General features: G+C 42.4%; 1 long non-coding RNA gene and 1 pseudogene across 1 annotated transcript in view; both read right to left on the reverse strand.

Annotated features, from left to right (window-relative positions):
- LOC144059309 (uncharacterized) overlaps positions 1-501 on the reverse strand; it is a 920-nt gene extending 419 nt beyond the window's left edge. Inside the window, exons 1-2 of the long non-coding RNA XR_013295628.1 lie at positions 416-501; positions 1-346 (exon numbers count right to left, since the gene is read on the reverse strand). The exon at positions 1-346 is cut by the window's left edge and continues 419 nt beyond it. This is a non-coding gene — a long non-coding RNA (uncharacterized LOC144059309). The remainder of the gene's footprint in view (positions 347-415) is intronic.
- A 33446-nt stretch (positions 502-33947) lies between these two features.
- On the reverse strand, positions 33948-47799 carry LOC144059495 (uncharacterized; annotated as a pseudogene).
- Between the last annotated feature and the right edge of the window lie 24290 nt (positions 47800-72089).

Here is a 72089-nt window from a genome sequence, read left to right on the forward strand (position 1 = left end):
AGAGCTGGAATAATTGAATAGACAGACGAGCAGTCCGATCGTTCCCACATACAGATAGATGTCTAACAACGGCACCAGAGGGTCAGCCGCGCTCCACAAGGCGGGTTCAGCATAAGTTCCGCACGTTACACAGCACAGAAGAAGTCAAGCAAAGCGAAACAGCCGTGGTCTAACGCTGATGTCCCCCTTTCCCACAGCACCCCTATCCCTATCATAAGATTAGCTGTTGGCATCATGCGTCCACAACTATAATGAAAGCCACTTAACGGCAGCACCCGCAGGAGAAGGCAACGTATCGAGCAGGCGATCTCACTGCACACCACGAGGCAGGGCAAGGAGGAGAGCTCTACAAACAAACAACAAACGTATATAGCACAAACGACAAGGCAAAATAAAACTGCTCTCGCTAGCCTACCTGAGGCACGCACGATGACAAACGCCGAGGATGGCGAGACCCGGAAGTAGGCAGGTCTCCAATACAAAGAGTCACAGTACGCAAGATGCTGACCTACCAGCTTTTATAGTAAACACTCAGCCTGACTAACCAAAAGGGGATCACATGACTTAGTGCAGGTGGAATCAATCACCTTGCCACACTTAGAAGCAGCATGAACACATCATATATCAAGCAACATTCACACAAAGAGTAGTTTGCAAACGTGTTGCAAGATGGCAGTTAACAAGGCAGGGGCAAAGTAGAGTCTTCTGGTCTATAATTCGGTGTAACAGTGTGATTCAGTAATGTGATTCATAATGCCGAACAGCCAAAAGTGATACACTATTTTAATTATATTCCTCCAGTGTTAATCAAGAAACAAACACGAAAGAATACCACATTCACAAGGCCAAAAAAAGTAGTAATACACAGTAATGTAGTTGACAGCTTTGGACCTACTCTAAATGCCATATCTCATCTAAAAAAAATTTAAGCAAAGTTGAACTTGTTTTCTCTTTTCGTTTCTTTTGAATAAGTACAGCTGTTTTCCTCTTGCATGATCTCTGCCTGTTCACTCAGCAATGCTGTCTTTTCAGAGATGAGCCATGCTGTCCCGCCTCTTCACCGTTGTATCTTTTCATCCTCAAGTCTCGTTCTACTTCCCTTCCTCCATCTTCCTCCTCCTCTGCCTCCTCCGGTTCTCAAACATACAGCCGGTATGTAACTCATGTATTGCTGTTGACTATAGACATAGCAATCCTGACATCACACTTCCTGCTCAATGAATAGGGGAATATAGGGCAATGGAGGAGTGGAGTATTCAAGTGTTTTCACCTCCGTTATGGTAAGCCTACACTGCAAGATAAGACTTTGTTTTCCATCCCAAACGCAGTCTGCTTTACATAATATAAGGCATATCAATTTGAGATGAATAATCACTGGTGAATATGTTGGGGCTCACAGCAGGGGAGGAAGTGAGATGAAAATGTTGGAGCATTAAAACCAGGTTTGGGAATCATAATGTTGTTGATAAAGGAAATTGATTTATAAACCTTTTTAAGTCACTCATTCATTCACCTTTATCACACTTTGGTTTTGCCAATGCAAAGCTGTACAAGACAAAAAGGCTGAAATATGTTGCAAGACAGCAATATATATATATATATGTGTGTGTGTGTATATATATATATATACATATATAATCTGACTAATTCTGGAGTTACTCAATGCTCCACTTGAATTTTGACAAAGGCAGTACATGTTACTGAAATAATGACCCTTGCTGATGATAAGTCTTTTTGTATTGTATTGTATTGTCTTTCTCTCGCCCTCTTTCGCACTCTCTTCCATTGTAGAAATTGTAATCCCTTGAAGTAATCCCCATTTTTAATAAATATACTTGTAATCTAATTACATGTTTTTTTCCTGTAACTGTAATGGAATAGTTAAAAAAAATTGCAATCTGATTACGTAACGGCGGTACATATATTCCGTTACTCCCCAAGTCTGGATATATATATATATATATATATATATATATATATATATCCAATATATATATATATATATATATATATATATATATATATATATATATATATACACACACACACACATATATATATATTGCTGTCTTGCAACATATTTCAGCCTTTTTGTCTTGTACAGCTTTGCATTGGCAAAACCAAAGTGTGATAAAGGTGAATGAATGATATATATATATATATATCCAACAAGCTGTGGACCTCCAACAAGCAAAATAGTGAAGCAATGTACCCATTTATTGTGTAAATCGCACGTGAGGAATCCACAAAGTGGAGCAATGTCTTCAATGTGTGTCAATTTTCAAACATCTGTAAAACACTCTCAGTTGCTGAATTGAAACTGAAAATCGGGAGGTAATTTTGTAATGTCCTGTTTGTAGATTTAACTGGGGTACAAATGAGGGGAATCGGTGTAGAACTAATTTGTGTGTGTTCGTTGTGTGCACTCGCATCTTATGGACAGAGCTGCTGCATCACAGTCCCACAGACCGCAATGACATCGTCCCATAATTGTTTTTGTTTCACCAATCACCACGCTGTGCATATGCATGTGTATGTTTGCATGTCTGTTTTAATTTTTATATCTTCGTTCTACTCCGCTGCATGTCTGCCTGTGCGTTCCCCCGTGCGTGCAGCAGAAAGTACTTTCTCGACGACGACTGGTCACAGTCATTGTAGGACGGAGTGTGCCCATCTGGCCCAGTCTTTTGTCGAATTGAGCTTTCCGTCGAATTGAGCTCCCTGGCGCTACTGAGCATGTGCACACCCCCAAGTGAGTAATATTTTTAAAGTGTATTTATTTTATAGTGCCTTTTGACCACTAAGCATGTAAACAATAACGTGTGCGCGAAATATTGAAATACAATATTGGATAGCCATTTGCACTCGGGCTGGGTATCAATTCTAATTTCCTCAATGGATTTAATCTCGATTGACAAGAGTTCAGTTGAATTCAATATCGATTTTTTTTAGATTCGCTTCAATTCAATCCGATATCGAATAATTATGGCACATCAATTCTTCTTAAATGTCATGGACATAATAAAAACTCCACAAATATCAAATTCAAAAGTAAATTTTGCAGAGGCAATAACAGGTCAAATTATTTAGTTTATTCATGAAAGTAACACGTGTTATAATCACTTAAGTGTTACACAAACATTGACATCAACAAGGATATTTTCATAACCTAATTTAATAATTGTAAATATAAATTAAAAAGATTCTCAATGGTCAAAAGTGCAATAAGTCAGGTCTTTCAAAAATGTAAGAACATACTTTTAAATTCATGTGAACAATAAATTTAAAGAAAACAGTAAGATACGAAAAAATTGCCTTTACAATTCTATTGTTTTAAGAATTTATGGGAAAAAGAGATATATAAAATAATCGATTCATTGTTTTATGAATCAATATCAGGCTTGAAAATTGTTTGGATATCGATTATTACATTTTTTAAAACCCCGACCTCTGCACTAACAACTCCAAGGCTTCATGTTATTATTTTGTTTAATTAAACATTTAGCCACGACCAGAAAATTACAGGAGATATATATATAATATATTTGTGTCCCAAACATAAAGTAGTACCAGTAACAGACTAAGCTGAGAAAAAACATTAGGTTGGCATAAATTTCAGCATTTGACAGCAAATACATTATTATGCTAATAGAAGAAATTATCATTGTCAAAACAGGGCTAACTTATTGCAGCATGGTTAATGATATAACACATGTGAGTCTGCTGTTTAAAGGACCTTTTAAAAGGTTTTAGGTGAACTAATGAGTACACACACACATACACATGCACATACACAAAATCAAAAAATAAAATAAAAAAAGAGAGCAATAATGATGACATGTCAAATCGGTAAAATTACCGAACGAACAAAATTAAAAATTAAATGAAGGATCTGCAGTCTGTCACTTTTTTACTCGTGACTGCAACCTCTGGCCTAAAGCGTAACTGCAGCATCTGTGTCAGGCTCGTTCATGGTGCGCATTCAAGTATGAGCACGATATTAAAGTGGCAGCCACAGTTGACAAACGAAAACAAGACTTCAAATGAGGTAAAAAAATTTCAGCGTCTCCCCTCTCCAAAGAAACTGTGGAGTGTGAGGGTCCGCACACTCTTATTTATAGGCAAGATAAAAGCTGATAGGTGCAGTCAGAGTAAAACAGTCCGGGCTCTTTGTACTCATCTGGGCATTGAACGAGCATGCATGATGTAGAAAAAGCTTTAATATTACCTTTTTAAACGGCACAATGCACCTATAATATACAGTAAGCTAGTAACACATTTTGTCAAGAAATGTAAGGACATTGGGAGGAGAGGTTTGCACCCCCCAGTGCAAGTGTAACCAAACCTTAAGAAAAGATAGAACAAAGGTACATGTGGATTTCACACACACACACACACACACACATAATTACACTGTACCTTGTACTAATGGGAGCCCATTTGATTGATGAAAGTTCTGTGGGTCACAGAGATTTGCTTTGATATACATAGTATCCACATGACGTCACAGACCCCCACCTGTAGACTCAGAAGGCCTTTGGTGTGGCAAACGGCCAGCAATACAACGCAAGCATATGCTGAGAAGTGTTGCTTATTACAAAACGCTTTGATTCATTCATTTTGTTCATGCATCTGGATTTCCACAAGCCGCTTCACAATGGTGCACATGTGTGCCATTCACAGCTACAAAGTTGCGCGAACAAAAATGTGAAATTAAACTTCTAGATAGTATTCACATGCTGTCATTTGCCCCACAATGTGTGCCGGTCTATGGAACGTCGAATGGGAACGTGTTGGGTCTGATATTACAGATCCCCTTAGTTACTGACCGTGCACCAAGGAAAAAGGAGGCAGAAGCTGTTGCTTTGTTTTATTGCAACCGCGGCTGGGAGAGGAGAGGAGACGCAAGACCTTAACTCACGTTCGGCTCCTTCCGACTCTCTCCCCTCCCCCGGCCACCTCGTCGCTTTTATTACAGTTAAGTTTCAGTTTCGTTTCATACGTCATGGAAAAATACAAAACATTAGAGAAAGTTGAGCGGCGCCTCTAAACGACAGTTGATAATATAAAAACATAAAAATATATACAGGATATTCTTTAAAATACACATAATGTTAAGACTACTGTTTTAAGCAACTTCACATTCCCTCCTGTTGTGGATTTAAAAGGATATCAGTAAATACTAAAACAATTAAGTTTTCTCAGTATTACTTCATTAATAGATTCACAACATTTGAACCATTCTCAGGAAATGGCGAAAACCCTTAACTTAAAGGGAAAAATTCCATAACTCCCCCACCGCACGGTGACGAGAACCTCTTGGTCTGAGAATGGAACTGAATTTGAAGTTAGGAAAACACAATAAGATGAGGGTCACACTTTTGTGTCGGTCTCCACAGTGTCAACATAATCCTCTACGCGTAGTAAGTTATATTGATACATCTGGGCCACGAACATACGGGCGACTAATCTCTTAGACATTGGGACAATACAGCAGGAACAAATAACACATAATAAGATAAACATTATAATGATCAAAGTCCAAACAATGTCTGAAAAAGGGTCATCTTCTCCTTTGTTCTTCTTCTTTTTGACAAGAATCCGGGGGTAATCCCTTATCTGAGTTCGGTGACCTTTTTGCAGTGACTCTGGTGGATCCACGTCTCTCTCTCAGCGATTTTGAGAGCGGTGGGTGTGGTCAGGAGAACAACGAATGGGCCGTCCCAGCGTGGGCTCGACCATGTTTTCCTTTTTATCACCTTCACCAACACCAGGTCACCCGGGGTCACCGTTTCCTGTGCAGGAGGAAGAGAAGTAGAGGGCAGATCATTTGCTCTTGACACAGTCCGTTCTTTAAACAAGTCACATAACCATTTAGTCAGTGGATCTGCCTCTCCTGTTTTGTCTGACCATGGCTGATTTTCCCATAAGGGGAGCACAAAGGGTCTGCCTGTTACTGCCTCAAAGGGCGTGATCCCTTGTGGGTTTGGCGTTATTCTCATGTAAGTTTTTACTAGAGATAAACACTCAGGCCATGGTTTTTTGGTTTCTTCCATGGTCTTTTTGAGTCTTAGTTTAATAGTACCGTTGGTCCGTTCAACTAAGCCTGCGCTCTGTGGGTGATATGCACAATGATTTTTTAGGGTGATCCCTAAATGAACGGCCATATTGTCAACGATGGTATTTACAAAATGGCTACCGTTATCACTCCACAAGACTCGTGGAATGCCATGTTCTGGTATTATGTGTTTACAAATAGCTTTAGCTACTGTGAGGGCGTTTGGATGTTTTGAAGGAACAAGTTCAACCCATTTAGTTAGTGAGTCTACTAACACTAAACAGTACTTGTGCTGACCACTTTTGTGTAGTTCAATAAAGTCCATGTGTAAAACTTCAAATGGGTAGGAGCCCACTGGGCATTTCCCTCTCTGTGGTCTTAAGTTTCCCTGAGCATTGTGACGACAACACACCATACATGACCTACAAAAAGTTTTAAAATAGGTTTGTAAGCCCTGTGGTATTGTCATTGTCTGTTCTACCATAGATACCATCCCTCCTGTTGAGACATGGGACTTGCCATGACTCAATGTGGCTACTGCGTGGAACAGACTGCGGGGGATGACTGGTCGGTCTTCTTTGTGGTAGAGGCCTTCTGGGGTGAGTTCAATGTTCATCATTTTCCATAGTGTTTTTTCTTTGTCTGGAGCGTTGTTTTGCATGTCAATTAGTACTTGTTTTGGAATGTTGTTGTGTTGTTGTGTTTCTTTGTGGTTGGCGAGCATGACGATCTTTGTTTTGTCTTGGCCTGCTTGCTTGGCTGCCAAATCTGCTTTTGCATTTCCTACAGAAACGGCGTCTTTTGCTGAGGTGTGAGCTTTGCATTTGCATACTGCTATTTTGGAGGGTAGCAGTACAGCGGCCAAAAGGTCAGTGAGTAATTTGGCGTGTTGAACAGGTTTTCCTGTTGATGTTTTCATTCCTCGTCGAGCCCACATGGCGGCAAAGATGTGCAATGTCGAGTGGGCATATTGGCTGTCGGTCCAAATTGTTACTGCTTTGTCTTTGAATAATTTACATGCTTCTGTTAGCGCGATGAGTTCTGCTGCTTGTGCTGACAGATTTCCTATTAATCGTCCGCTCTTCAGTGTCTTTTGTTGTGTGACCACTGCATAGCCTGTGTTGGTGTTGCCTAGTTCATCTTTGCTTGAGGAACCATCTACAAACACTGCTTCTCCTTCTTGTAAGGGTGTGTCTAACAAATCTCTTCTTGGTTTGCAGATTTCCTCGGTGGCTTCTGTGCAACTGTGTGGTGTCCCATCTGTCTCCACTGGGAGGAGACTTGCAGGATTGAGAGTGCTGCATCTCTTGATGGTAAGATGGGGTTGGGACAACAGTACAGCTGTTAGGCCAAGATGTCTTGCTGGTGAGAGAAATGACATCTTTGTTTGAGTCAAAAGAACATCTACTGAGTGTGTTACTAGTAGAGTGGTGGGATGGAACAACACCAATTCGGCGGATGCTTGGACAGCCATTGCTGCGGCACACACTGCTTGGACACACTGGGGCAGGGCTCTGGCGACAGCATCAAGTTTCTTTGAGTAGTAGGCCACTGGTCGCATTTGTGTACCATGTTGTTGGAGTAGGACGGATGTCATGAATCCGTCTTTGCAGTCCACTGTTTGGGTAAACAGTTTCTTGTAGTCGGGTAGGCCCAAGGGGCCTGTGCTTGTGATGGTCTGTTTTATCTGATTGAACTTGTCATTAGCTATTTTCGTCCATGTGATGGGATCGGCCAGGGCGATGTCTTCTTGGTAAATTAAATCCACCAGTGGTTGCGTTATTTCGGCGAAGTCCAGAACCCATAGACGGCAAAAGTTCACTAGGCCTAGGAAGGCCATCATCTGTCTTTTGGTCTTTGGTTTGGGGGCATCAAGGATAGCTTGTTTCCGATCAGAGGTTAGTTTTCTTCCTTCTGCCGATATGATGTGACCTAAGAAAACTACTTCGGTCTGAGTCCACTGTAGTTTGGTCAGTGAGGCTTTGTTTCCTGTCTTTGCCAGGTGTTGACACAGTTTCACTGCTTCTTCTTGATTTTCTTCTTTGGTTGGACTGGCGATGAGAATGTCATCTACGTAAATCAAGATTTGAGTGGTTTCACTGTGTTCATGGAGGCTCAGACAGTTGTTGATTTCTTGAGAGAAAATGGTGGGGCTCTCTGCATAGCCTTGGGGTAGTCTCGTATAGGTGTACTTCTTTTGATTAAAGGTGAAACCAAACCAATGACGGGCAGACTCGTGCAATGGGATGGAAAAGAAGGCGTTGCTTAGATCAATTACTGTGAACCATTTCTGTTCTGGCTTCAGCGCATTGAGTAGAGTGTGGGGGTCGGGGACGCAGGGGGCTCTCTGTTTTACTGCCTGATTTACGGCTCTTAAGTCGTGGACCATTCGCCAGGTCGTGGTGTCTGCTTTCTTTACTGGAAAGATTGGAGTGTTACAAGTTACCTTGGGGGCTTCTATGAGCACTCCAGCTTTTACCATGTTCATGATTACTGGTGTGATTCCTTCTTTGGCATCAGGTTTGAGTGGGTATTGATTGATTCGTGGGCGATAGTTTGTTCTTGGTTCAATTGTTACTTCTGTGGCTGTGGTCATTAGGCCCACATCGGTTTTTGACGCTGACCACAGCTGAGGTGGTATTTGATCCATGGCGTCTTTTAGTGCCAGGATCGTGGTTTCCTCCGGATGTCATGTACTTAGGTGGGTGCTGGGGACAAATGTTGTCACCCAGTTTAGTTTTTTCCTCCAGACCACGTTTCCTGATGACATGATGCGTTTAAATCTTCCATCTTGACATGGAGTCCACGGAAGTCGTTGTTCGGACCATGTTACATCTCTTATTTTTGATCCTATGTCCTTCCATCTCCAGCCTGTTGGTTTTGCCAGTGAAATGTGGAAGGGAATGCCAACGCCTTCATATGTGGTTAATGCATATATGTAATCTGGAAAGATTACTGTGGCTGCCATCCATCCTGCCTGTTCGTCCCAAATTAGGTCCTTTATTTGGGCCCGCATGGTTGTCAATCGGGACCATTGATCAAAGAAGTCTCTGTCCTCTTTGTTCGGGGCGAAGCGGATGGTGGAGTGAAGTGGGTACGTGGTTTGGGGCACCCAATTTGAATTTGGTAGGATTTGTTCTGGCATCTGTAGCAGATTGTTTGTTACTGATGTTGGACCTTTTTGGATCGGATCCAGACTGTAGAATGGGCGTGGTTTGTCTTTTCCTTCTAGTACTAACATCTGCATTGGTGTTTCTTGTCCTCTTTTTGTCACGACCATGCTAGAGCCTTCGACCATTAATACAAGGCTCATGGCTTTTATCAAATCTCGTCCGATGAGGTTTTCAGGACAACGAGGCACGTAAACGAAAGTTTGATCTGGGTATTCTGTTCCGTCTTCATCAATAATGGTCAGTGGTTCGGTAAAGTAATGGATGGCTGGTCTACCTCCCACTCCTATGACCATTATTGTGCTTTTTGACAATTTGACACCTGTTGGTAGATCAGTGATCACGGAGGATTGTGCTCCTGAATCCACAATGAATTTCAATGTTGTAGTAAATGGCCCTAAGCCTAGTTTTCTTACTGCTGGGTCAATAGAGGACATCTGGCTAAACAGGACTGTCAGGTCAAGCACCTCGACGATCGTTCTGGTGTCATCAGGGTTTTCATCACTTGACCTTTCCTGCTCGCGTCATTCGGTTGGATCCCAGTGGTCAGATTTTGGGGTCTCAATTTTTTGTTTGGAGCGGCAATCTCGGGCAAAGTGGCCGTACTTGCCACAATTGTAGCACACATCCTGTCTGGTGGCTGGTCGGCCTCTTCCTCTTCCGCGTCCACGTCCTCTACCCCGATTGGGTTGGTTTTGGTAGTAAATTGGTCCAGAAGGTGGAGGAGAGGCATGTTGAAAAAATGTGTGCATGGCATTGAAGACTGATGATTGCGCTTTTTGTCTTTTTAGGTCTTCAGCGTGTGAGGCCCAAGCTACGAGATCATTCACCGGGGCAGTTCTCCAGGTGTGGTAATGTTTCTTGATAAAATTGACTGTACCGTCCACTAGTCCATCCAGGAATGTTGCCCGCAGTAATGTTTGGTATGTGCTTTGTGCCTCAGTGCTTTCTTCGATGCCACCATGTAGTTTCAGTACGTCTTGGAGGCGGTCCACATATTTTTGTGCGCTTTCTTCAGGTTCTTGGCGGCATTGGCGGACTTTAGTTAAATCAGGTGGTTTCTTGAACACTGCGATGGCTCTTTCTAAAAGAGTATTTAGGGCGTTGTCTAGTTCTTGGCCTGGTTGGTAGACTTGGCCTCGTTGGTTGGCTGGAGCAAAGGCTCCTTGGAATCTTCCAACTCGATGTCCTGCGGTCAGACGTAGGACGCTTAGTAATTCATTGCCATTGAGGTGATAGGATCCATGTAGTTCTCTAATTGCAGCTGCCCATTTTTCAACGTTGTCTTCAATGGGAGGAACTGATGCGCATGCGGCTACTTTTTCTTCTTCGGTCCATGGGCGATAGAGCAGCAAGGTCTGTGGATGAGCAGGTTGACCAGGATTTGGCATTCCATAAGCTGGGTTGGCTACAGCTACCATGGGATATGCTGCCACCTGCTGAATGTCTGGGTATAATTTTGTTGTTGCAGCCAGGACGTCTGCTGTTGGTTTGTTTGATCTTGTACGGCTTCCAATAGGAGGGGAGGCTCCGTCCCCAAAACTCGTGGAGGTGGAATTTGGGGAGGAGGTAGACGGGGTAGGCGGTTCCCGCTGTTGGTTGACGTTTACTTCCTCTTCTGGATCATTTTGCTGTCGCACTTCAGCCGGTGCATTTCCGTTGTCTCTTCGTCTGGCGCCGGTTTCTTCCGTTGGTCTTATCTTCATCTGATACATTTTTCTTTCTGTCTTTTCCTTTTTTCTTTTCTCACTTTCCAAAATGCTTTCTGCCCTCATTTTACACTGTTTTATCCACACTTCAACAGCACGTAGTTGTGCTTCCAATTTTTCTACATTCTTTCCCTTTTTAATCTTCTTTGCTCTTTTCTCCACTAAACTTTTCTTAACTTCCTCTTTGTTCCTGACATCTCTCAAAGACGGGTTAAAATCATACTTGGTCACCCAGGATTCCAGATACTTGCACGCATTAGCGTCAAAGCTTGCAATAAATTTAACATCCTGGTGTTGTTCTATTTCTTTTCTCAATGACTGGCCCATTGTATCTATTGCCGAGCGGGCAGCAGTTACTCCCTTTTTTCCTTATCTCATAAACACACACACACACACACACACAAAAAAACACACGCACACAAACACACACACACAAAAACTCACACACAAATACACACACACAAAAACTCACACACAAACACACACACTTAGTCTTTTCTGTGGTGCACCACTTTCTAATTTAAAACCATGATTTGTGTTTTAGGCGATTAATTTTAATCGCAGTCAGTTCTGTTCTGACCTAATAAATCTTTGTTATATTGAACACAGATATTTTGGTAACCAATGAGTGGGGAGGTGTAAATTATTACGTATTTACGGCAACGTTTAATTTCCTCTACCCGGGCACCCGAAAACGACACTTTTTTTTAACAAGTTAAAAACTAGTCAATAAAAGTATTTTGGATCTCATCTAATAAAACCGTGATCCCTTTGATGCCCGGATCATGTATACCATGGGTTTTTTTTCTCTTCTTCACGGGCCAACGCCCAAGCGCTTCTCTTTTACTCCCCACTTTTCTATTTTTCTCTTACTTCTTCAGTATATTTAGTGTTCCTTTTTCAAACTTCTGTGTAAATCGTGATAATTAAACAGCATAATACCTGTTAGTCCTCGGTGCCGGTCTGGTTCGCAGGACCCGGTGTCCGGGCGAACGGCCGTGGCCGGAGCGACGAGACCCGTCACGCAAGGGGAGACGCTGTCGACAGATTCTCGGTGTCCTCGGTTCGGCGGCGGTCGTCCGTCCAGATGCAGGTCCCAGGTTTCGGCACCAATTAAATGTTGGGTCTGATATTACAGATCCCCTTAGTTACTGACCGTGCACCAAGGAAAAAGGAGGCAGAAGCTGTTGCTTTGTTTTATTGCAACCGCGGCTGGGAGAGGAGAGGAGACGCAAGACCTTAACTCACGTTCGGCTCCTTCCGACTCTCTCCCCTCCCCCGGCCACCTCATCGCTTTTATTACAGTTAAGTTTCAGTTTCGTTTCATACGTCATGGAAAAATACAAAACATTAGAGAAAGTTGAGCGGCGCCTCTAAACGACAGTTGATAATATAAAAACATAAAAATATATACAGGATATTCTTTAAAATACACATAATGTTAAGACTACTGTTTTAAGCAACTTCACAGAACGACAAAGAAGTTTCCGGAATTGCAAAGATACATCGAAAGGATTTCCGACAAAGTCTACCAAAGTGTGTTTTGACCATTTTGATTAAGGTAAGTGTCATTGTAAGATGGTAAAAATGCTTTTACCATAATGCGATCGTGATATATGTGTGCCTCTAGCTGCTCTGGCTAAAAATAGATTTGGGGTCAAGATGTTAAATTTTGAGATCTCTGCAAATACCCTCCTTGAGGTCTCTTATTTTCCTTTCCCAGAAGCCCAAAAGTTGAAATTGTTGTTAAAGTGTATAAAAAATAAGTGATGAATCAACAATTTTATTGCCGTTTTTGTTGTAACATGCTAGTAGCACTAGTAGCTAGCATGTTAGGGGAACTAGCTACTAGCTAACTAGCTCAAATTCACAATTGATAAATGCACATAGCAACTAATAAAGACCGAAAGTACAGAAGACGCAAGAATGTCCGTGTTTTGGGAGCCACACTACCTCAGAGCAGTCTGATCCGATCAGTATCGGCAAATGTTTGTAATCCAATCGATGCCACTCTGAGTGTTGAGCTAAAGCTTCTGCATACATCTTCCTTACACAAGTAACGTTAGAGGAAGCTGTGGGTGACGTTCATCAATAACAAAAGTACATTCGGTGTAAACACAATAGAAGCACAGCTGACTCCCTGGAAAGTTGCCTCAACATGAGGGGCGGACTCGCAATCCCGTGACGTCAGTGAATACTATGTATAATGCCTAGCTGGGTCTGTCAGTTTGACAGACATCTTTTGATATTGTGGTGTTATGGTTGCAAGTGATAGAGAGGAGGAGACAGTAGGGTAGTGATGGATGCCACACCTTTCTGGCACATAAGGCACAATCTATCATCTGATGAGGAGGTAGGTGGTTAAGAGGAGAGAGATGGCTACCACAGACAGGTGCATCTATTAGCTAGCCTGCTTCTTTTTCTTTTGGCAGGAAGCCAGGAGGTAAATCTCATGTGCCTTATTTTGCAGATTGCCTCTTTGACAAGATAAAGAGCTTGGAAGCCCTGGCCACCTGTCCCGAGGCCAATCGCAGTGCAGACAGTAGGCACAATTCTACTGGAATGCAAACTGTCTCAACTGCCAAATAGAGAAACAACAAGACTTCCAAAAATGCTAAATTTAATGAAGCACACATTTAAAAATAAATCTTATTAATCAGTCTGTTGTTACTTACCACTGATTGATTGATAAGCCAAATACAGCAGGATGACACCAAACATACTAGCACCACTCCACCACAAAAACTATACGATGTATATATAGTGAACCTCACTTAATTGTAGTTCTTTAACTTTTTTGGGGTTGTTTTTCCTCCATGTCGAAGCAATATAAAGTACATTTGGTGCCTTCTTGGTGCCAAGTAGCTACGTTGAGGTACGTTGAGAAGTTTTATTTACATAAAAGTAGTGCTTTTCCACCATTTTGTGACATCTATGGGCATTATAAACCTTTTGTTTTTTTTTGTTTTTTTTTTTCTTTTTTTTCTGGGAGATCTCAGTATTGATCATTTGAAATGTCATCATCATTGTTCTCCCTTTTTTTTTTTTTTTTGTATGTGTGTTTGTGCGTGTGTGCGTGCGTGTGTGCGTGCGTGTGTGTGCGTGCGTGCGTGAGAAAAAAATAAATAAATAAATAAGAATTCCCATACCGTTCACCTAAACCGAACACTTCAAAATCCAGCCAGAGTCGTGGGGCCGCCAGGAGACCCGAAGGGGGACCAAAGAAAAGAAAGAAAAGTGAAGCCCAGCACCGACCAGACACCACCCACCGGGCCACTAACCTTCACCAACCCCAGAGACATCCAAACTCCAACAAATCAGGGAAACCTCAAGGGCCCAAAGGAGAAACTGAGGAAAGGTAGAAAGGACAGACGAAGCAGAGTGAGATCCACAGACACCAGCCTCCACCGAATCAATGACCTGAGGGAGAAACAAATTGTGTCTGAGTCTCGATAGATGCTGGTGTGGTGGATCTAGCATGCATGAAAATCTCCACCAAAGAGGGGAGCCGTCGACCCCCGCCAGGACTGAGCAAGCGCAACACCTCAGGGCCCCCCAGGCCGCGGCCGCGCCAGAGGACGACCCCCGGCCCATAAACCTTTTGTTGGGGTCTGGATTACTTGTAAATGTCGTTATTTCCAACAAGGCTTTGTCAGTTTACCTCACAAATTGTGGTGGAACATTACATGCTGAAATAATGACATCTTTGTTAACGCACAAGTAACTTACAAAGTGTAAAATCTGGGCCTTTTCAGTTGATTATAAAGTTATTACAGGTAGTCGTCTAGTTACGAACATCCGACTTACGAGCATTGGCAGATATGAACAAAGGCTGACTGAAGTCCATAAAAGCTGTCATTTGCGTGCAAGTTAATATTTAAGTGCGCACCTCATCATACATAATGGTACAGTATTGTATTGTAGTGCCCCTCTCTGACACAACCCCGCAGAGCAGCATTGTGCCACTACCTCTCTCCCTCGCAAGTTACTTCCAAAATGTAACATATTTCATATTGCTAGTTACTTGCATTTGAAAGTAATGGCACACAAAAGTGCTGTGGCACAGTGGTTGGCTACCACTGCTGTATATTCTTCATGCTCTGTGATAAATGAATTTAATGTCTTCTTCGTGTTTCATCCTCAAATCTGAATATATAATACAGTATGTGTTTATGTATGTATTATGGTGGTCAAGGCGTGCACACCAGGAGGATCTGCACGTACATTGAAATGAAGCAGAAAATCATGACGCAAAAACAATTTAATTCTTCATACACTATCTAATTATGTTATTACTGTATGGCTGAACATTACAGTACCATAGATAGCTATTTTAAAGGGTGTTTTTTGGGGGAGCTGAAACAGATTAATGGCATTTACATCTATATACAAATCTATATACAGACAAAATACACATTTCACTAACATAAATGATTTTCATGGTATTGTTTATGTTGACCTCAGTCTTATTCTAACATACAGTACTTGTTCCTACAGTACTTGTTCCTCACAAGTGAAATCCAAAGATGTAATTTATTTCTATTAAACCCTTTCATCTTTTGCCACTATTGGAAAGTATACTGAGTTACACATAATCTGCTGTTTAATGTAAATTTGTATGGTCTAATTAAATCGTGGATTTTTCTGTCATACAATATGTACTAAACGCTTACTATAATTTTGCAATTGTAAATACTTTGCATCATAATGTTTGCTTTCAAAATATGTTGGTAGATCTGACAGACCTGCGCTTTCAAGAAACTCCAAAGGCTTGTTTGTCAATCTGGCCGCCAGCATCATGTTTGAAGCCACTCCTCATCGTTGTAGGTAAAAGGAAAAAATCTTCTAGTGCAGATATTCTCTGCCAATTAATATTGACTGACAGCTCGCCTTTAATCACCTCAACAGGAAAAAAATAAAAGCTCAGTCTCTCTACATACATTTGAAAGCTTTGTGGAAATGTGTTAAGTGTGGCTGCGTATAGTGTAGAGCAGCAACCAACATTCCCTCTAATTGTCCATAGGTTGAAGCATTCAAACAAACAATTTCCAAGCATTTCTTGGGCCACAGTGAGCAACCTCAGACATGCACATGGCAGTCAAACCCATATCACACCTGTCAACATGTGACATGATGTGTAGGTATGTTACAAAAATATCCAAGTCACCTATACAGTATATCAAAATAGAGCCTATCATTGAGAGGTTTGTGACAAATAAAATTAGCCCTAGTTTATAAGAATTGATTAAAGATTTGATGCCACTTTTTATGTCATGGATTGGCCCAAATAATTCTGGATGAAAAGATGATCGCGATGGTCCTTCCAAAGCTCCCCGCCCCCCTAATGGAAAGAGTGCATATTGACTTTTAATATTTGACAGTAGTATAAAGTGTTAAGTGATCCTTATGTATTTGATGAAAAATGTGTTGAACCATTAAATCATTATTTTCTTTATGTGACCAAATACATTTGAGAAAGCATATCTATCATAAAATATCAATTAACTTTATTCTCACAGGCCATACCAAATGCCAAATAATCTTTTAATTCAGCGAATACTTTTTTTTATTTGTACTTGAGTGATTTTTTTGGTAACTACTTTTTACTTTTACTTGAGTACAATTTTTGGCTAGTCTACCCATCTCTGGTAGTTGCACCTGATATATTTCTTTCTCTTTTTTATTTTTTATTTTTTTTAATTCTTACAGTTGTACACCATGTAGTTTCAAAAACACAGTATTGAGGGAGATGCTTTTTTTTCCAATGTCTACTCGACTGATAAGGATCCACCACAGAAGATAGGTGATTTATCAAATAGTTCCAACAAGGTGCTGTGTTATTTTAACATACAATATACTATATATATGGTTCTAACTTCTAAGTATGCACACCAGAAAATGAGGCAGGTATTGCTTTACCAGACTTACATTTTTTACTTTTGAGTCAAAACAAAATGTTGGTAATTTCAATGAACTACAAATTAAATTTATTTTTGTATCAAAACAATATCGAACTGTGGCACTAATGTATCATACCGAACTGTTAATTTTGTGCATAATTGCACCCCTATAAACACACACACACACACACACGCACGCACACACGCACACACGCACGCACACACACACACACACACACGTGAAGTATGCTACAGTGAATCCAGTATTGCTGAGTAAATGCTTTAACCTACAATATTATAATTATGATATTTGATCACTTAAGGCATAGGTGTCAAACTCTGGTCCTGGAGGGCCGTAGTCCTGCAGGTTTTGGATGTTTCCGTTCTTCAACACAGCTGATATATGATCAGCTCATCAGCAAGCTCTGCATAAGCCTGACAAGGATCCTGCTGATTGAAATCAGCTTGTGTTGGAAGAGGGAAACCTCCAAAACCTGCAGGACTCCGGCCCTCGAGGATCGGAGTTTGACACCTATGACTTAAGGTATCTTCAAAGAGTTAGCACATTTTCCTCCTATGATATCAGAAGGAAGCAAAATCGTATTTGCTTGACAGCGGTGTGAAAGCCCTGGAGGGTAAAGCTAATTGAAGCACAGAACAAAGACAAGAATCAAAGGCAGGGAGAGCAGAATATGAGGAGAAATGTGGAGAACTACTGAGTGCACAACAGATGAGGGAACCCAAGCAATGAAAAAAGCCTATCTGTTTGATTTATGCCCTCTTTTCTCTTACAATAATGAACACTTTTAATGGTTTCTCGGAATGCCAGCTCCAAGCCCGCAAGCATCCATGCTGTGCGTGGGTGGTAAAGTCTAAAGGAGTAGTAAGGAGAGGATCACAAGGACAGAGAAAAAGCATAGTAGGATAGAAGAGTCAATACACTGGGCCAACACGATTCTTTAATTGAAATAATTATAATTAAAGCAGCTTTTTACTGATTTATTATCCTTTGCAAAATTGGGTAGACCTGTCTACAAGTGCAGGTGCATATGTGTGGGAGTTTTTTCAGGTCTTATGTCTTTCAGTGCTTTATGCGCATAATTAACATGGTTATTAGATATTTATATAAGATGGGTAAAAATAACCATAGTGTTACGGTATCATTAAGTTGAGAGTGACACAAAGCCAAAAAGGACATCAAAAACCGAGGATGTGCTATGTTGTTGTCAATCAGATTTGAACTTGAGTGAAAAAGAAAATATCACCACATTTACTTTTCTATTGACTTGCATGCAAATATGATTTGGATGTTACGTGTATTTTGTACTATGTAGTTAAAGAGATACTTGACTGGGTTAGACGTGTCAGTGAGTGTATGTGGTGCAATAAAAAAAATAGGGGGGGGGACGTGGTGGCGCGGCGAAGATACAGATGGGGGACCGCAGCACTGCTTAATACTGCGGCCTGCCCCAAACGATGGCATCCCAACACGAGTTGTGGGGTGCATTAAAATCGGAGGGGAGTTGTAGGGCGAAGATGGTGTCTCCACCCTACTCCACCCCCCCAAATTGTGTGTTATGTGCCCTATGTGTCTATTAACAAAGTGTTTTGTGCAAAACTAGTGCAGTGAGTTAAGAGGAGCGTCCAGCAGGCCCCTCCCAACCAGGTGGGGGCAATAATTTTAAATATTAGTGTTAATTTGTGAAATCAGACGGTAAGTTGGTGGAAGGGTGGGGTCTTTTTCTGGCTTCAATTAAAGTTTAATTGCTGCTGTATTCATGTGTGGACATATGTAACCATTAGTTTTAATTTCTGTTACTACGCTTAAGAATAATGGAGCATGCATTAACTTAAAAAATATAGCCGGATAACCATCCGGGCCAGGTGCTCTGCCGTTTGGCATACTATCTAGAGCACTGTACAGCTTGTTTATAGTAAGTGGCGCATCTAACATATCTTTATATTCAGTAGTTAACTGAGGTGTATTTAAGCTACTGAGGAATGCCTCAATATGCTCAGGGTTTGGCCTGTTAGTTTCTGAGTATAGGTTGCGATAATAGTTATAAAAAAAAAGATTAATTTCTTCTGGTAATTGTGTGCATTCACCAGTTGTCCCTTTAATAGCCGTTAAAAGAGATTTTTCCCGATTGCATTGAAGTTGGTTTGCAAGAAATTTACCTGATTTGTTATTATATTCAAAGTTGTTGTATCTCAATTGTTGTATTATAAACTCTGTTTTTTTAGTTAGCATATCGTCTAACTGTATTTTTGTATTTTGTAAGTCAGTCCATATTTGGTCATTTGGGTTTATTGCGTACTCATCCGTCAGTTGTTTAATTTTATCTTCCAAATCTTTTTCTAATTTTTGATCCTTTTTATTTTTATAAGATGAATATGATATAATTTTACCTCTAATTGCTGCTTTCCCAGCTTTTTAAAGAAGAGATGGAGATAAGTCTGGAGAGTCATTTATTTCCAAAATGTCTGCCCACTCTCTTCTTACAATTTTGTCAAACTACTTAAACTCCTACTTCCGTTAAGCAGTTGGCAAACAACTTGGTACATTACCGTCCCTGCATTTGGTACACGGCAAACATAATCATGTCTTTACCTGTATACTTAAACTAAGAAATATTAAACTCAACACCCTTTTATAAGATGTTAGTTGATGATTGTATATGTGCGTTTTTTATTTATTTACGATAATTTTTATGTATTCCACTTAGCAAGTTAAAATTCCCTTATACCCATGCGTTGGTAAAACAAGTTTTTCAGTTATATTCAAATTGTTTTAAGATAAATTAATAAATAAACATACACATTTGGCTTCAATATATGATCAAAGCCAAATAAAAATAATATAAATTGAAAACAATTATGAACACAACACACCTTGGATTTATGTTACTGATGTAATCAATCAATCAAGTTCACATGTGAAGGATAATGACCCAGCTAATACAAGGGAAAATATACTGGACCTTTAAGGAGTCTTTTTTTTATTTTTATAATTATTATATACTGTGCAAATATGCTGATCCATCCATTTTGTTTTCACAGATGTCAGCATGCAGTCTAACAAATGCTACCTATTGATCCATCTGTAGATGAGGAGTAGAGTGAAGTGCAAAGAATTCAAATCAATACAGTAGGGCTTCAAGTAATTTAGTAATCTACCATGTTAAGAATTTGTCAAGCTGCTTAGTGTGTGATGTTTAATTATATCTTGTTTTGAAATTGAAGGCATTAGTTGATTACTTTATTAAGTGTAATCTTTTGCGTGTTCAAATAAATTGTAGAATTGAGATCGTATGAAAAAGCTCTTAAAGACACAGGAGAATGGCTTACATTCGAAGGTGATGTTTAAGCCTCAAGTGTGTGACGAATATGAAAACATACAGTTGCTTTATACTTGAAAAAAGAATACTCCCGCCCTTAGGCTTGACAAAGAAGTAGTGTTCTTAATAAGCAGACATGATGATACTGATAAGATTATCTAAGCTCTCTACCAGGCACCAAGAAATTATGTAGACAGGCTTTGACCTTGGACCTTCAGTTTTTACGACATAATGAGTAATGGCATTAGAACTTGACTACCTTTAAAACATACACATTCTTATCTCAAGAGCTGGAAGGGAGTGAAAAGTTCCAATATATTTCACAACAACATTATCACAGTGTTATTTTTTTAACTACACAATTATATGGCATCTATATACTTATAAGTAAATTCATAAACAGTAAAAATATAAATTGAAAATGTTAAATGTCAACAGTCCCTCAATTGAACTAGTAAAAGTTCATAACAAGACATTTAACCCTTAAAAACAGTCTAGAGAAAAATCCAGCGGGATCATCATCGGATGTCGCAACCGCGGTCATAGCTTTAGAATTTACTGATTCTACCATCATATAAGACGACTTGTTTTGAACATTTTGTTTTTCAATAGCTGTGGTAATAAGTCTTTGGCACAAAGATCTGATACACGGTACATAGCAGCATCCACAAGTAGTTAAAAAAGCTGCAAATACAGACACAGAAATTAAACCAAGGTTTTATATCTACCAAAAGCATCCATCCAGGTATCCCAAATTGACGTATCGATACCGGACTGCTCTTTCATTTTTTTATTAAGTGTTCGGAGTCCCTCAATTGCAATGGTTAAACTTCCATCCGGTACAGTATTATTAGTAATAAAAGTACAACATTGTTCTCCGAACATTGAACAAACACCACCCCTTTCTGCAAGTAACATATCAAGGGCGATACGATTCTGAAAAGCCATTAAAGATGTGGCAGACAACTGGCCGTGTACAGCCTCAAAACCAGATTGAGTCCAATTTCCTAGCCTTTGAACATTGTAATGTACATAATTAATTATATCTACATTTTTGTTAATTGTACACCACCAGCAAATTAGCGATTCAAAACCCGAAGCCACCTGATCAGTAATCTTATACTCATCAGGGACCCCTCGAGGTACCCCAATCGCATCTATGTATGTGAGAACATTTTGATCCTGCCAAGTGGATCTTTTGACCCTCTGAAAAGAATGAGCAAATTTTGGTTGCCAAGTATTAACAATTTGCAGAAGGTTATCAACCGATGTAGGGAAAATATCTACTGGCAGAAGGAGGGTGATGAGAGCACAATATCCCTTCATATTTAGAGGTAACTTATCAAATATCAGGCTGTCTCCGCACCACCACCATATGTCCGCCCTGGATTGAGGCTGGTATTTACGACCCACATCTGTTGCTGAAATGCAGTGAGTGGTGTGATTTTGTTTTCCCAATTGTTCCCCAGTACCTGACATTTTAATACATGAAAAATCACCATCCGTAACTTTATTTGAAAATATTGGTTTAGTTGTTTGCCAATCAACAAGTGGATACACTTTATCCCATTGAGAGCATTTATCATTGGGGTCAGTTTTATTCATAAGTTCCATTACACATTTATCCTCTATTTTAGCAGGAATTACCCTCAATAAAGGTCTTGGGCCCACACATACGACGCAATCTTCCCCGAAGCACGTGCTGCCTCATTTGCTAACAGTAGCCAATTATTACTGCCACCAGACAGACCCGTTGTAGCCCGAAACCATTCAATTACACCATCAATATGGAAACTAAAAGCTTCCCCTCCAGACTCCATTGTGTATTTAGTCATTTTTGGCTGTTTTACTCATAGTTTTATCAATGCAAATTAAAATGGGAAAATAGGGATCAGTTCCAGAGAACCATGCCCATAACATCAGCCCAAAACAAGAGGTATTATTTATGGTTACATTAAGTGGCCGCATATTACCTTCAGGAAGAACAAAAGTTAATTCGAATTGACCTCCCATTCTACGCAATGTTACTCTTTTGCTAAAGAAAACTGTCTCCACGCTTGAACCTGACGGCCAGTATCGTCCACTTTGGGTGGTAATCAGGGAACTCCAATCTAGTCGTAAAACACTTCCTGTCAAATACCACCAGTACTTGAGCCAAAAGCCCCCCTTCGTCGGCCCTCCGCCACTAAATCCCCTCAAAGATTTAATGGGAAGTTTAACAGACTGTGTTTGTGTTAGGAGCAACTGTCAGAACAATTGAGTTATTATAAGCCCAGGACATTCTCCATGGAATTCGGGGAGAAACAACATTTCTTTTATCACGGTGTGTTGTATTCAAACTCGCGTCAAGGGGCTTCATGAAAAACCAGATTGGCACAACAATTAATATGAGGAAAATCGTCGCGATGTAGAAAGTAGTAGCAGATTGCCTCTTTGAAGCCATCTTGAGAAGAAGTTCGTTTGTCGAAGGAGAAGGATGTTTGTCAGTCGTTGGTTGATTTTTTATTTTTATTTTTTTAGAAGAAGAGGCGTTGTCAGCCTCTTTCCGAACCCTGGCTCACTGCCAGAGATCCAAGGATTGGTCACCGGGATTATCTTCCCAGAGTGTGACTCAATCGTTGTGAATTGATGAAAAGGGCACGTGACTCAATCTGCATTGAGTGATTTCCTTCTTGAGAGCAGCAGATTGACACTGGATCAGCTTTTCCAGGCGAATCAATTGTGAAATGATGCCCAGGGAAAAGGCACTTGAATGTATCTCCTCTGAGCGACCTCCTCCGCGGGCAGCTCTCCTCCTCGGACAGCTTGTCAGGTAGACACTGGAAGCCGGCGTGGTTGTCCAGTTAAAATCATCAGGTGGTTCCTTCTGGTGTGGGCGTTGAGCAGGAGGCGGACCCGGCGGGTCTGATAGACAAGATGTGGAGCGATGTGTTCCCAGTGAACTGGACCAGATTGACCTCTCCGTCACCCCATCTGGGTGCAGGACATTTTCATTTAGTCACTTATAAACATACATATTCACAATTCCTTCTTTTTGAAAGAGCATCTTGGTAGTTTTTGTTAGTTTGGAGTTAGTAAATGTTAGTGAAGTTCTGTAGATCCGTCCTGGGGAAAAAATTGTTTATTATGACATTCAATCAGAATCCAGCCTTTGGCTGAGTTTAATGACCTAAGCACATTCATTAATGCAACAAAGAAAATCTTGTAGCCAATTCAAATCTGATGAGGCCAATTTTTTCTACAGCTTATAAATAGGTTCTATTGTCTGATCAAATTTTCCTAGGAAACCCACATTATGGTATATAATGATTAATCAAATGTTTTACCATGATATTTACTGTTATAGATATGGTATGAATGTGCTTCCAGCCATAAAATAAATGCAACTATCACCAGCAAGTAAAACCCATAAAAATAACATCTGACTGCCAGAGCTGCTCACGCCCGGCCGGAACGCGAAGCGGCTGCTTGCGAAGCAAGCAGGCACATATTGTTATTCTACCTAGGACAGTGGTTTATTATGGGACTGCTTGCGGAGCAGCAGCGCAGCAGGCACATATTGTTATTCTACCTAGGAATAGGGTTTATTATGGGACTGCTGAGCGTAGCAAGCAAGCAGCACATATTACTATCCTACAAAAAGGGGTTTATTGTTGCGTAAATTATTATGGGACTGCTTCGCTGCTGCTCCGCGCTTCGCGGCTGCTTGCGAAGCAAGCAGGCACATATTGTTGTTCTACCTAGGACAGTGGTTTATTGGTGTTATTATGGGACTGCTTGCGAAGCAAGCAGCACATATTACTATCCTACAGAAAGGGGTTTATTATCTCTTTGACTGCCAAAAACGTTCAATAACGTTTAGTAAAATCCTATGGAGGAGTGCCAAAGACGTTAAAAGACGTTTTTTCAAAACAGAGGTGAAACTAACCATTTTCTATTGTTGATTACAGAAAAACAGAATAAGGTGGAAAATTTATTTTCTGATGAAAGATGAGAGTCCAATCTTTCATTTGGTAGTATGTGTGTTTCCATAGTCCAAACACATAATTTTCTGTGGACCTTGAAAGATCAGTCAAAAATGCTTAAATCGGCTGGCACCGACGGCATCCCTTTTCTGAAAACGTCTGGCAGTCAAAGAGTTAAGGGACTGCTGAGCGTAGCAAGCAGCACATATTACTATTCCTAGAAAAAAGGGTTTATTATTATTATAGCACACCGATTTTTCCGCAAGAATGCGGCCCATACCGTAGATCGCACCGGGACAAATGAGGTATCAAACGATGCGGCTCGATCGGACTCGGTGCGGCATTATTTTTCTAGGAATTCCCACTTACCATGGCGACGCAATACCCCAAAAACTACCCCAAAAAGTGCCATAGGAATGAATGGGAAATGGAAAGACAAAATCACACACCTAAAGCACCTTTTTCCAAGACACGCTGCGCGCGCATATGTTGTCCGATCGATACGAATTTTAGCTAATTTTGTAGGAATTTTTCCCATCTTTAGCTCAATGTCGAAATCTTTTTTAAGGAATGAAAGCTCTCCCCTCTGTGCGGGTTCAAAGACAGTGAGCAAACAGCAGACAAATAGCCTTCTCCCATTGTTGTGTATTGCGTTGGTTAGAGTGGACTAATTAGCCATTCAGTCCCGGGAACCAAATAATGTATTAGAAAAAAATTCACTTCAACTCGTCACCATGGCCACAATCTTTTCTCACTAGACGTCAAATTCTCACATTTTGTAGTCACGGGTGTCTTCTTTCAGACAAACTAACTTTTATTTGGCTAAGGTGTCATTTAGTACCTTTATTTTTACTTAAAGCGAGCAGAAGTCGGACGAACTCGCCTATCTCTTCCATGTTAATTTTGGCGCCTTTTTCCTCTTCATTTCTGATAAATCATATGTTTTCAACCTGCTCTCATTTGGTCATTTTTCATCCGATTAAAAAAATGAGAGCATGCTCGTGTTCCCCAAACCCTTGCCGTTCTAACGAGCCATTTCTTGAATCTGTATCTTGAACCGTTAAGTCGTGAGAGGCTTTCGTTGCAGGTCTGCGTCTGTCATACATGATCAATAGAATGTTGGTGCGTGAATTCAAGTGTGTCCAACAAGTTCTAATCAAATGCGTGTGCGCTCTTACAGTAGTGACAGTAAGATATTTTTAGTTGATGTCGTTTATGGTAAACTTCCACATTTCTTGACCCATTTCAATCGTTTGAATTTTATACTGTTCAGCTCATTTAAATAAAACATAAAAAATACATTTAAAAAAAAATAACATCCTTACAGACGGAACACCCACATAAAAAAACATCCCCTCCGTGAGTCATCACCTTATCGTGGTGGAGGGGTTTGCGTGTCCCAATGAGCCTGGGAGCTATGTTGTCCGGGGCTTCATGCCCCTGGTAGGGCCACCCAAGGCAAACAGGTCCTAGGTGAGGGACCAGACAAAGCATGGCTCAAACGACCCCAATGATGAATACAAACCTTGGATCTTCGTTTCCCTTGCCCGGACGCGGGTCACTGGGGCCCCCCTCTGGAGCTAGGCCTGGAGGTGGGGCTCGAAGGCGAGCGTCTGGTGGCCGGGCCTATACCCATGAGGACCGGCCGGGCACAGCCCGAAAAGGCAACGTGGGTCCCCCTTCCCATGGGCTCACCACCGGTGGAAGGGGCCAAAGGGGTCGGGTGCGCAGTGAGTTGGGTGGCAGCCAAAGGCGGGGGCCTTGGCGGTCTGACCCCCGGCTACTGAAGCTAGCTCTGGGGACATGGAATGTCACCTCTCTGACAGGAAGGGAGCTCGAGCTGGTGTGCGAGGCTGAGAAGTTCCGACTAGATATAGTCGGACTCACCTCCACACACGGCTTGGGTTCTGGTACCAATCCTCTCGAGAGGGGCTGGACCCTCTTCCACTCTGGAGTTGCCCACGGTGAGAGGCGCAGAGCAGGTGTGGGCATACTCATTGCCCCCCAGCTAGCCGCCTGTACGTTGGGGTTTACCCCGGTGAATGAGAGGGTAGCCTCCCTCCGCCTTCGGGTGGGGGGACGGGTCATGACTGTTGTTTGTGCTTATGCACCGAACAGCAGCTCAGAGTACCCACCCTTTCTGGAGTCCTTGGAGGGTGTGCTGGAGAGCGCACCCCCTGGGGACTCCCTCGTTCTACTGGGGGACTTCAACGCTCACGTGGGTAATGACAGTGAGACCTGGAGGGGCGTGATTGGGAGGAATGGCCCCCCCGATCGAAACCCGAGTGGTGTTTTGTTATTGGACTTCTGTGCTCGCCACGGACTGTCCATAACGAACACCATGTTCAAGCACAAGAGTGTCCATATGTGCACCTGGCACCAGGACACCCTAGGCCGTAGTTCGATGATCGACTTTGTAGTCGTGTCATCGGACTTGCGGCCGTATGTGTTGGACACTCGGGTTAAGAGAGGGGCGGAGCTGTCAACTGATCACCACCTGGTGGTGTTTTGGCTCCGATGGCGGGGTAAGATGCCGGTCCGACCAGGCAGGCTCAAACGTACTGTGAGGGTCTGCTGGGAACGTCAGGCAGAACCCCCTGTCAGAAAGAGTTTCAACGCCCATCTCCGGCAGAGCTTCTCCATTGTCCCGGGGGAAGTGGGGGACATTGAGTCCGAGTGGACCATGTTCCGCGCTTCAATTGTTGAGGCGGCCGATCGGAGCTGTGGCCGTAAGGTGGTTGGTGCCTGTCGTGGCGGCAATCCTCGAACCCGCTGGTGGACATCAGCGGTAAGGGATGCCGTCAAGCTGAAGAAGGAGTCCTATCGGGCCTTTTTGGCCTGTGGGACTCCGGAGGCTGCTGACGGGTACCGGCTGGCCAAGCGGAATGCGGCTTTGGCGGTCGCTGAGGCAAAAACACTGTGTATAGTGGAGACGGGGTGCTGTTGACCTCGACTCGGGACGTCGTGAACCGTTAGGGAAAGTACTTCAAAGACCTCCTCAATTCCACCAACACGCCTTCCTTTGAGGAAGCAGGGTCTGGGAACTCTGAGGTGGGCTCCCCTATCTCTGGGGTCGAAGTCGCCGAGGTGGTTGGAAAGCTTCTCGGTGGCAGGGCCTCGGGGGTGGATGAGATCCACCCGGAGTTCCTAAAGGCTCTGGATGTAGTGGGGCTGTCGTGGTTGACACGTCTCTGCAGCATCGCGTGGACATCGGGACGGTGCCTCTGGATTGGCAGACCGGGGTGGTGGTTCCCCTTTTTAAGAAGGGGGACCGGAGGGTGTGTTCCAACTTTAGAGGGATCACACTCCTCAGCCTCCCAGGTAAGGTCTATTCAGGGGTGCTGGAGAGGAGGGTCCGTCGGGAGGTCGAATCTCGGATCCAGGAGGAGCAGTGTGGTTTTCGTCCCGGCCGTGGAACAGTGGACCAGCTCTACACCCTCAGCAGGGTCCTCGAGGGTGCGTGGGAATTCGCCCAACCAGTCCACATGTGCTTTGTGGACTTGGAGAAGGCGTTTGACCGTGTCCCTCGGGGAGTTCTGTGGGGGGTGCTTCGGGAGTATGGGTTACCGAGCCCCCTGATAAGGGCTATTCGGTCCCTGTACGACCGATGTCAGAGTCTGGTCCGTATTGCCGGCAGTAAGTCGAATTTGTTTCCTGTGAGGGTTGGACTCCGCCAAGGTTGCCCTTTGTCACCGATTCTGTTCATAACTTTTATGGACAGAATTTCTAGGCGTAGCCGAGGCATTGAGGGGGTCCGGTTTGGTGGCCTCAGCATTGCATCTCTGCTTTTTGCAGATGATGTGGTGCTGTTGGCTTCTTCAAGCCGTGACCTCCAGCTCTCACTGGAGCGGTTCGCAGCCGAGTGTGAAGCGGTTGGGATGAGGATTAGCACCTCCAAATCCGAGACCATGGTCCTCAGTCGGAAAAGGGTGGAGTGTCCTCTCCGGGTCGGGGAGGAGGTCCTGCCCCAAGTGGAGGAGTTCAAGTATCTTGGGGTCTTGTTCATGAGTGAGGGTAGGTTAGAGCGGGAGATCGACAGGCGGATCGGTGCAGCGTCTGCAGTGATGCGGACGCTGTATTGGTCCGTTGTGGTGAAGAAGGAGCTGAGCCGAAAGGCAAAGCTCTCGATTTACCGGTCGATCTACGTTCCTGCCCTCACCTATGGTCACGAGCTGTGGGTCGTGACCGAAAGAACAAGATCCCGGATACAAGCGGCCGAAATGAGTTTCCTCCTCAGGGTAGCCGGGCTCTCCCTTAGAGATAGGGTGAGAAGCTCGGTCATCCGAGGGGGACTCAGCGTCTAGTCGCTGCTCCTCCACGTTGAGAGGAACCAGTTGAGGTGGCTCGGGCATCTGGTTCGGATGCCTCCTGGACGCCTCCCTGGGGAGGTGTTCCGGGCATGTCCTACCGGCAGGAGGCCCTGGGGACAACCCAGTACACGCTGGAGAGACTATGTCTCTCGGCTGTCCTGGGAACGCCTTGGGGTCCTGTCGGATGAGCTGGCTGAAGTGGCTGGGAAGAGGGAAGTCTGGGCTTCCCTGCTAAAACTGCTGCTCCCGCGACCCGACCCCGGATAAGCGGAAGAAGACGGATGGACGGACGGAAAAAAAAACATACACAAGATTATTATTATTATTTTTTAAAGGCAATGGAATGGACTGCTATTTAAATAGTGCTTTTTTTAGCTATACTGCCTGGTCTCTCACGTCTGCATAGCAAATGCCTCAGCCAATCATCTCGCTCATCTCAACTCAACCCCTTTTTTTCTTGGTGTACTCAAGGCTTGGCCTATGTACGGGCGGCCATCTTGGCCAATTGATTAGGTACACCCAGGATTCTCGCCACTACGCTCGCCCAGGGCGGCGGCCATCTTGGCCAATTAATTAGGTACACCCAGGATACTCGCCACTACGCTCGCCCAGGGCAACAGCCATCTTGGCCAATTAATTAGGTACGCCCAGGATACACGCCACTATGCTCACCCAAGACGGCGGCCATTTTGGGCAATTTATTAGGTACGGCAAGGACTCTCTCCCCCTCGCCCACCCGGGTCGGCGGCCATCTTGGCCAATTTATTAGGTGCGCTCAGGATTCTCGCCACTCCACTCGCCCAGGGCGACGGCCATCTTGGCCAATTGATTAGGTACACCCAGGATTCTCGCCATTACGCTCGCCCAGGGCGGCGGCCATCTTGGCCAATTAATTGGGTACGCCCAGGATACTCGGCACTCTGCTCGCCCAGGGCGGCGGCCATTTTTGCCAATTAATTAGGTACAGCAAGGACTCTCTCCCCCTCGCCCACCCGGGTCGGCGGCCATCTTGGCCAATTTATTAGGTACGCTCAGGATTCTTGCCACTCCGCTCGCCCAGGGCGGCGGCCATCTTGGCCAATTGATTAGGTACACCCAGGATTCTCGCCACTACGCTCGCCCAGGGCGGCGCCCATCTTGGCCAATTAATTAGGTACACCCAGGATTCTCGCCACTCTGCCCGCCCAGGGCGGCGGCCATCTTGGCCAATTAATTAGGTACAGCAAGGACTCTCTCCCCCTCGCCCACTTGGGTTGGCGGCCATCTTGGCCAATTTATTAGGTACGCCCAGGATTCTCGCCACTCCGCTCGCCAAGGGCGGCGGCCATCTTGGCCAATTAATTAGGTACACCCTGGATTATCGCCACTCTGCCCACCCAGGGCGGCGGCCATCTTGGCCAATTAATTAGGTACGCCAAGGACTCTCTCCCCCTTGCCCACCTGGGTCGGCGGCCATCTTGGCCATTTTACTACTAAAATTACTAAAACTACAAACAATACTTATTATGGGACTGCAGCGTAGCTGCTGCTTGCGGAGCACGTATCAATATCCACCCTAGAAAAGTGGTTTGACACAGATTGAGAGGTAAAGTACACCAACATTTGGCAAACGGTTCAGCGCATGCTTTCCACCTTGCAAGAGTCAGCAGTCCCATTCAAAATTTCCGCGGGAATTTTTCTAGTTATTATTGTTTTATTTTTATTTTTCAAAAAACAATAAATTAAATATCGCTTTCGCGACAATAAATATATCCAGGATCTATCGCCACGGGCGGCTTAATTCAAATGAATAGCCCATCCAAGGCGCGGTATCTGCAAATGCCGATTGAAACGACGGAGCGCTCCTACTTGACTTCATTTCCGTATACAATGGGTATCACTTCTTATGCATATTTCAATGTCGTAGTAATTTTCAAAATCGAGGACTTCTGCGTCCTTCCGTAACAAAAACGACTTCAAACCCACTAATACTTGTTCACACAGATCTCAGATACAATTTAGTAACGACGTAATTGCAGCTGTAGCAATCCCAAACAAACAGAATTTCTCTACGTGGATAAATGTCCACTCACCTTATTAATATTTGCCGCCGTTAGAAATTCAATGTGTCCAGGATCATCACAGCTTTTTTTTTTTTGCAAAAAACGTCCAAATTTGTTTTCGTCGAGGTCACCATTTTGAAGGCATTATTTGATTACTTTATTAAGTGTAATCTTTAGCGTGTTCAAATAAATTGCAGAATTGAGATCGTATAAAAAAGTTCCCTTAAGGAGTTTATTTAAGAGCTCTTAAAGACACAGGAGAATGGCTTACATTCGAAGGTGATGTTTAAGCCTCAAGTGTGTGACGAATATGAAAACATACAGTTGCTTTATACTTGAAAAAAGAATACTCCCGCCGTTAGGCTTGACAAAGAAGTAGTGTTCTTAATAAGCAGACATGATGATACTGATAAGATTATCTAAGCTCTCTACCAGGCACCAAGAAATTATGTAGACAGGCTTTGACCTTGGACCTTCAGTTTTTACGACATAATGAGTAATGGCATGAGAACTTGACTACCTTTAAAACATACACATTCTTATCTCAAGAGCTGGAAGGGAGTGAAAAGTTCCAATATATTTCACAACAACATTATCACAGTGTTATTCCTTTAACTACACAGTTATATGGCATCTATATACTTATAAGTAAATTCATAAACAGTAAAAATATAAATTGAAAATGTTAAATGTCAACAAAATCCATGCTTTTAATTTGGAAGGCTGCTCTGTATAGGAATTAGTATACATAAAACCCAAAGGGAAACAAAAAAGCCACATTTCAAATATAATGTAGTATGTATAAGAGCTATAATCAGCATCTGCGAGGGCCGTAACAACACCGTTCTATTTTCAGCACCACAGCTCGACCGTTAACGAGGCAATTAAGAGCGTGGCAAACATAAACGAGGCAATTAAACACAGCAAAGTTACGTGAGCTACAAACATATATGAATCAGAGATATAGGTAATATTACTCACAACAAGAGTACTTACGTATTTTTATTAATGCACACTGAAATGGAGCTGCCAGAAGTGTTACCTCATAAGGAGACACGCAGGAAACTAACAAGACGGAACAAAGCTTTCGTTCCCCCCAGTCTTTCTGACAGTTCCTGACCGAAAAATGGCCACATCGAAAGCTGTTGCAAGTACCGATACCATGAAATTGGCCTTGGCCCGATATTGATACCTGGTATTGCTACACGCCCATCCCTAGTTAGAAATAAAATGTCCCATATCACTGAAAACACATCGGAAAGAGTAAGAGACAACTGCCAGCTTTCTGTTTAAAGTTACAAGGGCTGAGGTGACACTGAACAGAAAACATGCCTTCTACCAACTTAGTGCAAATGGGCATTTTGCAGTGAGCATGGTGCTACTTTGTTGTTTGGAGTCCAAAAGGAATGATTGTCAAGAAAATTGTGTTTGATAAAGACTTTTTTGATGCATTTTGATGTTACCGTTCTGAAAGAATTCCACTGCAGCATGAAGAAATGAGGCTTCCTAGACAACTTCCAATTTTGAATTTGAAATTGTAAGAGTACAATTTAATTCATATTCATACTTTATGTTTCCCTCATTCAAAGCAAATAACATGAGCCATTCAATAAACATGATTGTGCATTTCAAATGTTTTATTTGTTTATTTTATGCTACAGATATTTTGATGCTTCAATTTATGTAGCAAGTGGAACGAAGCAACCAGGAACAAAAAAAAATTGTGAAAAAAGGGGCTGCACTGACAAGGGTATTATTTTTCATAGCAGTCTAATTCTCTCAATGCATTATTCAACATGGATTCTTGCTCTTGCAATCCGTTTTGTGTTAATTTCTTCCTCTGGCGAAAGTTTTTTTCTCCCATTCAAAAATGGTGGAATGTTCAGGTTAACCCCCTTTTCTTCCAGAATTTCCCTTACTGTAAACCCGGTCGGCAAAATTCCCACTGCAACGAGGCCCAGGCAACCAGGTTATGAGTTCAAAAAGTGACTATAGATCATAAACGTGATGAGGCCAATTTAAACGCATATTATCCTCTTTTGTCGGGGAATCAAAAAGTGCACAGCCACCGTAAGACAGCCACCGTAAGACAGACACAAATATACACACTCTTATCTACTGCACAAGTGTGGATAATCAAGGAGGACTTGACATTGCTTGGGGGAAGTGTACAGTACAGTATACAAGTCTGCATGCCTGTATGCGTGACATTCAGTGACAAATGTGGAAACAGACAGCAAAGTCTGGAAAGGTCTTGGAAAGAACACTAGAAGAAAAATAATGAAGAAAAAGTTAGTAAGGGAATAGATAACGGTAAATTGCCTGATAGTATCTTACATTACAGCTACTTGTCTTTGGTTTATGTGAAATGTTTTCCTCAACATAGAACTGACAATAGTAGTTATGTACAAACTCCACCAAATACTAGCGATGGGTCCAGCAACACAGATGCATGTCTCAAGTTCGTAGAGGAAACCGTGTCGGTGCGTGTAGCGCTTTGTGAAAATCACGTGACCAATACAGCCGCTGTATCACTGATAGATAACTGTTACTAAGGTGTTGAACTTCATAAGGAAGTGCTGGAGCGCATCTGTCAGCAGGTTGCGTCTCTAATGAATCACACATCATTTGTGGATCAGTAATTCCCAAGTCAGCGTGATAGGGATTCTGGAAGGAGAAGAGAAATGATTTTACCATAGGGTAGAATCAAATCACGGTACAATCTTTTGATTTGACCATTTTTACCTAATATTGGCAAATATTTTTCCATTTCAGGGTTTCACTTTACGTATCTTCTAGAATTTGATCCTGCCTCTCAAGTACTGTGAACATTTAGCTCAATGATTATAGAGTGCATCAAGTCACTTGTGTATTTTGGGGGTGGGTTTGAGCCCCAATTGCAACATTGTAAACACCATGAATTTCATTTATGCACTTATTAATGCTAAATTATTTACACCATGTGTTTCACTTATGTAGTTAATTGTTAGGTCTTTCATTTATGAAACCAAACTTCTACGCATTTGTTACAGGTACTGGACTGCAGCACACAATGACAGTTATAGATTTACCTGTAAAACAGGTTTAAGTGTCAAAATATTGAAGACCATGACGCTCTCGTCTGTCGTTCGCCAGTTCTCATCGGCTCTGATTTATTCACATATTTCACAAATCTACAGTAACCAGAAATACACTGATTGGCTACTAAGTGCTTTGTCCCATTTACTTAATTTACCCAGCATACTGTATACAATATTGCATTATAATTGTCTATCTAGACATTTAGATGTTCTTTGTTCATAGAAAAATAATTACATACACCTTACAGTGCCCGTGGACACATCAGTGATGTAACCTGGGATCGTGTTTTTTTTGGGGGTCTTTCAACTATCAGACCTCCTCCCCCAGGCGAGCCAGCCAAGGTTGATCAGGCCTCAGCTTGTGCCCAGGTAGCGCTACCCTACTCGCCACGCCTCTCCTCTCCTGATCCACAGCCACTTCGATGAGACCTCTGCTGCATCGGTGACCAACTTGATGGCCCGGCGCTGGCAGGCTCCTGTGATGCCCAGAATCTTATAGGCCTCAGCATCCCACTTCGATGGGTTGGCACTTTGCCTGCCAACCATTGCTCCTGCACTCATCCACTAGCTCTGTGTATTTTGTCCTTTACCTCTCATGGGCCTCCTCTATGCGATCCTCCCATGGCACTGTGAGCTCCAGGAGGATTACTTGTTTGGCTGCCCTGATGTCAGGACAATGTCTGGCCTTATTTTCGTCTTGGCAATCGGTTCCAGGAACTTCAGCTGCTTCTCCGGGTCTACTTTCAGCTCCCAATCTCGTGCTGTTGCCAACAGGCCAGAGGTGGTATTTCGGATAGGTGCCGCAGCCTTCTCGTCAACTCTGATGGATGTGATGGTATTTCTTACTGGGCGAATGCTCTTGCTGTGGCTGATTACCCTGCAGATGGTGTCTACTATGGCCTTGAGGACTTGGTCGTGTCGTCAGCGGTAGCGTCCTTCTTGGGTAGCAGCTGAGGATGTGTTCTAAGGTTCCTCTCATCTGGCAGAGGGGGGAAGCTGGTGTCTCTGCCTTTCCCCAGGTGTAGAAGTTTGATGGTCTGGACAGTACTTCTTAGACTGCTTGGATCAAGAATTTAATCCGATGGGGTTCAACTCTCGACAGTTCAGTGCAAGTGACTTTGTGCTCCACCGCTTGCTCCCATCTGGTCCAGACTCCCTGCTGCCTCATTCCCACCATCTGGCTGGCACGCTTCTCCTCTATTCCTGCTCGCACCTCCTTAAGGATCAGCAGCCTCCTCTCTATTCCCTGTGGCTTTTCATAGTGTAGGCTCCTGCCACTACCTAAGCCCGCTCTTGCTTGTGCCACCATACCTACTAGCGCCCTGTGCCTTAACCTTGATTCGGCAACATCCACAGCCTGGGCAGCTCTCCATTTGCGTCTCGTCCTGACCTCGATTCCTGCCTGGGCAACCTTCAGGTCAAATCCCGGTATTGAACCAGTTCTCTGGATCACGTAACCATGAACACCTCGCTCAAGCAGTTTCAACTTATTGCTCTGCCCATACAGAGCAGTGCTGCTCAGGCTTCGCGGCAGTCCAAGCCACCTGCGAAGAAACCTACTGACCCTCATCTTGAAGTTTTCCAATGTGGAAAATTTGTAGACTAAGTGGGGCCAGAGGATACGAGGGTAATGCCATGCTGGTATATCCAGGCCTTAACCTTGCCAGGGAGGCCTGATTTGTCAACTGCAGCCAACCAGGTCTCCAGATCTTGGTTGGTAGCTTGTGTGGAGGCTGTGTCTCTCAGGCTGCAGTTAAATACCTTTCCCAGGCTTTTCACGGGTTTCTCACCGGGTGATGGTATCATGATGTTATCGAATGAGAATGAGAATTTGCTAGTCATCTTCCCTTTCTTCAACATGAGGAACCTTGACTTGGTTGGTTTGAAGCTCATCCGAGCCCAGGAGATCACTTCTTTGAGGCCTTTCAGATCCACCTGCAGCCAGGAACAGATGTAGTTATCACTGTCAGGTCATCCATGAAGGCTCGGATGTGTGGCTGTCGGACGCCGGACTTCGTGAGAGGCCCCCTGCACTGAACTTCCACAGACTTCACCAGCTTATTCATGTGAGTGCAAAGGGGATGACCGAGATTGTGCATTCTGTGATGATCCCTTTTCCGAGTTTGTGCCAGTTTGAGGTTGTTGATCCGGAAGATACCCTTAGCCCGGGATTACACCGCATGCGTGTGCGTTGCGTCTCCGCTCCGGCCGCGCAGCTGATTCGTGTCCATTCTATCAGCTTGTTCAAATTTAACTGGCTGTGTATGCGCAACGGATCGACAGCGGACCAGCTGTGTCGTGCCGGAGCCCGCTGCACAGATAGACCTATTTTCTTTTCTTTTCTTTTTCTGAGAGAGCTTAGTATTGTTCATTCGGTAATTTTACTGAATCGACATGTCATCATCATTGCTCTCTTTTCATTTTATTTTATTTTTTAAAATAATTTTTATTTTGTATGTGCATGAGTATGTGCATGTGCGTGTGTGTGAGTGTGTGCATGTGAGTGTGTACTCATTAATTCACCTAAAACCTATAAAAAATCCTGTACCGTTCACCTAAACCGAATACTTCAGAATCCAGCTAGAGCAGAGGTGGGCATCGAGGGCCGCAGTCCTGCAGGTTTTGCATGTTGCCCTTCTTCAACACAGCTGATATATGATCAGCTCATCAGCAAGCTCTGCATAAGCCTGATAATGATCCTGTTGATTGGAATCAGCTTGTGTTGGAAGTGAGAAACCTCCAAAACCTGCAGGACTCCGGCCCTCGAGGACCGAGATTGCCCACCTCTGAGCTAGACCGACCAGACATTACCTACTTCCCACCGGGTTACCAACCAGAGTCTTTCACCAACCCCAGAAACATCTAAATTCCAACAAATTAGGGAGACCTCAAGAGACCAAAGGAGAGACTGAGGAAAGGAAGGAAGGATAGGTGAAGCAGAGTGAGATCCACAGACATCCGCCTCCACCGATTCAACGACCAGAGGAAGAAGCAGATTGTGTTTGAATTTGGATAGATACTGGTGTGGTGGATCTGGCATGCATGAAAACCACCACCAGAGAGGGAAGCTGTCAAATCCCGGCCAGGACAGAGCAAGCACAACCCCCCAGGGCCCCCCAGGCCACGGCAGTGCCAAGGTACAACCCCCGGGCACCGCAGAGGTAACCGGCCGAAGAGCAAACCCAGCAGCCAGTAGCGCCCCCCACCCCAACACGGCCCGCGCCCCCAGCCAAACGCAGCAGAACGGGGAACGGCAGGCTCGCCAGGCACCCCACCAGCCCACAAACACCCTCCACCCCCACAGGCCTTGAACCGCGTCGCCGGTCCGTCGCTGCCCCGGACAACAGGGAGAGCACCGCAACGCAGCACCCCCCAAGAGACCCAGGGAACGGCCAAGACGCAGCCGCCACCCAGCAGCCAACAGAGGGGCAGAGCAGCCCAGGCTCAGCCAGGGGGGACAGCACCTATAGAGTTAACCCACTGGCATGCAGTGATTCTGAATATTAACCCTTAGTGCCCATTGGAAGTGAATCTTGAAGAGTTGGTGACTGTAAGGTGTCATTTGATGTAGTCTGCTCGATCCTGCTGGCAGCAACTGGGTTCCTGACTATAAAAACACAACCATTAGTTACAAATTGCCAAATACAGAAACAGCAATGTAAGTTATCGCGATGTGGTGGCTCTCGCTAACAGGCAGAATTAAGTAACCAGATTTAGATTAAACTATTCTATATACGTAGACCATCATGTTTCTATAAATTTTGATATTTGGTTTTTATTCAAGGCAGATATTTTTTTCTATTAAAATGTGATTTATGAAGTTAGACCATTGGTCAATATTCAGAGTTTGTTTATTTTTCCAGTGAAGACATTTAACATTTTCAATTTATATTTTTACTGTTTATGAATTTACTTATAAGTATATAGATGCCATATAAACTGTGTAGTTAAAAAAGATCAACTGTGATAATGTTGTTGTGAAATATATTGGAACTTTTTACTCCCTTCCAGTTCTCATGAAGATAAGAAAGAATGTGGAAGTTCTCATAAGGATAAAAATGTGTGTCTTAAAGGGAGGCAAGTTCTCATGCCATTACTCATTATGTCGTAAAAACTGAAGGTCCAAGATCATTACCTGTCTACATCATATTTCCGGGCTGGTAGGAGAGCTGGAGTAAACATGTCGGTATATCACATATCTGCTTATTATAATTACTAACCCTTTGTCCAGCCTGTGAGTGGGAGAGGAAGCTTCTTCATGGATAAAAAGAGTGGGTGTTTTCTTATTCGAGACACTCGAGGCTTAACATCACCTTTGAATGTAAGCATTTCTCCTGTGTCTTTAAGAGCGCTTAAATAAATCTTTGCAAAGAAAGCTTCTTCAGAGATCTCAATGCAATTATTTTGAACACGCAAAGATTACACTTACTATAGTAATCAAATAAAACCTTCACCAGTTAACAAGATTTTTTTTTTGCGCGCGATAGTAAGGGCTACAACTATAGATTGAAATTGTTTATGTGTGGTAAGTCAGTTGTTGTTAGGTCACCTAGCAAACACAAGTTTGGAGATAAAGGTATCTTACAGTCCAAGATAATGGAATGTTTTTCTAAGACTTTAGTCCAGAAATACATAACCGGAGTGCATAACCATAAAGCATGACAATAAGTGTCTGTAGTGTTTTGTAAACACTGAAGACAAATGTCGGAGTCTGAGAGTCCCATTTTCGTCATCATATATTGAGTAATGTATGTTCTATGAATAATTTTATATTGGATAAGTTGTAAATGTGTGTGTTTTGTCATGTTAAATACGTTTTCACAAACTTGAATCCATATGTCAGATTCCGGAGCTATAGATAAGTATGTCTCCCATTTCGAGGTGGGTAAATACATTTTATCAGTATACAAAAGTAACATATATTTTTAGAGAGTTTTTTGTTGTTGTCGGAGAAAGCTTGGTAATATCTTTAGCTAAAACAGGCGGTTGGAGCGTACCCCGAAGTGTTGGAATTTGTTTCTTTATCATACTTTTAACTTGCACATAATGTAAAAAATTTCCGTTTTTTATTTTGTATTTTTGGACAAGGATGTATATGATATAAACATATTATCTGAGAAAAGATGGTGGAGATGTGTAATTCCTTTCTGCTCCCACACATCTAAATAAAGTGATTGGTTGTTAAGTTGAAAGTCGGGGTTATGCCATAGGGGAGAAAGCCCGAAGGGCTCCACTTGGGCTTTTGTAATTTTTGGTGCCTTCCACCAGCTGGTCAGGGTGGCGGATATCATTGATTTTTTTAAAACAATTGTGTCGCTTAATCGATGTTGTAATAAAGAGTAAATCTAAAAATCTGAGGTTATTACAATCCTTCTGTTCTAGTTCCAGCCAACAGTTAGTATCTGTGTTGGGTTTTGCCCATAGAATGATATATTGTAGCTGGTTAGCTATATAGTTGTGCATAAAATGTGGTGCCTCTAGACCTACTTTGGATTTACTTTTCTGAAGAGTAGATAGACTAATCTTTGCTTTTTTTTCATTCCAGTAAAAATTTGTAACGTCCGAGTCCAACAACTGGAACCAGTTAGACGTAGGTTTAAATCGAATCATTGAGAAAAAATTATTTCCACCATTTTAATGGTGGCTATTCGTCCTATTAGAGAAATGGGAAGATTATTCAAGCGCTCCAAGTCACTATAAATGCTATCCAGAAGTGAAGTAAAGTTTAAATTAAGTAAATCAGTTAATTTAGGTGAGATTTTTATGCCTAAGTATTTTAAATTACCTATAGAAAATGAGTAGTATGGGTCCTGGCTTGCAGGGTTCCATGAATTTTCTGTAATAGGTAATAGTGTTGATTTTGTCCAGTTAATAGAATAATCTGATAAATGTGAGAATTTAGTTATTAAATTAAATATTTCCCCAAACAAAATAGCAGGCTTTTCTAAATAAAGTAAAATAACATCGGTATATTGATTAAAATTTGTGTTCTGTTACCCCAGAGTGAATTCCTTGAATCCTTCTTTCCTGGCGTATAGCTAATGCAAGCGGCTCAATAAATATTGCAAATTTAAAGGGGAGAGTGGGCATCCCTGTCTTGTGCCTCTCTGTAGAGTAAAACTCATCCTAATCCCATTAGTACTGTAGTTTAAAAAAATATATTTTTTTGTAACCTAATTCCGGTTACTTAATTCTGTCTGTTAGCGAGAGCCACTACATCGTGATAACTTACATTGATGTTTCTGCATTTGGCAATTTATTATTATATTATATTATTAGTATGGGATTTTTTTTAATGGGCTTTAGGTGAACTGATGAATACACACACGCTCGCACGCACGCACGCACACACACACACACACGCACATACACACCCACATACAAAAAAAAGTATATATATATATATATATATATATATATATATATATATATATATATATGTGTGTGTATGTATATATATATGTATATATATTTAAAAAAAAAACATTTATTAAATTTTTTTAATTTATTTGTTTGTTTGTTTTTTTTAAAAAAAGGAAAACAATGATGATGTCAAATCGAATGAACAATACTGAGCTCTCCTGAAAAAAAAAAAAAGTACTAACTGTAGCTTTAGGAGAATCATATAATACTGACACCCAGTGAATAAATGACATCCCAAAGCCAAATTTATTTAAAACAGCAAAGAGTAAGGACCAGTTAACTTTGTCGAAAGCTTTTTCTGCATCCAACAATATATTAACTGCCTTTTTATCATGCCGCTGTGACATGCTAATAAGGTTAAAGAGCTTCCTAATATTATTAGTAGAGTGACCACCTTTATTAAAGCCTGTTTGGTCGCTATAAATGATGATCGAGATTATTGTTTCTAGTCTAGATGCGAAAGCCTTAACGATAATTTTACTATCAGTGTTAATTAGTGAAATCAGACGGTAACTTGATGGAAGGGTGGGGTCTTTTTCTGGCTTTAATAAAAGTTGAATTGTTGCTGTATTTATGTGTGGGCATATATAACATTAGTTTTAATTTATGTTACTACTCTTAAGAATAATAGAGCAAGCATTAACCAAAAGTGCTTAAAAAATATAGCCGGATAACCATCCAGGCCAGGTGCTCTGCCATTAGGCATACTATCTAGAGCACTGTACAGCTTGTTTATAGTAAGTGGCGCATCTAACATATCTTTATATTCAGTAATTAACTGAGATATATTTAAGCTACTGAGGAATGCCTTCATATGCTCAGGGTTAGGCCTGTTAGTTTCTGAGTATAAGTTGCGATAATAGTTATAAAAGATTTGATTAATTTCTTCTGGTGATTGTGTGCATTCACCAGTCGTCCCTTTAATAGCCGTTATAAGAGATTTTTCCCGATTGCGTTGAAGTTGGTTTGCAAGAAATTTACCTGATTTGTTATTATATTCAAAGTTGTTGTAACTCAATTGTTGTATTATAAACTCTGCCTTTTTAGATAGCATTTTGTCTAACTGTATTTTTGTATTTTTTAAGTCTGTCCGTTCCGTCTTCAATTCCGCTTATCCGGGGTCGGGTCGCGTGGGCAGCAGCTTTAGCAGGGAAGCCCAGACTTCCCTCTCCATAGCCACTTCAGCCAGCTCATCCGACGGGATCCCAAGGCGTTCCCAGGCCAGCCGAGAGACGTAGTCTCTCCAGCGTGTCCTGGGTCGTCCCCGGGGCCTCCTGCCGGTAGGACGTGCCCGGAACACCTCCCCAGGGAGGCGTCCAGGAGGCATCCGAACCAGATGCCCGAGCCACCTCAACTGGTTCCTCTCAACGTGGAGGAGTAGCGGCTCGACGCTGAGTCCCTCCCGGATGACCAGATTCTCACCCTATCTCTAAGGGAGAGCCCGGCTACCCTGCGGAGAAAACTCATTTCGGCCGCTTGTATCCGGGATCTTGTTCTTTCGGTCACAACCCACAGCTCGTGACCATAGGTGAGGGCAGGAACGTAGATCGACCAGTAAATCGAGAGCTTTGCCTTTCGGCTCAGCTCCTTCTTCACCACAACGGCCCAATACAGCGTCCGCATCACTGCAGACTCTGCATCGATCCGCCTGTCGATCTCCCGCTCTAGCTTACCCTCACTCGTGAACAAGACCCTAAGATACTTGAGTTGGAGATCACAGCTTGAAGAAGCCAGCAGCACCACATCATCTGCAAAAAACAGAGATGCAATGTTGAGGCTACCAAACCGGACCCCCTCAACGCTTCGGCTACGCCTAAAAATTCTGTCCATAAAAGTTATGAACAGAATCGGTGACAAAGGGCAACCTTGGCGGAGTCCAACCCTCACAGGAAACAAATTCGACTTACTGCCGGCAATGCGGACCAAACTCTGACATCGGTCGTACAGGGACCGAATAGCCCGTATCAGGGGGCTCGGTACCCCATATTCCTGAAGCACCTCCCACAGGACTCCCCGAGGGACATGGTCAAACGCCTTCTCCAAGTCCACAAAGCACATGTGGACTGGTTGGGCGAACTCCCACGTACCCTCGAGGACCCTGCTGAGGGTGTAGAGCTGGTCCACTGTTCCGCGGCCGGCACGAAAACCACACTGCTCCTCCTGAATCCGAGATTCGACTTCCCGACGGACCCTCCTCTCCCCTACCCCTGAATAGACCTTACCTGTGAGGCTGAGGAGTGTGATCCCTCTAAAGTTCGAACACACCCTCCGGTCTCCCTTCTTAAAAAGGGTAACCACCACCCCGGTCTGCCAATCCAGAGGCACTGTCCCCGATGTCCATGCGATGCTGCAGAGACATGTCAACCACGACAGCCCCACAACATCCAGAGCCTTTAGGAACTCCGGGCGGATCTAATCCATCCCTGAGGCCCTGCCACCGAGAAGCTTTCCAACCACGTCAGTGACTTCGACCCCAGAGATAGGGGAGCCCACCTCAGAGTCCCCAGACCCTGCTTCCTCAAAGGAAAGCGTGTCGGTGGAATTGAGGAGGTCTTCGAAGTATTATCCCCACCGATTCACGACGTCCCGATGGGGATGACCCCATCTCCACTATACACAGTGTTAATGGCGCACTGCTATCCTCTCCTGAGACGCCGGATGGTGGACCAGAATTTCCTCGAAGCCGTCCGGAAGTCGTTTTCCATGGCCTCACCGAACTCCTCCCATGTCCGAGTTTTTGCCTCAGCGACCGCCGAAGCCGCATTCCGCTTGGCCAACCGGTACCCGTCCCGCAACCTCCGGAGTCACACAAGCCAAAAAGGCCCACTAGGACTCCTTCTTCAGCTTGACGGCATCCCTTACCGCAGCGGATTCGAGGATTGCCGCCACAACAGGCACCAACCACCTTACGGCCACAGCTCCAATCGGCCGCCTCAACAATGGAAGCGCGGAACATGGTCCACTCGGACTCAATGTCCCCCGCCTCCCCTGGGACAATGGAGAAGCTCTGCCGGAGATGGGCGTTGAAACTCTTTCTGACAGGGGATTCTGCCTGACGTTCCCAGCAGACCCTCACAATACGTTTGGGCCTGCCTGGTCAGACCGGCATCTTACCCCGCCATCGGAGCCAACACACCACCAGGTGGTGATCAGTTGACAGCTCCGCCCCTCTCTTAACCCGAGTGTCCAACACATACGGCCATCCGATGACACGACTACAAAGTCAATCATCGAACTGCGGCCTAGGGTGTCCTGGTGCCAAGTGCACATATGGACACCCTTGTGCTTGAACATGGTGTTCGTTATGGTCAGTCCGTGGCGAGCACAGAAGTCCAATAACAAAACACCGCTCGGGTTTCGATCGGGGGGGGGGGGGGCATTCCTCCCAATAACGCCCCTCCAGGTCTCACTGTCATTACCCACGTGAGCATTGAAGTCCCCCAGCAGAACGAGGGAGTTCCCAGGGGGTGCGCTCTCCAGCACACCCTCCAAGGACTCCAAAAAGGGTGGGTACTCTGAGCTGCTGTCCGGTGCATAAGCACAAACAACAGTCAGGACCCGTCCCCCCACCTGAAGGCGGAGGGAGGCTACCCTCTCATTCACCAGGGTAAACCCCAACGTACAGGCGCCTAGCCGGGGGGCAATGAGTATGCCCACACCTGCTCTGCGCCTCTCACCGTGGGCAACTCCAAAGTGGAAGAGGATCCAGCCCCTCTCGAGAGGATTGGTACCAGAACCCAAGCCATGTGTGGAGGCGAGTCCGACTATATCTAGTCGGAACTTCTCAGCCTCGCACACCAGCTCGAGCTCCTTTCCTGTCAGAGAGGTGACATTCCATGTCTCCAGAACTAGCTTCAGTAGCCCGGGGGTCGGACCGCCAAGGCCACCGCCTTTGGCTGCCACCGAACTCACTGCGCACCTGACCCCTTTGGCCCTTTCCACCGGTGGTGAGCCCATGGGAAGGGGGACCCACGTTGCCTTTTCGGGCTGTGCCCGGCCGGGCCCCATGTGTATAGGCCCGGCCACCAGACGCTCGCCTTCAAGCCCCACCTCCAGGATCTCCAGAGGGGGGCCCCGGTGACCCACGTCCGGGCAAGGGAAACGAAGATCCAAAGTTTGTGTTCATCATTGAGGTCATTTGAGCCATGCTTTGTCTGGTCCCTCACCTAGGACCTGTTTGCCGTGCCAAGTCAGTCCATATTTGGTTATTTGGGTTTATTGCGTACTCATCCGTCAATTGTTTAATTTTATCTTCCAAGTATTTTTCTAATTCTTGATCCTGTTTCTTATTATAAGATGAATATGATATAATTTTACCTCAAATTACCGCTTTCCCAGTTTCCCAGAGAAGAGATGGAGATAAGTCTGGAGAGTCATTTATTTCCAAAAAGTCTGCCCACTCTCTTCTTATAATTTTGTCAAACTCTGCATCATTTAGCAGTGAGATGTAAAAACGCCATGTCAGGGGTGGTTTAAAGGTATAATCAACTTGTAGGGTAAGGGAGACTGGTGCATGGTCGCTAATAATAATAGGATGTATTTTTGTACCAATTTTATCAGCAATAGAATTATTTGTAAGAAAAAAATAAATTATTCAAAAAGACCGGTGCACAGCGGAAAAGAAGGTAAATTCCTTCTTAGTTGGGTTTTTAAGTCTCCAGCTGTCAACGAGGCCAAAATCATCCATATATTCCCCTATTACTTTAGTAGATTGTAATCGCCTTATACATGTTGTATTATTAGAACGATCTATTAATGGATGTGTTAAAGTCTCCTCCAATAATAATAGTAGAGTTCGCTGCTAAATCAAACAGCTGAGAGAAAAAATTATGGAAAAAGGCCGGATCATCATTATTAGCGGCATATAAGTTACCAAATGTATATATTTTATTAAATATAGTCACCTGAATAATAATGTATCGGCCCTCTGGGTCTGTTACTGTATTTTTTACGATAAAGAATGAATTCTTATGTATGAGTATACAGACTACTCTTTGTCTATTGTTATAAGGGGCAGAGGACACTTCACAAAAAATCTTATCAATAAGTAATTTTTCTTCAGATTTTTGTAGGTGGGTTTCTTGAAGGAGACAAATAACCGCTTTCAATTGTAAGAGATGGTCTAAATTTTTTAGTATTTTTGCCTGTGAGCGAGCACCACAAACATTCCAGGAAACCAGAACTAATTTATGCATACAAACAATATAGACTCAGTCCTGTGTAAATATCTGTATAGGCTATTTGTTAATATTGGCATGTTATAGGATATAATCAAAGTGGTTAGGTGGTTTATGTAATTTGTGTGAAATATGAGGTAAAAGTGTAAGTGAATATAACAGTGAAAAAACGGGGAGGGAGGTAAAAGTGAAGGAAATTAGCGGGGAATTAAATATGTAACAATACACCAGTAACTAGTAACCTAAGAGAGATATTTTGTTTAAATATATTTTAGATATAGTTATGTATTAATATTATATTTGTAATATATCCTAAACATAATGAGTATTCATATTTTAGGTTTTATAACCACATACTGTATATAGAATATGTATACATCTAATAATCAAGCAAAATTTAGATCCACCAATGCCAATTAGAACAGCCATGGAGTCCATCGATGTATAGCTTATCAACGACTATCGTAGTCCCTTTACCCTCCTGCCTATTTTGTCTCATTATAGGAAACAGCACCTTTCGCCGCTCATTAATCTCTCTCGGGAATTGGTCATTAATCCCGAAAGAGATCCCCCTAAACTCCCGTCCTTTACTTTTAACAAATTATTTCTGTTTAAAATACTCAAAATTAGCGATAATAGGACGGGGTTTGTTGCCTCTACAGGCTCCAAGCCGATGTACCCGATGAAAAGAGATATTTACCGTCTCCTGAGGAATTTTTAACGACGTCGTCATATTTTTTTTTATCTCGGCCTCTGGATTGTCAGAGGTATTCTCGGATATGCCTGAGAATATTAAATTCTCCCGCATGCTATGGGATTGGATATCCAGAACCGTTTCATTTAACGTTTTATTCTCCTTTTTAATCGTTTCCAACTCGTCTGAAACAGCCGCGAGTGAAGAGCGTAACTCGGCATTATCCCGTTGGAGGTCACTTACCTGTTGGCCGACGAATTCCAAATTTACCTTTAATTCTGAGGATAGAGGACATCTAGTTTTTTACTTATGGAGTCCAGCATACTGACCGAAACGTCCGTAGTGGCTAGATCGTCCGTGTCCATTGCTGAGTCATTTTTTCTCTTCTTGGAAGATGATCCCTTTTCGAGTTTGTGCCAGTCTGAGGTTGTTGATCCGGAAGAGACCCTTACCTGTTTACACCGCATGCGTGTGCGTTGCGTCTCCGCTCCTGCGGCGCAGCCGATTCGTTTCCATTCTATCAGCTTGTTCAAATTACACCGGCTGTTATGGGCCACGGATCGACTGCGGACCAGCTGTGTCGTGCCGGAGCTTGCTGCACGGATTTTATATTTTTGCCGGATGACGCGTCCGTCGGCATCCATCAAATGGCAAACTAGCACAGAACACATCGAGCGGGACAGGAAGACCGACACAGTTAAAAAATAAAAAAATTCAGGTTACTTTTCAGAATAAAATACTCGCCAGATCCTATTTCACAATGATATCAGCAAAACGTCATAATGCTTAACGCTTAATTTACTACAGGGAACATGGACGAGGAGAGATTTATAATGGTGGATTATGTATGACACGGCACATCCTTTTTATTTGGACAACCTAAAATTTAATGCTGTATGGAACGTCTTAGTAGAAGCTGTGGGAGTGGACGGTGAGTTCAATCAAAGGAAGTTCATCTCTCTTTCTGCTTTTCTGTTGAGCACAGACTTTGTGTGTTTGTCATTTTTATCACATTATCGTGCGTGATCACGCGAGACACGGCGGGAAGTTGTCGGCAACGGAGCTACTGGACCGCAGCTGTGCGCAGCCGGTGAGTTTTGTCCATAAAATTGACGTGTCCAGAGCACGCAGTCAAGACGCAGCGGAGCGGAGCTGCAACGCACACCATGCGGTGTAATCCCGGGGTTAGGATGAAGTTGGCATAGCAGTCCTGGATATAATATCAGAACGTCTGCGGGATGTAATCTCGCTTTAGTGCTTCTTCAACAAGTTTGTGTGGTTTGGATCCATAGGTGTTAGCAAGGTCCAGCCACAGCACAGCCACGTTGCCCTTGTTTTCCCTGGCTTCTCTGATAAGCTGTGTGACAATGCCTGTGTGCTCCAAACATCCGGAAACCATTGGGATCTCTCCTTTTCTGGACTGTGGTGTCAATATATGAATTACTCAGGAGGTTGTCCGTCAGTCGCCTGGTGGCAAGGCTGAAGAAGATCTTCCTTTCAATGTGAAGCAGTGAGATTATTCGTAATTGGTCGATGTTCTGAGACTTTTCCTCCTTTGGGATCCATACACCCACTGACCTGCCACCTTGCCCCTCCTCCAGATCACCTTCAGGATCTTCCAGAGCTGGTGAAGTAGCCTTAGGTAGTTCTTGTATAACTTGTATGGTACTCCACTGGGCCCAGGAGTGGAGCTCTCCTGACCAGCTCCTGGATCTCCTTCCAGCCGGGTTCCTTTTTGTCAAAGTTCAAAGCTGGTACCGGCGGATCAATAGGATCAATCATTCTGTCCTAGCAGCTGTTCTGTGAACCCAAATGGATTCGTTAGGAAGGCAGCTCGCCTACTGGATCTTTCCTTCCTCCTCCTCCTCCTGTGCCACTCAGCTCTCCACAGGGTCATCAACCTCTTGCGAATTATGCTCCGTAGCTCCACTATATATATTTATATATATATATATATATATCACATACCTGTCAACTTGTACGTTTTATACGTATTTTCTACGTTTTTTTACCATTTCAAATCATGTACGCCGTACACCGACTTTTGTACGGGGGAAAAAAAAATGCGCTGACATGCGCATGGATGGACAACCAATTCGTCCAGAGACATTTTGGCCTCATGTGTTCAAAATGAAAACTGGTTTGGGGCTGGATCGCTTTCCACTGATGAGAAAGATGTATCTAATTTTACTCAGCCTTCCTCACAGTAATGCTGATAGTGAGCGGGTTTTCAGCCATGTGAGGAAAATTCATACAGAGTACAGAAAGACAATGGGAACAGACACTCTTACTTCTTTATTACAGATGAAATTGAACTGTGACAACTGTTGCTCACAAGTGAGACCCTCATTAGAGCAGATAAAGTCTGCTAAATCATGCACATTGGCTTACAATAGGAAGCACTGAAGGCACAGTTTATTGCATTGTAAACTTTTTAAATTGAATAAAAGACTTTGTATGCAAATTACCTTTGTTATTTCTATTACACTGTCTGGTTACCGCGAGTAAACATGCGTCGTACGGTGTTTGTAAGGTTTTTTTGGGGTTTGTAAGGGGAATCATAATCATTTATAAGGGCAGTTATCGGCAGAGGTTGACAGGTATGATATCATAAAAGTTAAAAAGAGTAAAAAATGCCTCAAGTTTGAACTCATTTTCGGAGTTCGAACACCCAAGCAAAGCAAGCTAAGTCGAACATACCTTGAAAACGGGTAGCCGAGTGAAGCCAAGCGAAGCCGAGCAATGCCAAATACTAACGTTGTGGTAGTTGAGACAATTAACTGCTCATTTCCAGTCAGAGCGTGAATACTCCCGGAGGTGCTCCATACTCACGAGAGCATTTTGATTTTTCCACGACAATTTTCTTCGCCATAGGCCCAAAGAATGACAACAGTGCCAGTGGCAGCAAGGAAAAACATACAGTGCTACGAACCACAATTTTTAATTGTAGATAATAGCATGACTTCAATAATTAACTCATGATTCATCGCAAATTAATCTCACATTTTATATCTCAATTTATATATATTTTTCAAAATTTTCATACTCTTGTTAACCTAAAAGTGGGAAGAAATGTTAACCTAATAGAAATATGATTGCATTTTTGGTTATTGAATCAGTAATTTCTTAACATTTCATAAAAATCTTTTAAAATTAAAAATAGGTACTATACTGTAAAAAAACGAGTGTGATATTGATTTGTGTTGGTCATTTTTCTGTCACTACATGGCATAATTACGTTTGTAAGACAATGGTGACAGCTCGTGCATTTTCTTTTCATATTAAGAGCTGACTTTTAACATGAAGTAACTTGTGACATTCTGCACAATTTAATAACTATAAAATACAACAAACTGGAAATACAACTCTTTATTATCACGCTAATTTTGTCACCCCTTATATTAAACAATAAAAACCATTAGGGATGAGTGAGTACACTACTATCTGTATCTGTTTAATCATCTAAATTAGGGATGGCAAACTGCAGTCCTCGAGGGCCAGAGTCCTGCTGGTTTTAGAGGTTTCCCTACTCGAACTGCATCTGATTCCAATTAACCGGATCGTTATCAGGCTTATGCAGAGCTTGCTTATGAGCTGATCATAAATCAGCTGTCTTGAAGAAGGGAAGTATCCAAGACCTGCAGGACTCCTGCCCCCGAGGACCGGATCTCGCCATCCCTGATCTAAATTATCTGTATTTGGAGGGGGCGTGGCCTAAACAGGAAGTGGGTTTGGCCTGGACCGGAAATGGGCGGAGCAGGAGTTGTGTGTGACTGACCATTACGTCACGGAGAAAAGAGAGAGAGAAATACGGATAATAAGGAATTATATCCAGGTTATGTTCGTATCTCGAAAAAATGTATTATCCGTACCGGATACTTGTGTTGTACGGACATCCGTCTCATTTCTAAAAAACATACAAACTTATCAGCATAGACCTAAAACTCTATAGCAGGGGTCACCAACTTCGGTCCTTGAGGGCACCTACCCAGCATATTTTAGATGTTTCCCTCTTCCAACACACCAGATTCGTATTATCAGCTCATCACAAAGCTCTGCAGAAGCCTTATAACAATCCTGATCAAGTTCAACAACATCTTTTAGTGTCATCAAAACTTGACAGGTTGGATCATCTTCTGGTACTTTGTCACCAATCATAAATGTTACCATCCTCAACAAGCACCAGTTTTCATGTGCATTGCCTCCTACACTCTTTTGCGATTAAAAAGTTGGAGCAATAGCTAGTAGACAATTTGTCTTTTCGGTCCACTTATAAGGAAAACTATGGATGGAGTGGTTGAGCTCCTGCAGACAAAAGTATGTCTTCTTGATAAACACATGAATATAGAGTGCTATCTCCATAGGTACAATCCATCCATCCATTTTCTAAAGCTTATCCGGGGTCGGGTGGTGGGGGTAACAGCTTCAGCAGGCAAGCCAAGACTTCCCTCTCCCTAGCCAGTTCTTCCAACTTGTCCGGGAGTATCCCAAGGTGTTCCCATCTCTCCAGCGTGTCCACACCTCATGGCGAGGGCAGGAATGTAGATCAAAATTGAGATTCAAAATTCACTTTTTGACTCAGCTCCTTCTTTCTTTTGAGATTTGAAATCTTTGAAAATTGAAATCTGCTCACGGCTCAGGTAACGACTAATCATGGCTCACCTGTTTTTGAGTTTGGTCATGTGATGCTCACAAGCTGAACCATGATTGGTCAAAAATTGAGCAACTGTGATGTCATTTACAGTCGATAGGAAGTCACAAAATGGTCACCCCTGAGATGGATAAAAACGGGTGGATTTTGTTGCTTTATTCATATTCCACAAACACAATATTCATGACAATGCCGTGTTTAGACTAGTGGGGGCACAAACAGCATATTATTATATAGAACATTTTTGGGTTGACTTGCCCTTGAAATATATCAGACAGACTGTTGAACACCAGCATATGCAATACACAAAGTGATAAGACGTATATTATTGGCAATGTAATGAGGAAACACCAATATCTCCTGTGTGAAGCCACGCGCCATTCACTGCTTGCATGTGTGTATGTTCACTTGAAGCAAGGGAGCAATGACTCATTTGATTCTCACAGCTGCGCTTCCCATGCATTTGAACAGGACGTGGAAATTATGCTATTTTAATGATACAATTATTGAATTCATTGGGTTAAAAAAAGTACATCAATGAAAACCACAGGCCATAAAACGAAAATGGAGCATAATTTAATGTAATAAGTTGTTTTTATTTACTCACATGTAGGGGAAACATAACAACACAGGCGGGCAGCAGTGAGGTAGTGACTCGCTTTCCTACCCTGACAGCTAGTGTACCTGCCGTCAGGGCTACCCTGCATGCCTAAGGCTGAAATGAAAGCATTTGGCTTCTACAATTTGTTTGAATTGTTTTTGTTTTTCATTTCAGCCTACAGTACGGATTGGTTTTGAAGTGACATTTGGTAATTTTCGGCTTGTTGGGGATGGGGATGGTGGTACGGGTGGCTGGATTTTGGTGGGTGTGGTTGGGGGCTGGGGGCCAGTGGGGTGCCTGGTGGGCTTGCCGTGCCCCATTCTGTGTTGGGCTTGGGGCGCGGGCTGTGTTGGGGTGGGGCGCTCCGGGCTCCTGGGTTTGCTTTCCGGCCGGTGGCCCCCGTGGGGTCCAGGGGTTGTGCCCTGGCGCTGCCGCAGCCTGGGGGTCCCAGGGGGGTTGTGCTTGCCCTATCCTGGGCCGGGGTCGACGGCTCCCTTTTTTGGTGGAGTTTTTCATGCATGCCAGATCCACCACACCAGCATCTACCAAGATTCAAACACAATCTGCTTCTTCCTCTGGTTGCTGAATTGATGGAGGCTGATGTCTGTGGGTCTCACTCTGCTTTATCTATCCTTCCTTCCTTTCCTCAGTCTTTCCTTTGGTCTCTTAAGGTCTCCCTAATTTGTTGGAATTTAGATGTTTCTGGGGTTGGTGAAAGATTCTGGTTTGCAAACATGTGGGTAGTAGGTGGTGTCCGATCGGTGCTGGATTTCCCTTTCTTTTCTTTGATCCTTCCTCCGGTCTCCTGACAACTTCACAACACTAGCGGGATTCTGAAGTATTCGGTTTAGGTGAAGGGTATGGTATTTTTAATAGGTTTCATGTGACTTAATTAGCACAAACTTACATGCACGCAGCTACCGAATTAACAATACTGAGCTCTCTCAAGAATAAGAAAAAAAAACAATACCAACAACAACAAAAGGGTTTTCATGCAAATTAAAGGGACAGTTTGTATTATTTAGTGCCATCTAGTGGTGAACTAATATAATGCAATGCTTTTAAAGCATGCTGGAGTGGCTAACAAGCGCAGTTAGCAAGAACTGGCTGAAGCAGCTAACAAGAGTGGCTAGCAAGAACTAGCAGGAACGGCTAGAATAAATTTCACCCCACTGAGGCGCCCGTGTAACATCAGCGGTATGTAAGATTACATATATTTTTGTAATATTTTGCGTGTTCAAATAAATCATAAATGAGATCGATGAAGAAGTTCTTGAAAGTTTTTATTTTATTTTAGAAGCTTCTAAAAGACACAGAATTCGGCTCACTCAAAAAATGATCCAGAGCTCCAAATGTGTATTTAATAGTGAATCTTCAGCATCTTTATCGAAAAGGTTTTACATTGTGTGGCTTGTCCCCGCCCTCCTTTGACTCCTAGCAGAGTTTGTGATATAAAACAGATACAAGTTTCTGTCAAGAGTTACTTCCAAACTTTGGAGAATTAATGTTGACAGGCTTAATCCTTGGAGATTTAGACTTTTACGACCTGATGACCTAATGACCAGAAACTCTGACAGTATTTTAAACATACCCTTCCGATAAATCAACAGAAACCTTTTAACAAATCATTTTCTCACGGAAAGAGAGAGGACAGAGTTCAAACAAAGTTTAAAGAAATCATTATCACATCCTTATACATCTAATGATTGAATTAACATAGTCATATCTATATCTACACATGTATAACTAAATTCAAAACAGTTAAAATATAAATTGAAACAGTTAAATTTCAACAGGTATTTTAAATTTAACAAGGAGCGAGTAAGAACTAGCTGGAGGGTCCTTGCCACAAATTTCACCCTACTTAGGTGTGTTTGACAATCAGCAGTACTTTAACGAGCGACTCAAAACAACTAGCTGGAGCAGCTAGTAAGAACTAGCTGGAGTAGCTAACAAGAGCGTCTGCAGCTAGCGGGAGAAGCTAGCAAAAGCTAGAAAGAGCAAAGCGGTGGCAGCCCAAATCACGGGACTCAGTGACAACAACCACGTCCCAGCTGTGGAAGCTAAGCGGCAGTTGACCCATTGGGTCTGACACTAGCTGCAAGCACCACCAGAAGCGTTCTACGTTCTTCTCCTTCGGGTATCCATAGCAGAAAGATGGCGATCTCAGCCTACTGTAAGGCGTGGCGAGAAATTTGCTATGGAAATCCCAAATGACTCAGTGACGGGTGACTTCTCCATTTTAGCCTTTCAATTATGCACATTGATTCTTCTGGCAGCTGCTGCATTGTTTACTTATTGGCTGCTAAATGCATGTGTGTCCAGTACTGCATTGATTAATGCTTCTTAATATTAATCTGTATATGCAACATCCATTTACTAATGCAGGAATAAAATATGGGCCCTGCTCTGAGCTCTGACAGCTAACTGCTTTCTCTCTTGCTCACTCAAGTCTTTGGCTGCCAAAAGTTTGCTCATTCTTTGTTGACTCCTTTGTACAACATTATTCCCACATCTCCCAGTGCATCTGCAGAATTCACTTGCTCATCTTTTTACTTTAAGTTAGATGCTCTGGATATTATATCAATTACATGTATGTGAGTTATTCTGATGGTTTAAATAGTTTTCCCATCCCAGACCCTCTTTTAAGGCTCAGACAGTGAGTAGGACACAAGAGCAGCGGCAAGAAGAAAACAGAAGATCTGGTGATATATTTTAGAGTAGTTGGGGTAAATGTAGCCAAAGGCAGTGGTAAGCTGTAGCCAAAGGCAGTGGAAAGGGGAAGCAGGTTGCAAAAAGGCTTGGACAAGGCAGAATAAATCAAGTGAAGTCAAGCGGAAATTTAAGTGGCTACATGTACTGTACAAACTCGACATAGAGTGTTGACAATCTGGTGATGGAGAGATGTCATACTGTATGTCCCTTTGGCTAATCCAGGCGCACAGGATATGTTGTAGTGTTTCCTCTAGGATTTTTTTCAGCAGCCAGAGCATGCCATACTTGCCCACTTAGATAGATATGATATTTACTAAATATTTCACTGTTGCAAGAACTGGCAAAACAAGTCAATTATTTTATATCACTTTAAGAGAAGAAGGCTTTGCTTTTATGCAAATATTGTTTTGGTCAACACAAAGGGTCCAGCTCTTATAGTGAGGCCTCCTAACTCTCTTCCCCTTTTGAAAACCAAAGCTTCACAGCCAGCCTAGCATCATAACCACTCAAATCAGTGTTTCCCAACCAGAGGTATGTGAGCACATTGTCACTGAAGCCAAGGTGACTGGTGAAAATAAAACTGTTATACTGTGACTCTGACTATGATTCTGCAGACTGTTTAAAGTGGCCTAATGTAAAGTAACTCCACTTAACCAAACTCACTCTTTTTCACTGTCCATCCGGTGTAACGCTTAGAAATTTGAAGGAGTGGGGGATAGAGTTTAGGAGTCGTGGGCCACTGCTCTTCAATAAATGTAGAGGAAACACTGCATTTTAATTACCTTTAAGGTGATCAAAAGTACATCAGTTCAACTGGAACAAGTCCAAATTTGCAGAGGTCGTTCCATCACCCTGTTATTGATGAATAACTACCTTTCGGGAATTGCTTTATGATGCCACTGGCATAAATACAATAATAACAATTTGAAGGATAATACAATAGCAATGGATTTTGTTCTAACCCTAATATATATATATATATATATATATATATATATATATATATATATATATATATATATATATATATATATGTATATCAGTTAAAGTTAAAGTACCACTGATTGCCACACCCAACTAAGTGGGGCAAAATTCATTCTCCGCATTTGACCCATCCCCTGAGGGAGCGGTGAGCAGCAGCAGCAGGAGCCGCGCTCGGGAATCTTTTGGTGATCTAACACCCAATTCCAACCCTTAAGGCTTGGTGTCAAGCAGGGAGGAAAATGGGTCCCATTTTTATAGTCTTTGGTATGACGCGGGATTGAACCCATGACCTCAGGGTAGACACTCTATCACAAGGCCACTGAGCTGGTGCATTTTTGTAATGAGAAGGGGTGTGGTCTAATGACATCAACACCCTTTATCAGGTGTGCGTAATTATTGGACAACTTCCTTTCCCCTGGCAAAATGGGTCATAAAAGAGATTTGACGAATTCCGAAAAGTCAAAAATGGTGAGATGTCTTGCAGAGGGATGCAGCACTCTTAAAATTGCCAAGCTTTTGAGGCGTGATCATCGAACAATCAAGCGTTTCATTCAAAATAGTCAACAGGGTTGCAAGAAGCATATTGAAGAAACAAGGCGCAAAATAATTGCCCATGAACTGAGGAAAATCAAGCATCAAGCTGCCTTTATGCCACCAGTTTTGCCATATTTCAGAGCTGCAACATCAATGGAGTGCCAAAAAGCACAAGGTGTGCAATAATCAGGGACATGGTCAAGGTAAGGAAGGCTGAAAAACAACCACCACTGAACAAGACACAAAAGATAAAACGTCAAGACTGGGCCAAGAAATATCATAAGACTGATTTTTCTAAAGTTTTATGGACTGATGAAATGAGAGTGAGTCTTGATGGGCCAGATGGATGGGCCCGTGGCTAAATCAGTAAAGGGCAGAGAGCTCCACTCCGACTCAGACACTAGCAAGGTGGAGGTGGGATACCGGTATGGGCTGGTATCATCAAAGGTGAGCTTGTGGGACCTTTTCAGGTTGAGGATGGAGTCAAGCTCAACTCCCAATCCTACTGCCAGTTTCTGGAAGACACCTTTTTCAAGAAGTGGTTACAGGAAGAAGTCAGCATCATTCAAAAAAAGATGATTTTCATGCAGGACAATGCTCCTTCACACACATCCAAATATTCCACTGCGTGGCTGGACCGAAAATGTCTAAAAGAAGAAAAAATTATGACATGGCCTAGATGCTGCTGCATGAAATGTTGATCGTGAACAGATCAAGACACTGAAAGAATGGATGGCAGGCTTTTGAGTGTCCTCACAAAGAAAGGTGGCTCTATTGGTCACTGATTTGTTTTTGTTTTGTTTTTGAATGCCAGAAATGTATAATTGTACATTTTAAATTGTTATATTGGTTTTCCTGGTGAAAATAAATAGGAAAATGGGTATGTATTTGTTCTTTGTTAATTTGCCTCAAAATTATGCAGTTAAGTCACCTGCACAAACAGATATCTTCCTAAGATACTAATACTAAAAAGCCCTACTCCAACTTCCAAAAATATTCCGCTTTGATATTTAGTCGTTTGTGTTCATTGACAACATAGTTGTTCAATAAGAAAAATGTATCTTCAAAAATACAACTTGCCTAATAATTCTGCAAACACTGTTTATATAATTTTGTATATAATTTTTTAATTATAGCTTTACATCCGTTTTTATTTTCACTTTTATTATTTATTTTGGCATTTTTGGTCCTCCATAGTCAACAAGCAAAAATGGTTCGCGAAACTAGCAATGCTTTCTGGTCGTCCTTTTTTTTCCTTTTTTCTTTTTTAAGAGAAAGCTCAATATTGTTCATTCGGTAATCTTACTGATTCGATTTGTCATCATCATTGCTCTCTCTTTTTTTTCTTTTTTTTCTCTTTTTCTTTTTTGTATGTGCGTGAGTATGTGCTTGCGCGGGTGTGTGTGTGCAAGTGTGCGTGCGTGTGAGTGTGTACTCATTAATTCACCAAAAAACCTATTTAAAATCCCATACTGATCACCTAAAACAAATACTTCAGAAACCAGCTAGAGTCGTGAGGTTGTCAGGAGACCCGAGGAAGGATCAAAGAATCAACTACTACCCACCGGGTTACCAACCAGAATCTTCAGAAAAGATCAACCCCAGAAACATCTAAATTCCAACAAATTAGGGAGACCTCAAGAGACCAAAGGAAAGACTGAGGAAAAGGAAGGAAGGATAGATGAAGCAGAATGAGATCCACAGACATCAGCTTCCACCGATTCAACGACCAGAGGAAGAAGCAGATTGTGTTTGAATTTCAGTAGATGCTGGTGTGTTGGATCTGGCATGCATGAAAACCACCACCAGAGAGGGGAGTTGTCGACCCCGGCCAGGACAGAGCAAGCACAACCGCCCAGGCCACGGCAGCGCCAAGGGACAACCCCCGGGCACCGCAGGTGTCACAGGCCAGAGAGCAAACCCAGGAGCCAGGAGCGCCCCCCCACCCCAAGATGGCCCGCGCCCCAAGTCCAAAGCAGCAGAACGGGGCACGGCAGGCCCGCCAGGCACAGCCCCTGCTCCCCCCAGTCCCCCAACCACACCCGCCACCCACCAAAACCCAGCCACCCGTACCACAATCCCCAGCCCCAACAAGCCGAAAATGACCAAATGTCACTTCCAAACCAATACGTACTGTAGGCTATCTGATATGAAAAACAAAACAAAAAAATGGAAACAAATTGTAGAAGCCAAATGTTTTCATTTCAGCCTTAGGCAGGCAGGGTATCCTTGACGGCAGGCAGCAGAAACCATCTCACCCGCAATCTGATTCCTGTGCTGTATCTCTCCGCACCACAACACATCAACTAAAACACAACGCAGACTTGACCAGTGCACAGGGGCCGGTGCAGCACGCCTGGGTTACATATACAGTACATGGCTCTTAATGTGTAAGTCTGTCTCTAATGTTAATGCTTCACCAGCATTGAACCTGTGTTGAGTTTTTATGACCACTTCACAGAAGTCATACAGCCAGGGGTCTGACGGTTGAAAATCAACTTAACCCCTGTGCCAGCTTTCAGCAAAGACCTTGGCAATTTGTATACCATCTATTTGTCAAACATGAAGCTACATCCTCAGGAGAGCTATTTTATTATGGCTTTTGCAACCTTAGTTCTGTTTAAAACCACCTACTGCGCAACAATCAAAAGTAAATGTCTCACAGGAACACTGCCTGATCTGTGTGTGTGTGTATGCATGTGTGTATTTGTGTAATCCCAAGAAAGAGGTATTTCTCCACCTCACTGAACAAGAATAATGGGTTTGTGGGTCTGTCACGGCAGTGAAGAACTCTTGTCTCACTCTTCTCCCTTGTGCCATTATTTGGTAATTACCTGCATGTAAGTGTTTTACAAGTATACACTATAAGCAACCACTCTTGTAATTGCTTGTCAGTCAATAGTAAAGTTGGTTGGTTTAAAGTAATAATTGGTTTGATACTTATATATATAATGAATAGTACTGGGGTGAAATCACATTTATTAGCTAATGATTAGCCAATTAGTACATTTGCCATAGGCAGTCTTACAAACTAGCTTCAAATATTGATTTTTGTGCCTAAATAATTTGAACTTTATTTTGAACCTTATGCAAGCATTCCCAAAATGTTTTTTTGAATTACCACCTGCAATACAATATTATCAGAGATGCCATGGAAGAGATTTAATTCCAGTAGGGATCGCTTCACATGCCCAGACAAGTTTAGTTGTTTCAGTTGAGTAGTGTGTAATGAAAAATATCATTCAGAACCATCAGGATTTTGGTAGGTTCTGTTTGACCTGCGCAGAAAAACTGCATACACAAAACAAAATGGAAATACAAATGAAAGCGTGCTGGTGCTTATCCAAGCTGTCCCCAGGTGAGAGGCGGGATAAACGCTTGACTTGTGGCGGCTGTCGCTCAGAGTGTAGAGGCAGTCGTTCAGTAACCAGAAGGTCGGCTGTTCGATCCCCGCTCTCCCCAAGTCATGTGTTGTTGTGTCCTTGGACAAGGAACTTCACACAGATTGCCTCCAGTGCTACTCACACTGGTGTATGAAAGGTGCGAATGTTTGGTGGTGGTCGGAGGGGCCGTAGGCGCACACTGGCAGCCACGCTTCCGTCAGCCTCCCCCAGGGCACCTGTGGCTACTTAAGTACCTTACCGCCACCACAGTGTGAATGTGTGAGTGCATGAATAATGTATCTATTCCATTGTAAAACGTCTTTGAGTGTCTAGAAAAGCGCTATATAAATCCAATGCATCATTATTATTATTATTATTATTAATTGTTGCCAGTCAATCGCAGGGCATAAACAGACAAACAACCATCCACACTGACATCTAGGGGCATCATAAAGTCTGCAATAAACCTGACATACATGTTTTTGAAATGTGGGAGGAAACCAGGTTATCTGGAGAAAACTCAAGCAGGCACGAGGAGAACATGCAAACTCAACAGAGGAAGGCTGGAGCACAGATTTGAGCACACGACTTCTGCACTATGAGGCAGACGTGCTCACCAGTCGGCCACCATGACCACCATGCCACTATTTCGTTTTTATTCAAAACAACCACAAAAAAAAGTAATTTCATTTTAACAGAAATTAAAATAAATGGTGTAAATTTTTTTTAGTTATGAGTTGCGAAATAAGCGTCGTTACCTTGTGTAATGTCATGTGACAATCAAAGGCTACCGATCGGGCTGCGTGATGACCATAACAATTGTTTTTGTAAGGACAGTGACATTGGCCAGTAGTGTGACGGAGCGATACGCCCGTACTTGCTGACCAGTGCGCTCTAGCTCTCTTTTCTACCCAAAATGTCAGGCATGCTCCTGGCATCAACACTCACTAGGAGTTCGCGACATGCACTTTTGAACAGGTGTTGTGCCAATGTAATTACTCTCTGAAAAAATTGCACCCCATGCCATTGGAGCGCTTGTGTTGTAGTTTGGGTTTGGTTATTTTGTTGTTTTGTGTTTGTGTTTGGTTTGGTTTTGGTTTAATCTTCGTTGTCATGTCTCCCTGTTGTCATTGTGGTCATCATCCCGGTCCCCTTGTGTCTTCCAGTCAGCACCTTCTGCCCCTTGTGTCATGTCAAGGTGTTTGTCATTGTCCTGTTAGTTTGCTCCTATTTAGGCCCCGTCCACACAAAAGCCCGTTTCAATGTATCCGCACAAATTTCTTACCATTTATGCCATTCGTCCACATGACGGTTTCGGAGCTTGAAACCGATCACTTTTGAAACCAGGCTCCAGAGTGGAAAGATTTCAAAACGCGCCCTGTACGCTTCCGTCTGGACAGCATATGCGGGATACTCCTCCAGTGATGACGTAATGGTCGCAGCTCGATGACGACGCATTGTCGTAGTTTCATGACATTTTCCGCCAGTCTGTCAACAACAATCGCAGGTAGCCATGTCATAGTTGTTTTGCGCAAACTCCTTAGCTTGCTTATGCTTTTGCAGCAAAATATTTAGCTTCTTTATTCCCACGTTCAACAAGCGGTGTTGTACTTGAATCAACCACCATTGTCACTTCTCCTGTGTTCGTCTTCTTCATGTTGTTTCGTACATGCAAAGCCATGTTTGTTCTGTAAATTGGAAAAAAAAAAGTGTTCATCTTCATCTACGCCTTCTGTTAACTCCATGTGGCTGCGCTATAGCGCCACTCCAGACTTGGCAGATACATTACAGCCGTTAAACGTCCTCAGCGTCTTCTTTTGGACACACGCATGTCCTGAAACGCTTCTGTGTGTACAAGATTTATTGAGAAACAAAGCTGGCTTTGCTTCTGTCTGAAAGGGGCCTTAATTTCCTCCTTTGTCCTCATTCTTTTGCGTTTCGGAGTCTGTGTCAATCATCCTGTCCTTGCCCTAGTTTGCCTCGTGTGTTTGGTTTGTTACTTTGCCTCTGCTTTTGATGTTTTGTTAGTTTAGTAGTTTTTCCGCATTCCTTGTTTGCCTTTTAGTTTTTTTTTTGGAAATAAATCCCTTTTTCTTCGACATCCTGATAACCTGCCTCCCCACTTCCTTTATTTGGGTCCTCAACCTCCACCACAACAGCGTGAGTAAAAGAGGTGCAACATTACTACGCTTGTTTTCATTTTAAGATATGAAGAACACACTCTTGTGTGTGTGTGTGTGTTTTTTTGTTTTCCAGTTTTATAAACAAAGTTTCAACAACAAAAAAAGCATTTGTATTTAACAAGTGATAGCGGCATGCAGGGGAGTATTTAAGAAATTTGGGGCCCCAGGCAAAGGTAGGCATGGGGCCCTTTCGAATGAGAAGACAGATACATAAATTTTAAATAGGGATGTTCAATACAGGTTTTTTTTTAGACTGATACCAATACTGAGTTGTCACAGATACCAGATATACCGATACCACGAATACCTAAAAATTCCCTCCTAAAAAAGACAGTTCATTTTAAAGGCAGACCTATAAATCCCAGTATAGTACTTTTCCTTAAAATTGCATGACATAATTTTGGAACTCTCACAGCGCATCCCTGTCTCACTCTGAAACAAACACGCACAACACAGTATAAGGCTTCTTATTCAGTGGTATACTCAAGTGCTAATGTGGAAATTTGAGGATTTTGTCTGCTCCGCTGTATCTCTGAGGCAGATACTGCACTCTCTTCTCCACTATTGTACAGTACTTAGCATAAATAAGTACACCCCCTTTGAAAAATAACACTTTAAACAATGTCAATTAACACAAAAACAATTTCCAAAATGATGACTAGACTAAATGTATGTATCTGTTTAACTTAGAACATGAAAATAAGGTTAAAAATCTGAATTATAGAACAACATTTTCAGTTTTACTCAAATAAGGGTTTTGCAAAAATGAGTACACCCCACAGAACGTGGAACGAATACAAGCGTCTACAGGTGAGTCTCATTATTTATTACACAGGTGTCAAGCAAACAGTTGATTATAAATGGTTGTTACCCAAAGAAAACACTTTCCCACTTGTTTTTGTATTCATTGAGATATTGTTAAAAATATTACTTTTCAAAGGGGGTGTATTCTGTTATGCTGAGCACTGTAAATTATGTTGCTGGTTACATATTTCAAACTCTTCTTGATCAGCGAAAACCATATACATCCCAAATGATGATTTAATGCATAAAGTGAAAGAATATTCCTTGGCCTGGTGACTACTTAAGACAAAACTTAAAAAAAGAAATCACTCTGGGCCAATTTGGAAAATGCATCATGAAAAGCCTAAACCAGGCTGGCAGCAACTCACAGGACTAACAAGTGATGCTACAAAATGTATGAACATTGTTTAAACTGTCCAACAGCACATTAATTCATTTAAAATGAGCTTAAAAATGGCACATAGCCAGGGTAGTGACGTACATGTCCTAAATGTTCTAAAAATAGCAATCGTCATGCAAGTGGTAAGCTGCAACGATAACGGGCCCTTCCAAGTTCAATGAGATGAATAAATACTTATCAATACAGGGGAGATGTCACCAGCTTAACACTTACTCACTACCCAACAGGCGTCGATCTTGTTGTTGCTGCTGCAGGCTGTAAGTCGCCATAGACGAAGTGAAAATATTTGTCATTTTTGGTAACTTGTCAATAAACTTTTTGCTTTCCTCCTTATTCTTTTCGGCCCCACTGGGATACTTATTTTCATTTTTTACGTTCTCCTTTCTAGTCTCGCTCTCTGCCGTCACTTCGCGCCCTACAGCGCTGTTCTTTTGGTGCATGTACATGCGCAATAAAATGGACTGATCCATTAGTGGAAACTGAGGGGGGGGGGCAAGAGACATACAATACAAGAAGTCTTCTGCTGGCATTGATAAAAATGATTTGGATCAAGAACATAATTAATGTGTGTAAATAAGTAAAAACTATATTGGCCATTAGTGTATGAGGAATTATATGGGGCCCTCTTTTAACGTGAGGCCCTAGGCAACTGCCTATGTTTGCCTAATAGTAAGTCCGCCTCTGGCTGCATGGAGAAGCAAATTAACAGACCAGTGATTACTGTTCATCGATCGTCGCCGTGCAAAATGTGCACATCAGCCGTCGACTTTTACCAAATAATATTTATCAACTAGGTTGACAATTCCCGATGGTGTCTGGTCGTCTCTTTCACTATCCATCCAGTGGAACAGTCCCATCCCCTCCAGCCTCCAACTGCTTTCCTGGTAGACTCTTGGATGCCTTATGGGCAGTGTTGTGAACATTAGTTGCTCATTACTTGCTTAAAAAGTAACTGAGTTAGTAATAGAATTACTTTCTAATAAAATCAACTTTTTACCAGGCAAAGTAACTGTTTTCAATACTTTTTCTTTAAAAACAAACCAAAAAAGCTTTATAATGAATAATTTGGATTTTTTTAAATCAGTTTTCAAAAGACATTTGAAATGAGTAAAATGGCCAGGTATTTCTACAAAAACTTCAATTTTTAATAGATTATTTAAATATTAATTGACAACGGGTAGTTTTATCCTGGTTTGTGTGTAATGCCCTGGTCAGACTACAACAAAATAGCCAGATTTTGACCCGTCAGACGTGTCGCAAACAAAATGGGCATGTTGTGAATGATTTTGAGTTGTCTTGACGTAGCGTCGAGCGTGTAGTGTGACCCGTTTAACGATTGGGCGCCTGGCGTCTGGGATGCTTCACGACCACCACGACAAAAGTCTGGCATGTCAGGATTTTTGCTCGTCTTATCACACAATGTGACATGTTCTACGCCGTCGTTCTTTTGTTCTGCATGCATTGACCAATAGCGAGAGGGAGGAAAATCCCCTTCTGTCCAGCATGCTATAGCTCCTTTTTTTGTTGTTGTTGCCCTGGATATATCCTGGGACGGGTCCAGACAGGTGCAACCTGAAAGAGAATTGCACCCCGCTGCAGTGCTGCTGCTGGAGCTCTCATACATAGTGAAAGCACAAGCATTGTGCGACATTTGTTTTTATTTATAAGACATGAGCAATGTTGCCCTATATGACGTCATCGAATATTGCCATACTTTAGCTCATGCATTCAGGTTCTTCTCCTTCGAGGGGGGAAAAAAACATGGCGGAGGCGGCTGTCAATGTCTAGCTCTGTCCCAAAACCATGATCGATCCTCACCAAATGTATGTGCACTTCTGTACTTATCCCCGCCCCAAATCATACTCTAAAAATATCAAAAGTCAAAGTATCAAAATAACCTGTTTCTCTAAATCATTGCCATCACACCATGACAAGTCTTTAACACAGTTGGGTGGTCATTGTTTGTTGTGTGGTCCACTGTCATGGTTTCATTAAAGGGACAGTAATATGAAAAAATTTACTTTTTGGAGATTTTTTGTTTAAATGCTAATTGATTAATTGATTTTATAAAACATCACCAAAGTGGAGTTTTCTTCCATTTGCCCCTCTATGAGAAATTCTAGGTCATTCTGCTCTCCAAGCACCAGCCCCTCCCAACCTGAAAAAAAGAGCTGTTGGCACTGTTTGACGTCATTGGGTGCGGCCCCACCCTTGCATCGCCTCTGCGGACTAAACGCATGCCCACTTTCTCTGAGACCTCCCTTCATGGGATATGGACAAAAGTAGCTTTGATCAATAAATATTCTTTACAAATGAATTCAAAGCAATCAATTATCCTTCACATTTGTAATGCCAAAGTGCAATGACAATTGGCCGTCTTAAATTCCCAGAAAGGGTTCTAGCTGACACTTGTGTAAACAACAAGTACAACTTTTTTGCGTTGCTGCACATAACTGCATGGATGGTGTAGCTTGCTTGCCCTGTGAGCAGCAGCCTCTGGTTCGCGACCCACCCAGCATTTTCTTGTTTTCTTTCTTTCCTCTTCTCCCCTCCTCCTCCAATGATTTCTTGCAGCAAGAAGGCGTTTTGTTTCAAATATTTATTGAAGAATTGAACATCCATCCAATTTCCACATGTAAAGAAGACACGGTTGTACTACAACGGCTGGCCGGTCTCGCATTGCCACACAGGGCTCCTTGGCAGCAGGCGGCTCGGACGAGAGGGGCACGGCAACCACACGGGAAGAGGCTGGGTTTTACTGAACTGGGCGTTTTAGTTTCGCATTAGAAAAATAGCGGGCAAAATACCTAGTATTTCATAGAAAATTACATCGCCATCATGCCATGGTGTCAAAGGTAAGATTTAATCATTATATGCCTATAGTTAACTGTGGAAGGGTTTAAAATTCTGTGATGTAATGCCTTTAAGTGAAATGTATACATGTACACGATCTTGCTCAACACATTGATGGTGCAGGCGGGAGCAAACGTAAGTAAAAAACAAGTAATTAATTTTTTTAAGTATTAAGAGATTTTTGTGTCCTTCTGCTTTTTATGCAAATTGGTGTTGGTGACAATCCCTCTGACTAGCTGTTAGCCAGGAAATACAAAACAGTTGTTACTTTTCTTCCCTCGTCCAGTAATCTCCTAACCGTAGTAAAGAGGCTTAACAGGCATATGTTGTCATTGTCTCAATGCACAAACATTTGAACAAACATACAGTGTGCACACTGTAACGACACTGTGTCAGTGTTTTTCCTGCGTTTCCTGCGTTTCCTGCGTTTCCTGTGTTTCCTGCGTTCCCGCCTCCAGCTAATTTTTGTGCCACGGCCAGCCAAAGTGACTGATATTCCTCAACACACCTGTATATATAGGTCTTTCTTTAAAATGATCTGTCATTTTTGACAGTACAAGCAGTTTAATACATTCTTGTTTTTTCAGCATGACATGTCATACCTACGGAGGTGGTGTTGCAAATTGTTATTTGAGAATTTGGAGATTGAAGGGCGCTAGTATCTTAATCTTTCATTTCTTAATGTCTGACATGCTAAATTAAATTTATATAATTTGCAACATTATTATTTGATCTGAACTCATAAAATAGTTAGCAACTTAATCTAAATCAATTCATTACATTTTTTAATCAACTTGTATTAAATCAAGTGGTGCTAACAGATCCACTGAGTTAGTTTTTAGAGTGAAGCTTTCCCCTTTCTCTTTTAGATGTCCATCCATTCATCTATTTTTTTAACCGCTTGTCCTCACAAGGGTCGCGGGGGGCGCTGGAGCCTATCCCAGCTGGCTTCGGGCAATAGGCAGGGTACATCCTGAACTGGTTGGCAGCCAATCGCAGTGCACACAGAGACAATTAACCATCCACACTCACAATCAAACCTATGGACAATTTGGAGTGTACAATTAACTTACCATGCATGTCTTTGGAATGAGGGAGGAAACCGGAGTACCCGGAAAAAACCCACGCAAGCACAGGGAGAACATGCAAACTCCACACAGGTAGGCCAAAGCCTGGACTCGATCTCACATCCTCTGCACTGGGAGGCAGACATACTAACCAGTCAGCCACCGTGCTGCCTTTTAAATGTCCTTTCAAAAGTAAATGTTAATACAATGTCAATGAATGTTACGATCTAGGACATTACAGTAACTCTAGTCATTTTCAATGAAAAAAACCCACAGCCAATTACCAAAGATTGTATTGTAAAATTACAAATTTATACCATTAATTTCCGAGTAATTTTAAATGTTTTTCTAATTTTAAGAATAAATTTAGTTTTTACAGTTTATTCACTTAAATAACAGACAAATATTTGTGAAATTAAGATTCATTTGTGAACATATTTTAGCAATAAATATATGTATTTGTAATGTATTTTTTTGTAATAGAACAGAAATATCGTGTGTTTTTACAGTTACAGTGATTTCATGCAATTTTACATTCATCATATAAGATCACGGTCTATTTTTTGAAAATAAATGACATTTTTAAAATATAGGAAAAATCGGTAAAATCAAATAGAATAAACATTGAAATTTTCTTATTTTAGAATTACCATAAATGATCTCATTATTGGGGAACTAAACATTTACGAAAACTCACTAAACTTTGCACACTCTTCGGGCTCGTGAGAAATTTGATATTATGAAGGTGCCATAACAACATAACAAAATAATATGGAAAAATATGCACCACGTTAGACCGAGGGCTACGAAAATTGACAGTGGAAACCATATCCTAAAATGTACTAAAAAGTGAGCTAGGAATTTTTGAATGTCCAATTTTGGCCCATTTTTGCACATTTAATGTGGTCATTCTTTTTGCCGATTTGCCAACAGTTTTAATCAGATTTACTTCTAACTTGGCATGTATCATCTCAAAACCTGAGACAACAACTGGGGGAAAAATCTTGACTTTTTGAAATACTATATGAGCAGGGTCTCAAATTTTACCTTTAATATTTCCTTCATCAAAAAAGAGAAAATGCTTAATAACTCCGCTGTACAAGCTCCAAAAAAATCCCAAACTTCTCATGCACCTTAATAGCCACAGCCTGAAAACATCTATATGATAATATTTGGTTATGCATGTAACGCCACCTAGTGGTGACATATACATGTCATACTTGACATTTTTTTCTATTTTGCTGAGCCCGTTCGAGGGATCCAGTTGAAATTTGGTCAAGAAAGCCTTAAGATGTTGATCATGCCCTTAACCAAATATTGGAACTTTTGGCCAAAGGGCATGGCCGTTACAGTGCTGCAAAGTCTGATGATTCATCATGACAATAAAAGCTGCGTTAACTTCACCCAGATGATCCTATCTTCTCAAAATTTCACACATTTGATGAGAGTCCAGTTCTGAATACATCTACGAACTATTTATTCGTATTTTTTTTTTTTTCGAGAGAGATTGCTCAGTATTGTTTATTCGGTAATTTTACCGATTTGACATGTCATCATCATTGCTCTCTCTCTTTTTTTGTTTATTTATTTATTTTTTTAATTTTGCATGTGGGTGAGCATGTGCGTGTGTGTGTGTGTGTGTGTGCGTGCGTGTGAGTGTGTACTCATTAGTTCACCTAAAACCTATTAAAAATCCCATACCTAAACCGAATATTTCAGAATCCAGCTAGAGTCGTGAGGTTGTCAGGAGACCCGAGGAAGGATCAAAGAAAAAGAAAGGAAAGTGAAATCCAGCACCGACCAGACATTACCTACTACCCACCGGGTTACCAACCAGAGTCTTTCACCAACCCCAGAAACATCTAAATTCCAACAAATTAGGGAGACCTCAAGAGACCAAAGGAGAGACTGAGGAAAGGAAGGAAGGATAGATGAAGCAGAGTGAGATCCACAGATATCAGCCTCCACCGATTCAACGACCAGAGGAAAAAGGAGGGAAAATGTTTAACTCCCAAAACTAAACTGCATTTTGTGCCTTTTTTTTGTCCGCGGGCGGGCCGGTGCAAGTAGACAGGTTAATGCAGTGAGCATAACTTGGACAATGCAGGTTTAAATTCAGTCATATAATTTCTTTTCAAGGGCAAAACATCTACATAACTTTAGATCAACTGCAACATGTCTTTATACTTCCATATATTCAATTACACAGATAATATTTGACACAGTTTTTTCATACCTGGTATCATGTTGAACTCTGTTGGCTGTCTCAATTAAGCATGCAAGCAGTGCATGATCCTTGTAGAACTGATGCAGCAGCCAATCAGATTAAAGCCCGCCCTCCCCTCCCTGGCTGAGTGACAGACCATGTAGCGCTTTGAATTTGGCCACAAGTTATTGGCCTATATAATTCCAAACGTGTTCTGTCATACATAGATTTATTGGGCTACATAGCTCTAAGGGAAATTGCATAAAAGAACAACAAAAAGTCCCTCTTGTATGAATTCATTGTTTAACAAACAACAATAATAGGTATTATTACATAATGCACCATGTTGTTACATTTCCTAGAAAATAAAAAAGTTGCAATTGCATTTTGTAATAATCTTCTCAAAATGTAATAACTTATTACATAATGCGGCAAAATTTATTACAAAATGCGTTGGGGCAGTTTATTACAAAATGCGGCAGTTCATTACAAAATGCGGCTTTATTACAAAATGAAATGAAAAAGTTATTACATTTTGGACGTTTATTACAAAATGCACCGTTATTACAAAATGCGGCTCAACAAGGAAGGATAGATGAAGCAGAGTGAGATCCACAGACATCAGTCTCCACCGATTCAACGACCAGAGGAAAAAGCAGATTGTGTTTGGAATTTATATTTATTCGTACTGATAGCGCCACCTACTGGCAATAAAAAAACAAAAAAATGTCTTCAACTTTTTTCTCCAACCACGTTAATTTGATCTACCTCATATTTGCCCAGAAGAGTGTTTAGGCCTTCATGATGTCATAACACAAAGTTTGTGAGTTTTCGTGAATAGCTGTGGGCGTGGCAAGGTTCTGTTCGCCAAGAAAACAACACCAAATTTGAGGGTCTAAACATGCACAGAAACTCGTGAAACTTGGCGCACACATCTGGCCAAGCAAAATTAGCAATAGTTTATCATGTATTGTGCGATTTTTACAAAAATGACTTACTAGCATCCCCTAGAATTTTTTAACAACGTTAACGTTGTACATTTAAGCAGGATCTATGAAAAAAAAAATTTGTATTTGAGGGAGCCCAAAACCTAAAAAAAAAGTCTCTTAGACCCATATGCTTAAATGAACAGGAAGTGAGCTACGAATTTTTGAATGTCCAATTTTTGCCAATTTTTCAAAATTTACAGGGGGCATACTCTTGCTCGTTTCTCTTACACATTTGATCCAATTGACTTAAATCTTGGCCGAGACCATGTCAAGACCTGGGCCATCAACAAGGGGATAAATCTTGACTTTTCTAAATACTATATGACGGGGGCGGGCCATCATATTTTGTGTTTTATATTTCCTTCGCTATGAAAGACAAAATACGTAATAACTCCCCGGTACATGCTCCAAAAAATCCTAAACTTCACTTCTATGTTTATAGTCACAACCTGAAAGTATCTCTATGACAATAGTCAGTTATAAATACAGCGCCACCTAGCCCTTGACACTTAAGGTATTTTGTCTAAAATTTGGATAGTCTTTGTAAGTGTAAGTGAAAGTCATTTCTGAATATTTTTTTTAACTTTCCAGCACTCAAAATGTTCAGTAACATCAGAACAATCCATACATATGTACTTTTTCTTTATTTATTTTTGATGCCCTCTATGGACAATAAAAGCAATATTGTGCTATGAGTAAAACTAACTATGATATATATATATATATATATATATATATATATATATATATATATATATATATATATATTTATATATACTTTTAAAACAATGCCAATGGGGGGAAACTCATTGCCAAAAAAAACCCCAAAGTAGAACGCAGATTTTTGAGGGTCTTATCATTGACCAAAAAGCTTTACACACTCATCACACACCTGGCAAAAATAAATAATTCCATATGTAAAGGTTTATTAAGCCATTTTCAATGAAATTCTGTTTCCAATGTGCTACTACCCCAATGTGCCAGTACAGCAACCTGCAAGTACCCCAAAGTGACCCGGGCTGCGAGGGCCTTTTATAGCTGCCCGCAGCTCTATTTTTATTTATTTTTTTATTTTTTACTGTGTACACAGCAGTGCAGTGCTGGGACATTTTCAACAGACTACACTAGAAAAAATACAAACTTTTCAATAAACTGCTAGCTCTTCACCCCAACCTGGACCCAGCTCTACACCCTCGGCATGGTCCCAAGTGTGCATGGGAGTTCACCCAACCAGTCTACATGTGTTTTGTGGATTTGGAAAAGGCGTTCAACCGTGTCCCTCGGGGGGTCCTGGGGGGTAATTCGGGAGTACGGGGTACCGAGTGCCCTGATATTGGCTGTTTGGTCCCTGTACAACTGTCAAAGTTTGGTCCGCATTGCCGGCAGTAAATTTGATATTTTTCCCAGTTAGGGTTGGTCTCTGCCAAGGCTGCCCTTTGTCACCAATTCTGTTCTTAACTTTTATGGACAGAGTTTCTAGGCGCAGCCAAAGCGCTGAGGGGGTCCAGTTTGGTGGCCTCAGTATTGCATCTCTGCTTTTTGCAGATCTCCAACTATCACAGGAGTGGTTCGCAGCCGAGTGTGAAGCAGTTGGGATGAGGATCAGCAGCTCCAATTCCGAGACCATGGTCCTCAGTCGGAAAAGGGTGGCGTGCTCTCTTCAGGCCGGGGATGAGATCCTGCCCCAAGTGGAGGAGTTCAAGTATCTTGGGGTCTTGTTCACGAGTGAGGGCAGGAGGGAGCAGTCTGCAGTGATGCGGGCTCTGTATCGGTCTGTTATGGTAAGGAAGGAAATGAGCCAAATGGCGAAGTTCTCAATTTACCGGTCGATCTATGTTCATACCATAACCTATGTTCACGAGCTGTGGGTCGTGACCAAAAGAACAAGATCCCGGATACAAGCGGCTGAAATGAGTTTCCTCCGCAGGGTGTCCGGGCTCTCCCTTAGAGATGGGATGAGAAGCTCGGTCATCCGGGAGGGACTCGGTGTCAAGCCCTTGCTCTTCCGCGTTCAGAGGAACCAGCTGAGGTGGCTCAGGCATCTGGTTCGGATGCCTCCTGGACACCTCCCTGGAGAGGTGTTCCGTGCATGGCCTGGGAAAATCTTGGGATCCCGGCGGAGGAGCTGGTCGAAGTGGCTGGGGAGAAAGAAGTCTGGATTTCACTCCTAAAGCTGCTACACCCGCAACCCGACCCCGGATAAGCGGCAGTATATGGATGGATGGATGGATGCTAGCTCTTCAGACTGGAATGTCAGGAGAGTTAAGCCACTCCCCTCGTGCTCCCTCACGGGCACATACTGAAGCTGCTCAGTCTGCATGCATCCCATTTTTACATCTTAACTCTATTCAATAAAGTTGTGCCAATTGTGCTACAAAATTTAATTGCATACATTGAATTATAGGAGCTAACTTTGTAAAATCAGAGCAGCCAAATAACTAAAGCAATCAGATTGATTAATTCACACCTGCCCCTCCCTCTTCTCCCTCTCTCCCTCCCTCCAGCTAGCATTGCTTATTTGCACATCTGCACGTTGCACTTTTTGCAACAACTGCTGGACTTAACGTGTAAGCAATCTTGTGCATGTGTGGGTACTAGTTGTAAATTGTAAGTGCTTTTTCTTTCTATTCTCTACTCCAACTTGCAAGCAACACACAACTTAATCTCTTTCTCCATTTCGATCTCCATTCTTCTTCACTCTTCTATATACATAACAAGTGCATATTCTTGTTTGTCTATGTTGTGGTTGTGACTTTTGTCAACACCCTTCTCTATTCACCAGAGCAATGTGAGAGGGCGGGGCAGTGCTGCTGGAAAGCAGGGCTCGTTTTGCACACCTGCAGGACATCAGCA

This window comes from Vanacampus margaritifer, chromosome 10 (genome assembly GCF_051991255.1).
Source record: "Vanacampus margaritifer isolate UIUO_Vmar chromosome 10, RoL_Vmar_1.0, whole genome shotgun sequence".
NCBI classification, from domain to species: Eukaryota; Metazoa; Chordata; class Actinopteri; order Syngnathiformes; family Syngnathidae; genus Vanacampus; species Vanacampus margaritifer.